Source organism: Triticum urartu, chromosome 3, assembly GCF_003073215.2.
Source record: "Triticum urartu cultivar G1812 chromosome 3, Tu2.1, whole genome shotgun sequence".
NCBI lineage: Eukaryota > Viridiplantae > Streptophyta > Magnoliopsida > Poales > Poaceae > Triticum > Triticum urartu.
The window spans coordinates 203,127,909-203,199,997 of record NC_053024.1 but is presented as its reverse complement, the minus strand read 5'-3'; the positions used below and the strand labels follow the sequence as shown (position 1 = coordinate 203,199,997).

Sequence of the window (72,089 nt, the reverse complement as noted above, 5' to 3'; positions counted from 1 at the left end):
CTATGGTTGGGTTTTACCTTAATGAACGCTAGTAGTTGCAGATGCTTGCTAATAGTTCCAATCATAAGTGCATAGAATTCCAGGTCAGGGATGACATGCTCGCAGTGGCCTCTCCCACATAAAACTTGCTATCGGTCTAGTAAAGTAGTTAATTTCTTAGGGACAATTTCATAACTCCTACCACCACTTTTCCACACTCGCTATACTTACTTTATTGTTTCTTTATATAAACAGCCCCTACTTTTTATTTACGCACTCTTTATTATCTTGCAAACCTAACCAAAAACACCTACAAAGTACTTCTAGTTTTATACTTGTTCTAGGTAAAGCGAACGTCAAGCAAGCGTAGAGTTGTATCGGTGGTCGATAAAACTTGAGGGAATATTTGTTCTACCTTTATCTCCTCGTTGGTTTCGACACTCTTACTTATTGAAAGAGGCTACAATTGATCCCCTATACTTGTGGATTATCACATAGCAGCAAATCTGGAATATCATCCAGGTCGTCGTCTGTGTGACCATCTTGGTTTTTCAGTGGGGGGTTCGGCTTGCCTGTGTTCTGTTGGTAGCTTGATGTCTCAGCCTTGATGCTATCTTCAACATCCTTGTGACTCTGATCGGGGTTTGGTAGCTCGCTGCCCTGGTTACCTTTATCCATGACCGGCTCTTCACCGTGTCTAGTCCAACATGTATATCCATCCATGAATCCCCGTTTGAGTAAGTGGAACTCGACATCTATAATTTTACGTGATTCTGAATTGGTACAATCAACGCATGGACACAGGATGTAATAGTGTTTACGGACTCTCTTCTTTGTCCTTTCTGCCAGATTGATGAACTCGGTCACGCCACTCATAAACTCTGAGCTTCTTCGATCCTTCATCCATTCAGATCATTCCATCTGCATCTCACGAGGGGTAATTAAAAAACATTAATACATGGATTAATGATGCCATTTGATGCACGCATAAATCACAAGACTTTATTTTCATAATTTACCGAGGGCGCTCCATATTATTATCCAGTCGTGCGATGACACAAATTAATGACCAGTCAATTTACATGCAGAGTACAATACTACCCTTATGAATTGAATACTTTAATTAAGCCATGCACAAAAAATAATACCTTAATTAATTAGCCGTGTGGCGACCTCGACCCAGCAGATAGGGAAGCACAATGTCGTAGCACGTCAAGATAGCATGATCGAGCAGCAATGCTTAGTTGGGTAATGGCCTGAAGTTTGGGCTTCACTATCGAGGGATGTGCTCCAATCACGCCAACCTCAAGGATTGAGCTCCTCCTATCTCCCTCCGCCGATCGAGGATAGACCTCCTATCACGCCGGCACCACTGACCGACCGAGGATTGACCTCCTATCCGGTAGCCGCTACCTCGGCCGCCGCCATCCCTATCTGTAGAAAGACTGTTTTTATTTTATGATGGGTATCCCCAGAGCCACTGTTTACCCTAAGTATTAACTCAATTATTGCATCCCCACATGTACAGTGTACACTACTGCAGGATGGTCCAAACACAACCTACGATCAGAGACCCTTCGACGAAACTGTGTGCGATGCCATAATCGCAAATGGTGGTGTAAAAGAACCGTCAAAAAAGGTGCAAAATGTTTGCGATGGTAGAGCTATCAAACACGGTTCAGATTTTAGTTGCGTATGCGATGCAGGGCATACGGTTCAGCTCAATGAACTATTTGCGATGAGGTGGAGCAAAAGAAACGGGCAGCCTGATGAAGGCGTGTGCGATATAGAGCATATGGTTCACTCGAATGAAATGTTTGTGATTAGGCAACACAAAAGAAATGGTCATCCAGATCAAGGTGTGTGTGATACGCGGCAAATAGGTCCGTAATCAAAAATGTGTGCGGAGACCAATAATAACACAGACGATTGCTACTATTAAGCCATGTGAATTGCTCTCTCTAAAGTAGAATAACATGTATATATATAACTGAAATAAGCATCCAATTACATAAGTGACTATACAGATCATTCGCACACACCTCAATAAACAATTGCATGCATTCTAAAGTAGGAGAAACGATCGTCTAGTCATCTACTTCTTGTGACGCTCTCGCCACTGCTATGTGGCTCGATCCTTCGTCTAGGTCAGGAAGAAGACAGTTCCTCATGTCAACGATCCGCCTGTACATCTCGTAGCTTGTGTACGCATCCATGGTCATGTACTTGACATGTTGTTCATCGAGTCTCTCATGCCACACACTGTGCCAGGCGTTCTTGTCCTTATTGCTCTCTTCCTTCATCTTCACATAGTAGGGGTCGATGATGGCCCAGGCGAGGTCAACCAGGGAGTTTAGTTTGTTTTTGCATTGCCCCAGACCTTGTAGTGGCGCTGGATGTTCACAAGATTCAGGCATTTCAAGTCTGAAACCTTGAGCGCTTTTAAATTGTTGGTGGTGTCCATCATAGCGAAACTGTAGTCGGAGCTGTTGATAAACCTGGAGAAACACTCGCAAGGCCTTGTGGCAAGGTGGTAGTGGTAGATGAGGACATCATGTCGCACGCACAACTGGGCGACAGCAACCTTCTGATCGTGCCCGACATGACTGATGGTGTACTCGAGGTCGAAGCCAACCACTCGGGACTTGTCCTCGGCAAGGAACTGCTCCATAGTTTGGATGGAGCCCTCCACCGAGACCGGATCGTTCGTGTACACCACCAAGAGGGCGTTCCCCCTCACGTGGGTGTCCACTACGTGATGCGTGGTGAACTGCCCGCCGTTGTCATCATCGGCCGCTTGGAGCGCCATTGGAGGCACGGGGAGCGCCATTGGAACCGCTGGATATCTTCTCTGTATGTGTTCTCATGGGCGTGCTTATTGTGTCATGTGAGACGAGAGACGAAGGTAAATGGCCGCAGGAATAAAAGGGGGCCAGGCGGCGTAGATTCTTGGCGTGTCCGCATGGCAGTTTTTGCAGCAGGTAACTGCATCGTCGCGCCGCGCCCGGCGCAACCGCTTTCACACAAATGTGCGTGATCGTGCGCTGGCCCCAAACACTGGCAGCGCGCGTGGAGGGACGAGGGTAGAGCACCCAGAGGGACACGAGAGCAGAGCGCGCGTGGCGGGACGCGAGTAGAGTGCGCCGCGGCCGCCTGAACCGCAAGCAACCACACGCATAGAGCAGTTGAATAGGCAGGAAATGGTCGCCTACAAGCCGGCCGATAGTTGCGTCGCTTCGTAGAGAGTGGACATGTGCTACCACCTCCGTCTAGTCTATAGTCTCCTTTATATTTTGTGCCATACTTTGCCCTCAAATTTAACCAACAAAATGTTAATGCATGTTTTAAAAATTATATAATTGGAAACTATGTTCAAATACAAATCCAACTATATAATCTTTGGCGACATGCATTCATATTTTATTAGTTAAATCATACTTATAAACCAAGACGGTGGTATAGTACGTAATTAAATCGCGAACGTTTTTTTATTAACCATATGTGTACGTGGCCTTTCGTCCTCCTCTCACACATCTTGTCATGCCGCTGCCGCAGAGGGCTTACAACGCAAGCTTGCGCAGCGCGCGGGGGCGTTCTTTTGGCCAAACAATGGCGCCAATGAATCATTGGTGAGCCCGTTCTCGCGCAACCTCGCAGGTTCCTACACTAGCTTCCCGCCCAACTCGGTGAAATCCCCCAAAATCCCAATGCTTACCGGCCTGCTATAAAAACGCTCATGATCGGCGAGTCCTGTGTTGCATTTTCCCCTCCCTCCCTGCAGCTTATCTCATCTGCTTCTCCCACAATCGCCAATGGCACCGGTCCGTCATCGTCGCTTAGCCACTCCGCCGTCATCAGAGGATAGCTCCAGCTGGGAGGCTACACCGCAGCGGCGGCGTAGTCCCCGGCGTAGTGTAGTGCGCGTGGGGTCCCTATTGGGTGTGCGCGGAACACCCACCACACGCTCCGCCACCGGTGCCCGTCAGCAGCTGTTGCTGGCCGCCGTTGCCGCCACACCATCATCGAAAGCCATGGCCATCACGCGCTCCGCCGTTGCCGTATTGCGGTTGCCCAGCTCGTCGGTAGGCTCCTCCTCCGCCGCCTCTTACTGAGCGCACTCGGTAGAGGAGAGGCAGCTGGAAGTAGTACAAAGCCCCTCCGCAGTAGTAGTAGTATTTAGGGGCTATTTTGTTCAGTTCACCTGACTATAGATGTGGTGGAACTGTACAACGTACTTAAAATTAGCTAGTATATATATAGTTGAACTAGCTATTTCAGTACGTGGTTGGCAACAATTGGGGAAAAGTTTGGCCGGTTCAGCTGCAAGTTGAACTATTTGTATAAATTAAGAACGATTGCTTAATCTATGAATGAAATTATGCTTAATTAATGAATTTTAGTTGCAAAAATTAGATACTACTCGTGATTTTTAGCTTCATATTTTGACAAATTGCAGTGTCACAAGGATTGACAAATCTTACCAAATTGTTTGTACGTGGTTGCACATGGGTCATCCAAAACAACCGTTTGCGTTGAAGTGATGCACAAATCCTAAGCTACTCTCACTTTGCTTATGGGTGTTCTACCTAAAATGTTTGCGATCAAAAGCTGCAGAAATCCTGCTCGGCACATATTCACTTGGCTTCCTGGGAAAGCTGTTGGTTTGCATACGGGTGTTCTAACTAAAACATTTGTGATGAGTGTTTTATATTTAAAAAGCGAATTAAAATGTGGCTTGGGCGCCCTTAATGGAGAGGATGCGAGCAAGGCGGGCGGCCATGGAAGTCAAAGGGCACGCTTCCTAGTGAGCCTACGCAGCGTACATCTCGCACGCTTCCCGGTGAGCCTGCACATTGAAGGATAGCTTGCACGCCTCTCGGTCATCCTGCACACCGGACGGCGCTCGTATGCCTCCCATTCTGTCAAGGTCAAGCAACTGCCCGCACGGCACCTCCTATAGCCATTAAAACCAAGACACATGGCGTCACATGAATGGTTAATAGAACGCACACGGTTTGAATTATAAAAATGTTTGAGATATTAAAGTGGCAGCTATTTTTTCAAAATGCCTTTGTTGGCTGTCATTATTCGAGTGCGCCTTCTCTCAAAATGGACACGAAAAATACCACAGCATGTCGGGTTCCATTCCATGATAGCATGCCAAGTTTCATGAATTTCAGACGAGTTTTGGATTTACTAGAATTTGAATACCAGGCATCTCAATGTTTTGCCGGCAATCAATGGTGCCTTGGTGTTTGAAATTCATTCCCATTTCTTGCATGAGACCTAAGCATGCACCCAAGGACACATATTTGATTTTTCAACCAATTTATATGCACTATAGCATGTGCATGTAGTTTGAATTTGAATTATGCACATAAATGCATTGAAAACTCAGTTAATGCATAAAAATGTCCAAATGAACCCAAAAAAATCACAGAAATTCACACAACACTCCTGTTGTTCTATGTGGACACAAGAAAACATTTGAAAGCAATAAGAGGCAATGGATATCGTTTCGTCCGCAAAGGTGGGACGTTCCCTACCGAAAACCATCATGCTTGTTGTGAGAAGCTCCGGTTTGTGAGAAGCATATACCCAAACCTGCCCCAAATGGGACAAATTTTTTACCACGGCATGTTGATGCCGCTCCATGATAGCATTCCAAGTTTCATGAATTTCAAACGAGTTTTGGATTTACTAGATTTTAAAAACTAGGCATCTCAATGTTTTGTCGGCAATCAACGATGCCCTGGTGTTTGAAATTCATTCCCATTTCTTGCATTGGACCTAAGCATGCACCCAAGGACACATATTTGTTTTTTCAACCAATTTATATGCACTGGAGCATGTGCATGTAGTTCAAATTTGAATTATGCACATAAATGCATTGAAAACTCAGTTAATGCATAAAAATGTCCAAACGAACCCCGAAAAATCACAAAAATTCACACAACACTCTTGTTGTTCTATGTTGACACGAAAAAAAAATGAAAGCAATAAGAGCAATGGATATCATTTCATCCCCAAAGGTGGGACGTTCCCTACCGAAAACCATCATGCTTATTGTGAGAAGCTCCGGTTTGTGAGAAGGATATACCCAAACCTGGCCCAAATGGGACAAAAAATTTACCACGACATGTTGATGCCGCTCCATGATAGCATGCCAAGTTTCATGAATTTCAGACGGGTTTTGGATTTACTAGAATTTAAAAATCAGGCATCTAAATGTTCTGTCGGCAATCAACGGTGCCCTGGTGTTTGAAATTCATTCCCATTTCTTGCATTGGACCTAAGCATGCACCCAAGGACACACATTTGATTTTTCAACCAATTTATATGCACTGGAGCATGTGCATGTAGTTCAAATTTGAATTATGCACATAAATGCATTGAAAACTCAGTTAATGCATAAAAATGTCCAAACGAACCCCGAAAAATCACAAAAATTCACACAACACTCTTGTTGTTCTATGTTGACACGAAAAAAAAATGAAAGCAATAAGAGCAATGGATATCATTTCATCCCCAAAGGTGGGACGTTCCCTACCGAAAACCATCATGCTTATTGTGAGAAGCTCCGGTTTGTGAGAAGGATATACCCAAACCTGGCCCAAATGGGACAAAAAATTTACCACGACATGTTGATGCCGCTCCATGATAGCATGCCAAGTTTCATGAATTTCAGACGGGTTTTGGATTTACTAGAATTTAAAAATCAGGCATCTAAATGTTCTGTCGGCAATCAACGGTGCCCTGGTGTTTGAAATTCATTCCCATTTCTTGCATTGGACCTAAGCATGCACCCAAGGACACACATTTGATTTTTCAACCAATTTATATGCACTGGAGCATGTGCATGTAGTTCAAATTTCAATTATGCACATAAATGCATTGAAAACTCAGTTAATGCATAAAAATGTCCAAACGAACCACGAAAAATCACAAAAATTCACACAACACTCCTGTTGTTCTATGTTGACACGAAAAAAATTTGAAAGCAATAAGAGGCAGTGGATATCGTTTCGTCCCCAAAGGTGGGATGTTCCCTACCGAAAACCATCATGATTGTTGTGAGAAGCTCCGGTTTGTGAGAAGCACATACCCAAACCTGCCCCAAATGTGACAAAAAATTTTACCATGACATGTTGGTGCCGCTCCATGATAGCATGCCAAATTTCATGAATTTCAGACAGGTTTTGGATTTACTAGAATTTAAAAACCAGGCATCTCAATGTTTTTCCGGCAATCAACGGTGCCCTGGTGTTTGAAATTCATTCCCATTTCTTGCATGGGACCTAAGCATGCACCCAAGGACACATATTTGATTTTTCAACCAATTTATATGCACCGGAGCATGTGCATGTAGTTCAAATTTGAATTATGCACATAAATGCATTGAAAACTCAATTAATGCATAAAAATGTCTAAACGAACCCCAAAAATAACAAAAATTCACACAACACTCATGTTGTTCTATGTTGACACAAGAAAAAAATTGAAAGCAATAAGAGGCAATGGATATCGTTTCGTCCCCAAAGGTTGGACATTCCCTACCGAAAACCATCATGCTTGTTGTGAGAAGCTCCGGTTTGTGAGAAGCATATACCCAAACCTGCCCCAAATGTGATTTTTTTTTACCATGGCATGTTGATGCCGCTCCATGATAGCATGCCAAGTTTCATGAATTTCACACGGGTTTTGGATTCACTAGAATTTAAAGCCCAGGCATCTCAATGTTTTGCCGGCAATCAACGGTGCCCTGGTGTTTGAAATTCATTCCCATTTCTTGCATGGGACCTAAGCATGCACCAAAGACACATATTTGTTTTTTCAACCAATTTATATTCACTAGAGCATGTGCGTGTAGTTCAAATTTTAATTATGCACATAAATGCATTGAAAACTTAGTTAATGCATAAAAATGTCTAAACGTACCCCGAAAAATCACAAAAATTCACACAACACTCCTGTTGTTCTGTGTTGACACGAGAAAAAAATTGAAAGCAATAAGAGGCAATGGATATCATTTCGTCCCCAAAGGTGGGACGTTCCCTATCGAAAACTAGCATGCTTGTTGTGAGAAGCATATACCCAAACCTGCCCCAAATGGGACAAAAAATTTACCACGGCATGTTGATGCCGCTCCATGATAGCATGCCAAGTTTCATGAATTTCAGACGAGTTTTGGATTTACTAGAATTTAAAAACCAGGCATCTCAATTTTTTGTCGGCAATCAACGGGGCCCTAGTGTTTGATATTCATTCTCATTTCTTGCATGGGACCTAAGCATGCACCCAAGGACACAGATTTGATTTTTCAACCAATTTATATGCACTGGAGAATGTGCATGTAGTTTAATTTTGAATTGTGCACCTAAAATGGCTAGAAAACCAATTTAATGTATAAAATGTTCAAACGAACCCTGAATAATTCCAATTCTTTTACGACACACATATAGTTGCATGTTCACTCTAGATAAAAGGTCTAGCAATTCAAACACCGTCCATTGCCTTTGCGACCCCATTACGTAATTCAAATCGTGTGAGATGCAGCATAAAATATCCTGGAGCACCGTCTGCGTATAGTATGGCTATGGCTTACTCGAGAAGGTGCGTCGGCTATAGTCCACAGCCAGCATCTCAAGCACACTAGCTCGCTCCCCAAATATCATTTCACTATTCAATCTTCGTCGGTGAAAGATGGGCATGTGGACCCACGTAATCAGGGCAACTTCGATGGCCCATACCAGCAAGAGCGCGGCCGCAGCCGCCATATGCATGCTAACAAGGTGTATGAGCGCGGCCGCAATCTGCGACCGGGCGGCAAAGGCAGCCCAAACGGTCGCTGTTGCTTCTCAGGTCGCGGCAGCCACATCTCCGTCGGGGATAGCAACTGGCGAGAGCGGCACAACAGATGTCCCTTCCTCAGCAGCGCCATTAGACCTGATGGAGGCCGCCCACGACCATGTCGAGGCCGCCCACGCCCAGCTCCTGGCAGTCACCGCACAAATTGAACGAAGCTTCTCCTACAATGCTCGGCAACCCACGGCCGAAGAGTTAGCAATCGCCGAGAGCGTTCGAGCAGTCGTCCGTTCCTCCGCCGCATACCTTGCGACGATGGAGCCCGTCCAAGCCTAGATCACATCCGCCCACGCCCAGCTCGTGGCGGCCTTTTCCAAAGAGATGGCGGACGCGGATGGCGAGATGCTTGCCGAGTATGGTGCGATGGATGCAATGGAGCCCCTTCCCCAGGAGACCGTCGGGCGCGAGCTGGACATGGAGGCGATGGCGGAGATCGACGAGCACCAGCCGTAGTAGTACTCTTTGTTTCATTTAATTAAGAGCACCGGTATTTAATTTGTTAGACTGATGATTAGGTCAGCTAGCTCTGTTTAATTGCTGAACTTGCTCGATTAAGAAGTGTGGGTGTGCTGTAGTCTCCTTTGTGTACCCAAATTATGCAATGACGTGGATGACCACTGTAACCATGGAAATTCGAACCAAAACTTTTCACGTTCAAACTCATCACACACGGGTGAAGCTATCTAAATCGTTTGTGATGTCCACATATCGTACATAGTTCTAAATAAGGGACCGTGTCTAATGACACTTTGCGCACCATTTTTTGGCTGAAGCGATTCCAAATTTTCGGCTTCCGTGGAAATATCTACCTCCCCGCCCCCTCCCCCTTACCAAAAGCCATATTTCCCCAGTTTCCGCCTTCCTTTCCAAGTTGAAACCTTCACTCCTTGCTTGCAGCGCCGCCACCTCCTCACCAGCGACCCTCCTTCGCGCTGCTTGGCCTCGCCTATCCAGGCAGGTAATCCACACCCAACCCCCATCCTCCTCCTCCTTCCACATCCCACATGCCCCGACCATCGGCACGAGCGCGACACCTTCCACCCAAATCACCGACCCTTCCACCAAATAGGCGCCGGCCTAAGCCATGGTGCACGTAGTATAGCCAGGATTTCAAGGAGCATTTGGCAGCAGAGAAGCAAATCGCAGCCGCACGTGCGGATGAGGTCGCGATGACTGCCATTCATGCCGACCCCTAGATCTTGGAGGAGCACCTTGCCATTTACCCGTTGCGTGTGCTACTCCTGCCTTTCCTTCACAAATTCTAGTGAATTGTGCTATCTAATTTTACCATGCAATCTGTTGCTCTAGTGTATATGTTCTATATGTCGTGCAGTGTGGTGCTCACTTATTAACTATATTGTTAATTAGTTGTCGTCTTCAGTTAACTGTTTGGTTCAATTCTGCAAATGTGATTTTCAATTCTTCAGGTTGCAATTTTGTATTGTCTTCCATGTGAGAAATAAATCAAATTTATCTTTACAAAATACATGAGAAACGAATACAATTGCTATATTTCCAAGTTGTCAAGCATGCTTGGTTTGGTTATACATTGTGCAATGTGGTGCTCAGTTAATGTTTGGTTCATTTGTGTTGTGGTGTTTAGTTAACTGTTTGGTTCAATTCTGCAATGCGATGTTCAAATAGTTGTGGGTGCATTCTATTATTGTATATCATGTGAGGAATAAATTGAATTTGGTTGTAGTAAATACGTGAGAAACAAATACAATTGCTACAATTGGCTATAGTTAACTGTTTGGTTAACTATCTGATCTTCTATTAGGAGTATGTTATATTGTGCAATGTGGTTCTCAATTAATGTTTGGTTCATTTGTTGTGGTGTTTAGTTAACTGCTTGGTTCAATTCTTCAATGCGATGTCCAATTGTCGTGGGTAGAATTTTGTATTGTTGTGCATGTGAGGAATAAATCGAATTTGGCTGCACTTAATACATGAGAAACATATACAAGTGCTATATTCCTAGTTATTAATCATGCTTGGTTTGGGTAAATGGGTTTTTTGTGTGGCTTGAATTAATCTGATGAATCTGCAATGTGCTTATTTTTCATCAACATATTTTACTGATAGCATGCGAACCCTTACTTAACCTGATGACTAACTACCTTATATGTGTTGAACGGAAACAATGGGAAGCACTGAGGTTTACAATCGAGGTTAGCACGTGCATGGCCCATTCTCTAATAGCACATTATTGTGCAATTGCAGGAACCATTCTAATATTTTGGTTTTTAACAATTTGGTCTTGCACATGTAGGTCCTGCTATCAGAGGTTTTGACCCACTGTTCGACCCTTTTTGCATATGGGGAAATGAGTTGTCCATGAATATCAATCAAATCAAGGAACTCAGAAAGATTGTTAGGATAAAGAAATTAGTGACAAAAAACAACAAGATCTTTGTCTGCACAATGAAGAAGACATCAGTAAACTACAAGATGGTACTAACTATTTTACCTTGCCTTTTTTATTCCTTTGCCCCATTTCCAATATAGAGAAGATATTTATGCACATCCTTGTTTTCAGGACTTTCCAAAGCATTTCACTGATGATTACCTCTCAAACCACATCTATGGTCAAGAGGTGAGGAAGGTTTTCATACAACACCCACAGTTTAATATTGAAGTGTTCCCGAAGAGGACGAAGGACGGACGGTCAATCATCCACAGGCACTGGCTAAAGTTGCAAAGACCTTCAACATGAATGAAGGCTCAATATTTGCCTTCCGCTTCAGCAGTTTCCAAATGAGATGCGTCTGTCTATATACCATCTATGATGCTAATTTCGAAAGGTTCTACATGTTGCATGTGGAACTTGCTGCTCGTGCAGTTGTGTAATGGGGTAGATGAGTGCTGAAGCTATATCATGTTGTACTCTGGTGTATTTCAATTATGAAATTCTGCTTCCTTAATATGGAAATGAAATATATTATGTTCTTAATATGGAATGTCAATTAGATTAATAAATGAATTATGAATAATTGGATAATTAGCCTACTAATGGTGGATTAGCCTGCTAATTAGGTTTTGCTATTCCAAACGGTTGTTGAAAAAAATACCATGGGCGATGACCTCAGGCAATGCACACAGTTTCTAGGAATAAATCGTGTTGGATCAATGAACAATCACACACGACTTTCTCTTGAAAAATGTTTGCTTTAGGCCACCTTGCGCAAACGTTTACCACATAAAACCTGTGTGTGATGGACAGCCTTTGCCACACAGTTTCTTCTATGGACCATGTGTGATACATTCAATAACACAAACGATTTAACGGGAAAAATTGTGTGTGATGTACCTGTGAGCGGAAAAGTTTTCCTTCGAGCGACTGTGTGGGGTGTACATACGAACGGAAATGTTTAGCAGGGACTGACTGTGTGGGATGTACTTACGACCGGAAACAATTTCATCGTATAATTGTATTTTTAGCTCTACTGTACGTATTTTCGTATTTGAGCGCTCGTCGGTCGCACACGACTTCATTTTTTCCAAGCGTGTGTGCCAGGAGGGCATATCCCCGATGGTTTCTGGGTCGTGTGGGAAGGACCCCCTATTGCTCACACTCACTTGGCGACAGTTCCAAATGCCGTCGCGGAAAGGGGTTAAAAACTACTTGTTTAGGACCGACGCGCACCAGTGGTAGTACATCACATATGGTATGTCATAGGAACCGTGTCTCACCTACGTTGTCTTCTCACACGGTTTGGTGTGGAACTCGTGTGTGAAGTTGTAATATCGAACAGAAATGACATGTACAGACCGTTTGCCGTATACAATAGAGTGCGATCAGTAGTTCCCATCTGTCATCAAATCCCTACAGTTTCCCCATTTCCCCCAAATCCCTAGATAGACTCCAAATCCCTAGCCCCCAAATTCCCTCACGTGGCGCTGACATTGGGGGAATGTGGACGAGTGGTGTTGATGGTTTCGGTGTGGCTGCTCCTGCTTGTATCGCCGCTCTCGACAGCGCGATGGGCGGCGTCGCCATGACGGTGGCCACCGCCGAGCACTTGCCTAAGGTCATCAGAAGGCAGGTGTACTACGGATCTGAATCATCTTGTCATGTTCTAGTCTATCCCGATCTTTTTTAGCATGTCCAAACTAGCGCCCTGCTCAATCCATCCTGTATCACCCCCCCCCCCCCCCCCCCACACACACACACACCCAGGAAAGTGATCAATCTTTAGATCTGGAGTATGACTCTAGACTCCCGCAGCATGAGTTCGACTTCGAGTTTTGCGCCACCGAGGAGTACCAAAAGCTGAGTTATGTGCATGGACGCACTCCCGCTCAACGGGTATGCACGGAGGGATTTGACATTGGCAGACGATTTCTCAGTTGTCGCTTAGAGGTTTGTGCTAAGTTCATCATTTAAGTTGAGCTAATGCACCCACTCATCCTAAATAGTATTTAACATTGGCAGGGATAGGAGGGTTGTACCTTTCTAATTAGTTGGATGAAGAATGGCATGGCAGGGCTCGGAGTGTTATCACCAAACTCATAGAAGATAATGTAAAGCTGAAGAAGAAATTGACTGATCTGGAGTGTACAATCACTACGTTGAAGCAAGAAAGAATCAATCACATGCAACAGCTGAAAGGAATAGACAAGAAGGAACCATCATGTGTAGTTGTGATTGTCGCATTAGCCATCTTCTATGCACTATTTGCAATGATAGATTAGGGGTTTTGTTGGATTATTGTTGGCTACATCAATAAGCAGAGCTCATGTAACGCCCGGATACAACATTCCATATTTGTAACTCCGACTCTTGCCATTTTCGGCCACGTGATATGATATTCCCTTCGTGGTTGGGTTTTGTCTTTGTTTTGCATTTTGTTCATGTCATGCATTTCATATCATGTCATCATGTGCATCGCATTTGCATTTGTGTTTGTCTCATGCATCCGAGCATTTTCCCCGTTGTCCGTTTCGCAATCCGACACTCCCACATGCACCCGGCGCACCCCTCTTGTCTCTTTTCGTGAGAAGGAGTTAAACATTCTCGGAATGGGACAAGATTTGTCAAGTGCCCTCGTACATCACCAGTAGACCGCCTGTCAAATTTCGTTCCGTTCAGAGGCCGTTTGATGCCCCAACGGTTAACCGGGCAACCGCAAAAGCCTCTTTGGATTGCAGCCCAACAACCCTCCAAAGCAGCCCAATAACCCATCTAAACCATCTCCATGTTCTCCGTCGTTGGATCATGATCGTGTGGGCGAAAACCGCAATTCATTTGGACTCTCCTAGCCCCCTACCTATATAAAGGTCTCCCCCGTCCAAATCGCAGTCCAAACCCTAGCTTTTTCCCTCTCCGCCGCTGGACACATCTCCTCCCACCACCGGACATGTCCGCCTCCACTGCCCGGCCATTCACGACCCGCCATGTGGCCCGCCGCCACCTCCCACGGCGCCGGCCCACTCGGCCTGGAGCGGGCCCCTGAGCCCGTCGCACCGCGCCGCCACCTCCTGTGCGCCGCCGCCCGGCTGACGCCGCCGCCACCGCCGCTCACCCGCGCGCCTCCGCGCCACCTCGCCACCCGTCTCTGGCTGCGCGCCGCCCACCGGACCTCACCCCGCCGCCGCCTGCTTCGCCGCCGCCTCGCCGCACCGCCGCCTCGTCGCCGCTCCGCGCTGCCCGCCGCCTCGTCCCCGGCCCCCTCGCCGGAGCTCGCCGGAGCTCGCCGGAGCTCGGATCCGGATCAGGACGAGATCCACCGCTCCCCGATCCAAATGTCTTCCCGGTCCCCGGATCTCTCCGTCCCGGATCCCTCTGTCCAGTTGACTTTTCCGGAGGGTGAGATTCCTTCTAAGTCCCGAATCTGTGATATTTGGATCCTACCTTCAACATGTCATATCTCGGTTACCGTGGCTCCAAATCATGCATATGATATGTCAAAATGTTCGCCTCGTTGAGCTCTTCATGTTAGCAGCATTTCCATGCATGTTACTGTCCATTATGATGTCATTTTCATTGTTGCAAGAGTGTTATAAAATGTTAACTATTGGTGCTTAGCAGAACATGGTGATTTGTAATTTTTGTTGCATTTGATGTGTGCATCCCATGAACATGAGGTCTACATGTGTTTTGAAATAAAACATGTCATATTTACAGGGCTGCAAGTCTTCTTTTTTTTAAATATATGTGGTGACTAAAACAAGCATGCAAACTAGGCTCCGTGATGTTGCTATTTTCAGGGTATTTTTCCTGCTATTATTTTGATGACATGTAAACTTGATGCTACCATGAGATCCATGCTTATTTTGAGATACTTCACTAAGGATGTTTTGAACATGTGGTTATTATCTATCCATTCATGCCTCTGGTTGCAATTATGGAGTAATCTAGCATGTCATTTGCTTGCTCTACTTTTGCTATAAAATGTTCCTGGCAGATTGTTAACATGTTAATCAATATTGCCATGGTTGTTGCTAGTGATGCATGTACCCTATGAACTTTATCTTTCCATGGTTAGCTTCATGAACATTTCATCTTGCTGTTGGTATGCTTATGTTGTCATGTAATGCTTTGTGGTGAGTGGCATGAGCTCGCAAAGTTGCTATCATAATTCTGTTTATGCCATGCTCTGTTTTTCTTCTAAGTCTGAAACTGTTAATAAAACTTGATATGTTAACATGGGTGCCATCATATCTTCTGTGCCTTTTTGGCTCATGATCATTAAGGGAGTTTTGTTCTATGAATTTAGTAGGTTCATGCCATGCCTTCATTTGCCATGATATGTTCCTATAGCATGTTGTTTGCTTGCTCTAAACAGTGCTTCCTGATGTTGTTTTTGACGTGTTAGTATTTTCACTAAGTCTGTGAAGCTAATATCTTTTGCAGTTTTGTCATTCTTGTTTGAACCTGTTCTATTGTGTTTTAGCCGTAGATCAGTGTTCATGTTTTGTCAAGCATCTCTTGTACATCATTGTCATATGCTTTTTTGCTATGTTGGTGTGCAGTAGCTTAGTTTCTTGTTGCATTCTAAGTGTCATCATGTTGTTAATCGCATATTTGCGTCATTTTTGTTTTGCTTGCCATTTGCAAACCGTGCATCTATTTCTGGTGATCTTTATATCGATTTCAACCGAAATCATCTCATCTTTCCAGCGGCATACTTGGTTTGCCAAGTTGATGCCTTGTTCATTCTTTCCCTTCCGGAGCATGCATATGCATTGCATAATATATCTTGCATATCATGCCATGTATTTGTATCATGTTGCTTGTGCATTGCATCGTGATTGACTATTGTTCCATTGCTTGTGTTCTTGCCTTGGGTAGATCCGGGAGACGAGTATGTGACCGAGGTACCTGTTGAGTACTCTAACGATGATCAAGCTTTCGACAACTCTGAGAACTTTGCAGGCAAGATGACCATACCCTCAAAATCACTTCTATCTTTGCTTGCTAGTTGTTCGCTCTATCATTATGTCGCGCTACCTACCACTTGTTATATCATGCCTCCCATATTGCCATGTCAAGCCTTTAACCCACCTTCCTAGCAAACTGTTGTTTGGCTATGTTACCGCTTTTGCTCAGCCCCTCTTATAGCGTTGCTAGTTGCAGGTGAAGTTGAAGTTTGTTCCATGTTGGAACATGGAAATGTTGGGATATCACATTATCTCTTATTTTAATTAATGCATCTATATACTTGGTAAAGGGTGGAAGGCTCGGCCTTTTTCCTGGTGTTTTGTTCCACTCTTGCCACCTTAGTTTCCGTCATACCGGTGTTATGTTCCTTGATTTTGCGTTCCTTCCTGGTTGGGTGTTATGGGAACCCCTTTACAGTTCTCCTTGAATAAAACTCCTCCAACAAGGCCCAACCTTGGTTTTAACATTTGCCACCTAAGCCTTTTTCCCTTGGGTTCCGCGGACTCAAGGGTCGTATTTATTTTAAACCCCCGGGCCAGTGCTCCTCTGAGTGTTGGTCCAAACTAGACCACCGTGCGGGACCTTCCCTTGGCAACTTGGGTTATGTTGGTACTTGTATGCTTAGCTTATCCGATGTGCCCTGAGAACGAGATATGTGCAGCTCCTATCGGGATTTGTCAGCACAGTCGGGTGGTCTTGCTGGTCTTGTTTTACCATTATCGAAATGTCTTGTAACTGGGATTCCGAGACTGATCGGGTCTTTTCGGGAGAAGGAATATCCTTCGTTGACCATGAGAGCTTGTGATGGGCTAAGTTGGGACACCCCTGCAGGGTATAAACTTTCGAGAGTCGTGGCCGCGGTCATGTGGCAGATGGGAATTTGTTAATATCCAGTTGTAGAGAACCTGACACTTGAGTTAATTAAAATGCATCAACCACGTGTGCAGCCGTGATGGTCTCTTTCCAGCGGAGTCCGGGAAGTGAACACTGTCTTGTGTTATGCTTGAACATAAGTAGCTTCAGGATCACTTCTTGATTACTTATATCTTCTCGTCCGTGCGTTGCTTCTCTTCTCGCTCTTATTTGCGTATGTTAGCCACCATATATGCCTAGTGCTTGCTGCAGCTCCACCTCCCTACCTTATCCTACCCATAAGTTTAAATAGTCTTGATCTCGTGGGTGTGAGATTGCTGAGTCCTCGTGACTCATGGATACTTTCAAACAGTTGTAGGTGCCAATGATAGCAGTGCAGGTGATGCTACCGAACTCAAGTGGGAGTTCGACGAGGATCTGGGTCATTACTATGTTTCGTTTCCTGATGATCATTAGTGGAGCCCAGTTGGGACGATCGGGGTTCTAGCATTTGGGGTTGTCTTCCTTTTTATTCGGATTTGGCCGTAGTCAGTCTTTGAGTGTATTTGGATGATGTATGAATTATTTATGTATTGTGTGAAGTGGCGATTGTAAGCTAACTTGTATCCCTTGCTTATTCAGTACATGGGATTGTGTGAAGATTACCCCTCTTGCGACTAAACTACCATGTGGCTATGCCTCTAAGTCGTGCCCCGACACGTGGGAGAGATAGCCGCATTGTGGGTGTTTCAGCTCATCTATTGCTTGCCAACTGTCCTACTCCCTTCGTATCCATGCATATGTCACATTACAAAAACCAAATAATCCCAAAACTCGTTCCCAGTTTTTTGCCCTGAAAAAATAAATCACCCAATAGGAGACATGGGCATGTGTATGCATTCAATGACTTGAGACTACTTAGCATAACATGAAGTGGTCAATTCTCTGCATGCAATGGTATTAATTAGCAAATAAACATCAAGTTCTCTTGTTTTTCCTTGGCTTGGTTGCGGTGCACAACCTTAGATGACTAATACACCAGTACATAGGGGGTATGAAAAATGCTTGTTTCACATTTGGACGCTCCAACCCATGTGCGCAATTATCGCATTGAGAACTACGCAACCGTAGGAATTTGGAACGGATGTGTACTAATAGTTGTGGTTGATTATATCAGTATTCTAACCGCTTGCCAAGGCGCGGATATAATCTGTCAATTCCTCGCTTCAATTGCCATTTATATTTTCTACATACCCTGCTTCGGTATCCACCATCTTCATCGTCCCGTCCGACCATTCTACACACTTGCACACACTTTGCAATCTCATTTTCTCATGGTTCGTATATGTGCCACAGCCATGTCGAGCGACAGTTCGGCCAACAGTCTGGCGCCCGATGATAGGTCAACCTCGGAATCATCCCGCTCGTCTTCCATGAGTCTGGCATCGAGACCTGAGCTCGATTTTATCCGGATCATGGAAGGGACGCCACCGCCCGACTCGTCAGATGACAACCAGATGTACGAGGAGGTGTTGGAGGAAGAATAAGAGGACGGTGATGATGAGGAGGAGGAATGGTCAAATGAGAAGGAGGACGACAAGGACATCAACGACAATGACGACAAAGGCTGCAATGAAAACCTAACGAACAACGATAAGAATCATCGTCGCCAAGACGATTCCGCGGGGCCATCAAACAACGACAAGGAGAAGGGATAAATTAAGAAGACTTTATATATATGTTGTCATTTGATCATATTAATTTGTTATCTCTGTTTCCCCTGTCAATCTCATTCCAGAGGGTTAGCAATACGTATTCAACAGAGATCTTTTACATATCGCCCATAGGTTGGTTTCTTGAATTGTGTGCCCTGTCGAGCACATAATTCACAATAGAAAATTGTATGCGCAGTCTATAATTATCGCACATAATTCTAATTACCAACCTATTTGTCGGGTATCACACACATCTTGTTACGTCGAATCTTTTGTGTTCTTTTGGATCATCGCAAACTGTTGCGGATATGACCCCATGATATAGCCTGCCATAAAAAGGCCGGTTCATATCACTGGCGACTCTCGGAGATAAACTTCAGATAGACTAGAGTGATCAAGACTCAAGACTGGAATGGCAGCTCATAGGATGGGCCGACATAGGGTCCGGAACTAGAAGGCGGCGGTGACGGCCTAGAAGCATAAGCCGCGGCATGATGACTTAATAGAGGAGCAAGGCGACTAAGAGTTGGACTTAGTCACGGGTCATAACACGAGCCGGACTCTTGTAAACCTAGGGGCCTCGACCTGTATCTAAAGGCGAGTCCCCAGGACAGATAGATCACGTTAAAATCAATCGGTAGCTAGTTCAAGCGAATCCGCTCCCTTGTAATAGATAATCAAGCAATAAGCAGAAAAGTAGGAGTAGGTCTTTTACCTTCGCCGTGAGGGGCCGAACCTGGGTAAACTCGTGTCTCTCGACCCACTCAACCCCAACAAGCTAATCGCCACTTGCGATGGCCTCACGTCTAAGTCCTCACACTAGGACATCTGGCGTGACAAAACCATGATAGTTTGCGCCCACCGTGGGGCTGGCGCACGGTGGTTTCGAGTTCTTGAAGGGATCTTTCCTAGGGGTCGAGGGATACGCCTTTGGAAGGATGACCAAGAATCGCCATAGCAAACTCTACATCGACGACGCCGGCTGGGGCCCCGAGGCCGACTCAATCAAGTACGGGTACTGGGTCCCCTTCAGCGGGATCTACATCTTCATCTCCAAAATTGGTGGATCTGAGCCTGAGCCAGACGTCTACACCGAACTCGTCGAGCCGGCTCAGCACACGCAACCAACCCGGATCCAAGTCGGCCGGAAGCACGTCTTCGTTGGGTTCACGCAGGGCGTGGAGCTCGCAGAGAATTTTGTGTCTAGAGGAGAGACTCTCATCTACTCAGGTGATGAGTCCATGACTGGCGAGACGGAGTCGATCTACCAACTTCAAGACGGCGGGCTTGGGGGCTGTTCCGATGGCGACATTATTCTGGACCCCAACGAGCCGCCGAGTCGAGCCGCCATCTTCATGGCAGGGATGGCGCTGGTTCTCAATGCTATGACGGTCGGGGCAACAACGACAAAAAATCCATCAGCATCCGGCTTAGCCAGGCCCCTCTCTCAAGTTTTACCTGAGCTGATGAACACCCTGACGACCTTGCTAGCAACCGAGGTCACTTCGGAAAATGAGGTAGAGCATAATACCGAGATTGCGAAGATTCGCAAGCAGATGACCAAGGCCCAGGAGGACATCGGCGCTGAAAACACACGGACGGCCGAGTTGCAAGTTCACATCAATGCAGAGGCGAAGCGTCTGAACATGTAGGCTTGGCATCTAAACCTTGAGCAGAACGCTTCCAACGCAGTTCATCAGCAGAGGTACCAGAGCCGTATACCTACGAGTTGTGATCTCGCGCGTTTGTTCAATACGCCAAGGGCAGGCTCAAGTACCCCAGGAGCATCGGTTATACCCCAATTAACCCCTAATATGCCAGGGAGCAGAGTAGCAGCTCAGCCACTCTAGTTAGAACCGGCCCTAAGGGAGGAGCCAACCCCCGATTCCCACGTTGGTCGGACACCACCGCCACACTTCCCGACACCGCCGGGTCACTTCTCCAACCCGGTGGATAACATGGTAGCAGCGGAAACCCGACTTACTACGATCCCTATCACCGGCGAGTCACGGTCGGAGTTGAAACCTGGAACGCCATTGAGCTGTTGTAGACGACGATTGCTCAGCGGGCTAATTACTCTTCCAGCCGGCATCGTGTTCATTCTACACCACTGTCGAGTCGTAGCTACAGCCCGCATGCTGAGTCGCCAGCAGTTTCCAGCAGTGAACGATGTTGTAACCTGCCCTAGGACACCCCGCCCTTAACACGAGGACTGATGCTCAAGCGAGTGTGGACGATGCAAGAGCCCGGTGCAGAGCAGAAGCAGGAACCCAGGGGGCTTATCAGACACCCCCGGTGGTTCCTTCTTCCTCGGTAGGTGCCGGGTCAAATTTCAGAACCATCGGAGTGCAATGCCTAGTGTCGACTTTACACAATAGCGCATGCCCAAGGATTTTAAGGGTCCTCGCAAGGTACCTAACTACACGGCAGGCCTCCCTCCAGAGGATTGGATTGAGAGCTATGATCTGGCCATGGATACGTTGGATGTCAGTGATGTGGTGTGCGCCAAGTACTTCACTATGATGTTGGAGGGACCGGCTCACACTTGGTTGAAAACCTGCCCCCTCCCCCAAATTCCATCAGCACCTAGGCGGAGTTAAAAGAGTGTTTTATCACAAATTTTCAAGGAACCTGCAAGAAGCCAATGACTATTGTGGATCTGGAGCACTGTGTGCAGCGTGAAGATGAGTCGACCCATCATTGGGCTTGTCGGGTCGCCGCTATCATTCACTCTTCCGACAACATCAGGGAGGCTCAATCCGTATTGATTCTTGAGAAGAACTACCGCTTTGAGCCCCTTAAGAAGAAATTGGGACGGCTTAAGCATAAGACAGATATGAGCAATCTCATGGACGTACTTACTAGATATGCTTATTCTGATGGTACGAAGGATCCCGGCTCTGACGAGGACAGGCCGGGTAAAGGCAAGAAAAATAGTGGTGGCAAGGGTCAACAATAGAATGCCTTGGCACAAAATCGTAATCACAATAACTAGGGCAATGGTGGGAAGCGCAGATACCCCGACGGCGGGTCAGATTTTGTAGCTAACACTAATGCAGGGTTCAAAAATTTGCATCGTAATGGCAAGCAACCTTATAATGGGGGAAGCCCAAGAATTATGAGGAATACCTTAATGGGTCGTGTTCGAAGCACAGTTATCCTAACAAGCCGTCTAGTCATGCTTGGAAGGACTGTTATATCATGCGAGAGTACAGGAACCAGTCTTTTCAGTATCACGGCAACAACAATGGGCCATCCGGCGGGTCAAGCTCTGGAGGTTTTCAGGGAGCCGACTTCAGTGTTGGTGGTGGCTCAAATGCTAGTTATCAGGACCAAGGGAACCATGGTGGTCATAGTAAGTAGTCTGGGCATGGTAATCAGCAGCAGAATAATCAGTCAATCTACGAGAGTAATCCCAAGCAGCTCAACAATGGCCAGTATCATGTCTTCACTACGAGCATGTGCAAGCATGACCGGAAGGTCCATAAGCGGGCTATCAATACGGTTGAGCTGGCGGTGCCTCTATATTTGAGATGGTTAGAACACATGATAACGTGGAGCTGGGCGGATTACCCGCCACTACTGCAGGATGCTGCTAATGCAACACTACGATGAGAGACCCTTTGACGAAACTGTGTGCTATGCATTAATCACAAACGGTACTCTAATAAAACCATCAAAAAAGATGCAAAATGTTTGCGATAGCGGTGACATCAAACACGGTTCAGATTAGAGTTGTGTGTGCAATGCATGGCAAACGGTTAATCCAGAAGAAATGTTTGTGATGAGACAGAACAACAGAAATGGGCAGCCAGATGAGGGTGTGTGCGATATACGGCATATAGTTCACTAGGGTGAACTGTGTGTGATTAGGCAACACAATAGAAATGGTCAGTCAGATCAAGGTGCGTGTGTGCTATACGACATACAGTTCACTAGGATGAACCGTGTTTGATTAGGCAACACAATTGAAACGGTTCAACTAAACAAGATGTGTATGATACGCGGAAAGCAAGTCCATAATCAGAAATGTGTGCGAAGACCAATAATAACACAGACGATTGCTGCTAATAAGCTGTGTGATTTGCTCTGTCTACAAAAGAATAGCATGTATATATAACTGAAATAAACATCCAATTACATAAGTGACTATACAGATCATTCGCACACACCTCAATAAACAATTGCATGCATTCTAAACTAGGAGAAACGGTCGTCTAGTCATCTACTTCTTGTGATGCTCCCGCCACTGCTTCGTGACACTATCCCTCGTCTGGGGCAGGAAGAGGACACTCTCTCATGTCAACGATCTGCATGTACATCTCGTAGCTTGTGTATGTGTCCTTGCCCTGGATTCTCGGCGCGTTTACATGGCAGTTTTTGCAGCGGGTAACTGCAACGTCGCTCCATGCCCGGTGCAACCGCATGCATAATGGCAGCATGAACGTACGTGATTGTGAACCAGTGGGAAGCGAGAGCAGAGCGCCCAGAGGGACGCGAGAGCAGAGTGCGTGTGGATGTGATGACCCACAAGTATATGGTATCAATCGTAGTCCTTTCTATAAGTAAGAGTGTTGAACTTAGCGAGGAGCAGAAGGAAATGACAAGAGGTCTTCAACAAGGTATTCTCTGCAAGCACTGAAATTGTAAGTAACGAGTAGTTTGATAGCAAGATAATTTGTAACTAGCAAGTAACGGTAACGGTAACAAAAGTGCAGCAAGGCAGCCCAATCCTTTTGAGACAAACGACAGGCTAACACGGTCTCTTATGATAAGCAAAGTGTTCTTGAGGGTACACGGGAATTTCATCTAGTCACTTTCATCATGTTGGTTTGATTTGTGTTCACTACTTTGATAATTTGATATGTGAGTGGACCGGTGATTAGGTGATGTTATTACTTGAACAAACCTCCTACTTATGATTAACCCCCTCACAAGCATTTGCAACTATGATAAAAGTATTAAGAATAAATTCTAACCATAGCATTAACTTTTGGATCCAAATCAGCCCCTTACGGAATAGCGCATAAACTAGGGTTTAAGCTTGTCACTCTCGCAACCCATCATCTAATAACTACTCCACAATGCATTTCCTTAGGCCCAAATATGGTGAAGTGTCATGTAGTCAACGTTCACATGACACCACTAAGGGAATCACAACATACATGCCATCGGAATCACAAAATATCGAACACATGTCAAGTTCACATGATTACTTGCAACAAGATTTCTCCCGTGACCTCAAGAACAAAAGTAACTACTCACAAATGATAATCATGCTCAAGATCAGAGGGGTATTAAATAGCATAATGGATCTGAACATTTAATCTTCCACCAAATAAACCATATAGTAATCAATTACAAGATGTAATCAACACTACTAGTCACCCACAAGCACCAATCTATAGTTCCGGTACAAAGATTGAACACAAGAGATGAAATAGGGTTTGAGAGGAGATGGTGCTGTTGAACATGTTGATGGAGATTTCCCTCCTCGAGATGGGAGAGTTGTTGGTGATGGTGATGACGATGATTTCCCCCTCCAGGAGGGAAGTTCCCCTGGCGGAATCACTCCGCTGGAGGGCAAAAGTGCTCCTGCCCAAGTTCCGCCTTGAGACGGTGGCGCTTTGTCCCGAAAGTCCTCCCCTTATTTTTTCTAGGTCAAAATGACTTATATACAAGTAGAGGGGCACCGGAGGTGGGCCAAGGAGGGCACAACCCACAAGGGCGCGCCTGCGCCTCCTGGCGCGCCCAGGTGGGTTATGCCCACCTGGTAGGCCCCCACTGGTACTTATTGGCTCCAATTTTTCTTATATTTTCCATAAAAAATCTTCGTAAAGTTTCAGCTCATTTGGAGTTGTGCAGAATAGGTAGCCTGACGTAGCTTTTTCAGGTCTAGAATTCCAGCTGTCGGTATTCTCCCTCTTTGTGTGAACCTTTGCATATTATGAGAGAAAAGGCATTAGAATTACTCCAAAAAGCATTATTATGCATAAAAAGAATATAAATAACAGTAGGTAAACATGATGCAAAATGGACGTATCTGGAGGGAGGAGGGCAGAGTGCCCGGAGGGACGCGAGAGCAGAGCGCGTCACGGCCGCCACAACCGCGAGCAACCACACGCATAGACCAGTTGAACACGCAAGAAATGATCACCTACAAGTCGGCCGGCAGTTGCGTCGCTGCGTAGAGAGCGGCCATGTGCTAATACCACCGTCTTGATCTATTAGTCCCCTTTATATTCCATGCCATACTTTGCCCTTCAATTTCACCAACAAAATGTTAATGCATGTTATAAAAATTATATAATAGGAAACTATGTTCAATTACGAATCCAAAAGTATAATCTTTGTCGACATGCATTCGTATTTTATTAGTTAAATCCTACTTATAAACCAGGATGAGGGTATAGTAGGTAATTAAATCGCAAACATTTTTTATTAACCGTATGTGTATGTGCCCTTTTGTCCACCTCTCGCACGTCTTGTCACCCTGCTGCCGTAGACGGCTTCGAGCGCAAGCTTGAGCAGCGCGCGGGGGCATTCTTTTCGCCAAATGGTGGTGAGCCCGTTCCCGCGCAAGCTTCCCACCTGACTCGGTGAAATCCCCCAAAATTCCAATCCTTACCATCCTACTATATAAACCCTCACGGTCGGCGAGTCCTACGTCGCATTCTCACACCCTGTAGCTTATCTTGTCTGCTTCTCCCACAATTGCCAATGGCACCGGTCAGTCATCGTCACTCAGCCACTCTGCCATCACTAGAGGACAGCTCCAGCTGGGAGGCTACACTGTGGGGGCACAGTCCCCGATGTTGTGTAGTGCGCGTGGCGTCCTTCTTGGGTGTGCGTGGAACACCCGCCACACGCTTCACCGCTGCTACCCGTCGGCAGCTGTTGCCGGCAGCCGTTGCTGCCACACCACCACCTGCTGTCGTGGCCGCCACACCACCGTCGAAAGCCAGGGCCATCGCCCACTCCGCAGCTGCGGCCCGAAGGCGGGAGGTGTCCATCGTGGCCGCCACCCCATTGCCAGCCATCATGGCCATCACCGGCTCCGCCACCATGGCCTGAAGGCGGGAGGTGGTGGTCGTGGTCGCCACCCCATCATCAGCCGCCGTGGCCGCCAGCTCACCGTCGACCGCCTAGGTCATCACCTGCTCTGCCACCGCCGCCCGAAGGTGGGAGGCGGAGGTGGAGACCCACAGGTGTGTCAGCGACCTCGTGCACTACATTGTGTTCCTGCGGGAGGAGGAGGAGCGCCTCGTCGAGCATGCAAAGAGCCTTATTGCAGCCGTGACCGCAACATACACAGATGCAGAGGCAGGGAATAAGGAGATCCATGAGCAGTCCCGCCGCTTCGAGAGGGGTCGTCTGGAGCGGCAGAGGGCATTCGAGGTGAGCTTCACTGAAGGTGTAGTAGCGGCACCGTATTGCAGATGTCCATCTCGTCAGTAGACTCCTCCTCCTCTTCCTCTTACTGAGCATGCTCGGTAGAGGAGAGGCTGCCGGATGTAGTACAAAACCCCTCCATAGTAGTAGTAGTAGTAGTAGTATTTAGGGGCTATTTTGTTCAGTTCATCTGACTATAGATGTGGTGGAACTGTACAACGTACTTAAAATTAGCTAGTATATATAGTTGAAGTAGCTATTTCAGTACGTGGTTGGCAACAATTGGGGAAATGTTTGGTCGGTTCAGCTGTCGAGTTGAACTGTTTGTATAAAGAATGACTGCTTAATCTATGAATGAAATCTAGGCTTAATTACTGAATTTTAGTTGCAAAAAATAGATAGTGCTAGTGATTTTTAGCTGCACATTTTGACAAATGGTAGTGTTACAAGGATGACAAATGGCAATGTTACTAGATCAACAAATGTCAATCTTTCCAATTTGACAAATGGCAATATACCCAATATGACAGCTGCAAATCTTACCAAATTGTTTATATGTGGTTGTGATTACTTGCAACAATATTCTCCCCGTGACCTCAAGAACAAAAGTAACTACTCACAAATGATAATCATGCTCAATAAAAGAGGTGTATTAAATAGCATATTGGATCTGAACATACAATCTTCCACGAAATAAACCATATACCAATCAACTACAAGATGTAATCGACACTACTAGTCACCCACAAGCACCAATCTATAGTTGTGGTACAAAGATTGAACACAAGAGATGAATTAGGGTTTGAGAGGAGATGGTGTTGTTGAAGATGTTGATGGAGATTGCCCTCCCCAAGATGGGAGAGTTGTTGGTGATGGTGATGACGATGATTTCCCTCTCCGGGAGGGAAGTTCCCCCGGCGGAATCGCTCCACCAGAGGGCAAAAGTGCTCCTGCCCAAGTCCCACCTCGAGACGGCGGCACTTCATCCCAAAAGTCCTCTCCTTATATTTCTAGGTCAAAATGACTTATATACCAGAAGATGGGCACCAGAGGTGGGCTGGGCTGAGCACAACCCACCAGGGCATGCCCTGGTGTCTTCTGCTCACCAGGTGGCCCCCCTCCTGTAGTTATTTGCTCCAGTATTATTCATATATTCCATAAAAATTCCTGGTAAAGTTTCAGCTCATTTGGAGTTGTGCAAAATAGGTGGCCTGGCGTAGCTTTTTCAGGTCCAGATTTCCAGCTGCCGGAATTCTCCCTCTTTGCGTGAACCTTGCATATTATGAGAGAAAAGGCATTAGAGTTACTCCAAAAAGCATTATTATGCATAAAAACATTATAAATAACAGTTGGTAAACACGATGAAAAATGGACATATCAATTCCCCCAAGCTTAGACCTCGCTTGTCCTCAAGCGAAAACCGAAATCGAGAAACATGTCCACATGCTTAGAGAGAGAGGTGTCGATAAAAAAAATACGGACATAGGAAGCATCATGTAAATTATTATAATAGCAACAAACTTTAACGTAAATTTTTTATCATAGACTTCTCATGAATAAGTAACAATTCATCACAACATCGAAGTATAAAGCATAAACTCTATTAGAAACCAACAAACTATGTTCTCAGTCAACTTTCCAACTACAATTCATCATCTTTTCAGGAAGGGTCACGTATCGGAGCCTTTAGGCAAGTCCACATACTCAACCATTATATAGTCTTCTATGATTGCGAACACTCACCGCATACACATGAGCAAAACGTTTCAACCAGACACATAGAAAGATAGGGGCTTATAATTTCGCCTCCCAACGTATTAACCTCAAGGGTGATGTCAACAATAATAACTCATGCTACCCATATCCAACTGGATATATGTGCCTAGATCTTTCCTCAGCACATGATGCTTGCCAAAAGAGAAAAATAAAAGGAATAGAGAGAAAAACTTTGACTCTTACATGAAAGTAAATACATAAAAGTAAAACATAGGCCCTTCGCAGAGGGAAGTAGAGGTTTCCATGCACTTTTTGTTTATATGCTCAATCCCTTAGTGTAAAAGAATGTCACGTTATATTTCCCCTTATGATAGCAACCTTTATTATGCAGTTTGTTGCTTTGATTCTTTGCCATCACAAGTTCGTACAACGCTCAATTTTCTCCTACAATAAATGATCTAACACTTTTAGAAGCAATTTTTATTGCCTTATTGCACCGATGACAACTTACTTTAAGGATCTTGCTCAATCCTGAGGTAGGTATGGTGGAATCTTGAAAATAAGATTTGGGTTTAAGGGTTTTTGGATGCACAAGTAGTATCTCTACTTGTTGCGGAATTTTTGGCTAGCAAAGATGGGGGCAAGCACCACATGTTGAAGAATCTATGACAATATAACTTCTATGTGAATATGAACAAACATAAATCATTATGTTGTCTTCCTTGTCCAACGTCAACAATTTTTGCATATAATATTTTGATGGGGGCTCACAATCACAAAAGATTTCAAATATAGTGTATTTGCATGTGAATATTCTCTTCCCTTATTAATTCTTGCATGAATTGCATCATTGACCAATGCTATGTTTGTCAATCTCTAGTAAAATTTTCTACTTATACTTTTCCTTATGTGATGTCATTACTTACCATAGGATTAGCATATGATCTTTTTCATTTATTTCCTTTCTTTTTTTATTGAACATGAAAGTAAAGAAAACCAAACTCCAACTAAACTTTATTATATATCTCGCACATGATTACAAAGATAGATCATTAAGAAAACTCTCAAAAGAAAGGATCGAACTAAATTTTTATTCATCTAAAGCAAAAGATAACTTATGGATTGAACTATGGTAAATAAAGGCAAAAGATAGTGGAGATGATATAATACCGGAGCACCTCCCCCAAGCTTGGCATAAGCCAAGGTGAGTGCCCATACCCGATACTCAATTTTCTTTTGGTGATGAAGAAGGACGTGGTGGTGATGAAGTGGCAGCGATATTTTCCTTCATGATCAAGAGATTCTCCAATCTACGGATGACGTTCCGGAGGGCGATGATGTGCTCTTGCAACAGAATATTTTCACGGGTAAGATATTTATTTGCACACAAACTATTTTGATGATCCTAAAAGCTTCAATCTCAGTGGGGGTGAGATGATCATAGTAAGGTTTAAGGATATCTTCTTCTTCCTCCTCGGCAGGCCAGGACAGCATGCTCAACCACCGACGCTTGATCTCCGGTGGCCTCCTTCCTCTTGTCCTCTTTGACGGTTTCTACGGGCTCCTCTCTCTTCAGCTCGATCTTCCTCAACCAAGCATCCTCTTCCACGTTGTTAGAGGAAGAAGAGGACATGATACCTAGCTCAACAGATCTGACTGAAAACAACAAGAAAAGAAAGCAGAAGATTTCTTCGTGATACGGTGGTCAATAGGTTCAGGGGGTATATAAAGATCATTTTTATCTTGGGAGACAAGCAAATGGAAGAAAACGGAGTCCGGAAAGTACCCAAGGTGGGCACAACCCACCTTGGCGTGCCTGTCTCGCCTGGCAAGCCAGGCGCGCCCTGGTGTCTTGTGCCCACCAGGGTCACCTTCCTAGTAGTTTCTTATTTTCCTAATTTTTTAAATATTCCCCAACTGACAAAAAATATTTTTCCAGATTTTTCGGAGCCTGTTTACTTGCCGTATCATGTACCTCCTCTTTTTCACGATTCTGGAGTGTTCCGGAAGGTTTCTTTTATGTGTTCTTCCGGTGTCATAGTTTCGATAATATTGCTTTCAACATTAATGGGCGTACCTGAGATATAATGTTTTATTCTTTGCCCATTGACGACCTTCGGCTTAGTACCTTCGGCATTATTTATTTTCATGGCTCTAGATCGATAAACCTCCTCGATATTATAGGGTCCTTCCCATTTGGAGAGGAGTTTTGCTGCAAAGAATCTGAAACAAGAGTTGTACAAAAGAACATATTCTCCAACCGTGAACTCACGCTTTTGGATTCTTTTATCAAGCCATCTTTCAACTTTTTCTTTAAATAACTTGGCATTTTCATAAGCTTGGGTTCCCCATTCATCTAGTGAGCTAATATCAAATAACCTCTTTTCACCGACAAGTTTGAAATCATAGTTGAGTTCTTTAATTACCCAATAAGCTTTATGTTCTAACTCAAGAGGTAAATGACAAGCTTTTCTATAAACCATTTTATAAGGAGACATACCCATAGGATTTTTATATGTTGTTCTATAAGCCCAAAGTGCATCATCTAATTTCTTTGACCAATTCTTCTGGGACCTATTGACAGTCTTCTGCAGAATTAATTTTATTTCTCTACTGCAAAGTTCAACTTCACCACTAGACTGAGGATGATAGGGTGCTGCAATTCTATGGTTAACATCATACTTGGCAAGCATTTTACGAAAAGCACCATGAATAAAGTGTGAACCACCATCAGTCATTAAATATCTAGGGACTCAAAACCTTGGGAAAATAACTTCCTTCAGCATTTAAATAGAGGTGTTGTGATCAACACTACTAGTTGGAATAGCTTCTACCCACTTAGTAACATAATCAACAGCAACAAAAATATGAGTATACCCATTATAGGAAGGAAAAGGTCACGTCTAATCAAATCCCCAACCATCAAATGGTTCAACAACAAGTGAATGATTCATAGGCATTTCTTGACGCTTACCGATATCACATATCTTTGACATTCATCACAAGATAAGATGAACTTACAAGCATCCTTGAAGAGAGTAGGCCAATAAAACCCAGATTGCAATACCTTGTGAGTAGTTTTGTCTCCCGCATGATGTCCTCCATAAGCTTCGGAGTGACATTTCTGTAGGATTTGTTCCTGTTCATGCTCAGGTACACAACGTCTAATAATACCATCTATTCCTTCTTTATAAAGATGTGGGCCATCCCAAAAGTAGTGTCTTAAATCATAGAATAATTTGTTCTTTTGTTGGTAAGTGAAACTAGGTGGTATGTATTTAGCAAAAATATGATTAGCATAGTCTGCATACCAAGTTGTATTATTAGAAACATTTATTGAAGCTAATTACTCATCAGGAAAACTATCATCAATAGGTAGTGGGTCATCAAGAACATTCTCCAACCTAGACAGGTTGTCAAGTACGGGGTTCTCTGCTCCTTTTCTATCAGTGATATGCAAATAAATTTCTTGTAGCAAGAGAACCCATCGAATAAGCCTAGGTTTGGTCTCTTTCTTTTCCATAAGATACTTTATTGCAACATGATCAGTGTGAACAATTACTTTAGAATCAACAATGTAAGATCTAAATTTATCACAAGCAAACACCACTGATAAGAATTCTTTTTCAGTTGTAGCATAATTTCTTCGTGCAATGTCTAGAGTTTTACTAGCATAATGAATAACATTTAATTTCTTATCCACTGTTTGTCCTAGAACAGCACCAACAGCATAATCACTAGCATCACACATAATTTCAAAAGGCAAGGTCCAATTAGGTGGTTGAACAATAGGTGCAGAAATTAAGGCTTTCTTGAGTGTTTCAAAGGCTTCTAAACATTCATCACCAAAAACAAAAGGAATATCCTTTTGCAAAAGATTTGTACGAGGCCTAAACTTTTTTTGAAAAGTCAAACCAACATGACCAAGGAAACTACGAATACCTTTGATATATTTAGGACATGACATTTTTTCAATTGCATCAACCTTAGCTTTGTCCACCTCAATACCTCTTTCAGAAATTTTATGGCCCAAAATAATACCTTTGTTAACCATAAAGTGGCATTTCTCCCAATTCAAGACAAGATTAGTTTGCTCACATCTCCGTAAAACTCGATCAAGATTGCTTAAACAATCATCAAAAGACTTCCCATAAATAGAAAAGTCATCCATGAAAACCTCAACAATCTTTTCACAAAAGTCAGAGAATATAGCGGTCATACATCTCTGAAAGGTATCAGGTGCATTTCATAAATCAAAAGGCATACGTCTATAAGCATAAGTTCCAAAAGGACAAGTAAAAGTGGTCTTTTCTTGATCAGGTTGAGAAACAGGTATTTGTGAAAAAACAGAATATCCATCAAGGAAGCAAAAATGTGTGTGCTTAGATAATCTTTCTAGCATTTGATCAATAAAAGGCAGAGGGTAATGATCTTTTCTAGTTGCTTTTTTTTATTTTCTCAAATCAATTACCATTCTATAGCCTGTAACAATTCTTTGTGGAATAACTTCATTCTTATCATTAGGAACAACAGTAATACGTCCTTTCTTAGGGACACAATTAACAGGACTTACCCATCTACTATCAGCTATAGGATATATTATACCTGCTTCCAGAGGTTTTAATATTTTCATTCTTACCACTTCTTTCATCTTCGGATTTAACCAACGTTGGTTATCAACAACGGGTTTAGCATCAGGTTCCATATTAATCTTGTGCTGACTTAGAGTGGGACTAATGCTCTTAAGATCATCAAGAGTATATCCAATAGCAGCTTGGTACTTCCTTAGAACTTTCAATAATCTTTATTCTCCATGTTCTGAAATGTTAGCACTAATAATAGCAGGATAAATCTTTTTCTCATTGAGATAAGCTTATTTCAAAGTGTCTAGCAATTGTTTTAATTCAAACATAGGACCACCTTTAGGTGGAGGGCCTCCTAGAGTTTCAGTAGGCAAATTGTGTTTAAGCAGAGGACGTTGTTCAAAGAAAATCTTATCTATTTCACTTCTTTCATGCATATGCATATCATTTTCATGGTCTAGCAAATATTGTTCTAAAGGATCAGTAGGAGGTACAGCAATAGAAGCACTACCAATATTTTTATCCTTACTAGGCAATTCTTTTTTATGAGGTTTTCTACTAAACTTGGAAAAATTGAACTCATGAGACTCATTAGCTAACACCGACAGTTTGTTTCTCACAATCTATTTTAGTATTAACGGTGTTCAAGAAAGGTCTACCAAAGATAATGGGACAAAAGTCATATTGTGGGGAAACAAGAAAAACAAAATCAGTAGGGCATTTTATTTTCCCACACAGGACTTCAACATCTCTAACAATCCCAAGTGGTGTGATGGTGTCTCTATTAGCAAGTTTAATAGTAACATCTATGTCTTGTATTTCAGCTGGTGCTATGTCATTCATAATTTCTTGATATAAGGTAAAAGGAATAGTAATCGCGCTAGCACCTATGTCACATAAACCATGATAACAGTGATCTCCTATTTTAACTGAGACAACAGGCATGCCAACAACAGGTCTATGTTTATCTTTTTCATCGGGTTTGGCAATTCTAGTAGCTTCATCACATAAGTAAATAACATGCCCATCTAAATTTTCAACCAGGAGATCCTTAACCATAGAAACACTAGGTTCTATGTTGATTTGTTCAGCTGGTTTAGGTGTTCTAATATAGATTTTATTGACCACAGTTGAAACTTAGCATGTTCCTTTATCCTAACAGGGAAAGGTGGTTTTTCAATATAAGCAGTAGGAACAACTGATCAACATTATAAGGAAATATAAATAACAACTTTATAATTGCCTCTAGGGCATATGACTGATAGGCTGGAACTGTGATAATAGAGTGGGGTTTTTCACCATTGGGATAAGCACCAAGATGGCCTCATTGATGCTTTTTGTTGACTCCTTTTCCTTCACAATATCAAAAACTGCTTTGGTAACACCATCCCACAAATCTCCCAATGACGCTGAAGAAATGAGCCTGAAAACCATCCGGACCCGATGACTTAGTAGGAAACATTTGAAAGAGTGCCGTTTTTACTTCCTTTTAAGTGTAAGGAGCATTCAACATGTCATTCATCTCCTGGGTTACTTTGCATGGTACTGTTGAAATGATGTAGTCCATATCCTGAACCCCTTCTAAAGTGTACAGATTTTTATAAAACATGTTGGTCATTTCGTTAACTAGTTGCTCTTAAGAAACAGATGCTCATCTGTTTGCATCGGCGCGTTGGTGGTGTTTTTTGTCCGTTTCAACTCAAACCGGTAGAAACGCGCGCTGGAGCTGGAGAGGATACCGAGCCCAAAGTCCAACACTAAACTCCGGCCCGGTTCGTTTGGTCTCGATCGAATTCCTCCCAGGCCTGTTCACAAGTCACAACACAGTCCCCCGCGTCACGAATGCACGAAGTCCCGCCACTGCCCGGCAGTCACCACCGCGCCGCCTCTCCGCATGCCGCCGCTGCCCCTAGCGCTCCACCGCGCGTTTTCCCTCCTCAACCGTCTCGACTCCCCGCGCCACCTCCTGCAGGCCCACGCCTTCCTCCTCCCCCGCGGCGGCCACCACAACGCGCGACTCCTCTCGGCGCTCCTCCTCGCCTCTCTCCGCCTTCCCCTCTGCCCCCACGCCCTCGCGCTCCTCCACCGAACACACCCCTCCGTATCCCTCAACGCTGCCTCCCGGATTCCCCACCTGCGTGGCACTCTCGGCCCGCAGCTCCACTCCATTGTCGTCCGTGCCGGGCTCGCCTCCGACGCGCACGTCTCGGCCAGCCTCATCCAGGCCTACTTTTCCTGTGCCTGCGCAGCCTCCGCACGCAGTGTGTTCGATGAAACGGTCCACAAGGACATCTTTTGCTGGAACGTTACCATCTCGGGGTATGTCAAGTCCGGGAACCTGGTCTGTGCGCGTGAGCTGTTCGATGCTATGCCACAGAGGAACGTCGTGTCGTGGACGACCTTGATCGGAGCATATGCACAGATGAAACGGCCAGCAGAGGCGGTCGAGGTGTTCCGGAGGATGCAGGTGGAGGGCATCGAGCCTGATGGGATAGCAATGCTGTCCGTGCTGTCGGCTTGTGGGGATCTCGGAGCTGTTGATTTGGGGGAATGGGTGCACAGGTTCGTGGTGAAGCGGGGGTTATGCTGGCATATACGGCTGATGAACGCCATAATTGACATGTACCTCAAATGCGGGTGTGTTGCCAAGGCGGTGGAGGTGTTTGAGGGTATGGGGCAGAAGAGCATTGTGACTTGGACGACGTTGATCGCTGGATTTGCTTTGCATGGCCTTGGTTTGGAAGCTGTTGATATGTTCCGCCGGATGGAAAGGGAGAATGTGGCACCAAATGACATTACTTTTCTTGCCATCCTGTCAGCGTGTAGCCACATTGGACTGACTGATTTGGGCCGCTGGTATTTCCAAATCATGGTATCGCGGTACAGGATTAAGCCACGAGTTGAACATTATGGATGCATGGTCGATTTACTTGGCCGTGCTGGTTGTTTGATGGAAGCTCAAGACTTAGTTAAGGACATGCCTTTCAAGGCAAATGCAGCAATATGGGGAGCTCTTCTTGCTGCTGCTCGGACCCATGGTGATGCTGAGCTTGGGGAACAAGCCCTGTTACATCTAATTGAGCTTGAGCCTCACAACAGTGGGAACTATATTCTCCTGTCAAACATTTATGCAGAGCAGGAGAGGTGGGATGAAGTTAGCAAACTTCGGAAGGCAATGAGAGACGGGGGCTTAAGAAATGTACCAGGGGCAAGTTCTATTGAAGTTGATGGTGTGGTTCATGAGTTCACTTCCAGAGATGGGTCTCATCCTTGCTTACATAAGATATGTAAAGTATTGTGTGAGATCACCGCTGACATGAAATCCATTGGTTATGTCGCCACGCTCCCTGAAGCACCGCATGATATTGAAGAAGGGTAAGACCGTAAGAGCATCAAGTAAGAGCATTCTTCGAAGAGTATATCGGTGTGTGTGTACGGAAGGTCAAAATTCAGATAGCTGATCCTTGATGGTGTAATCGTTGGCTTGTTATATGAGAGATTTGTTCTCATGATGCGAACTAACCAAGCCTTTGAGCTTTGGCTACAGGTAATGGTAAGGGTACCATCTATTAACTAACAGGAGCCCCTTACCTGCTATTAAATGATCAGTTGTTTCCCATGTCTTTGAATTTTAGCTAAGAATATGTAGCATAGTATCTTAATTTACTGTTCTGGCCTTATGACATACATTACTTTGACATGTAATTAAATCAGCTAGCTAAATACGACCTCTGAATTAATATAGTGCAGTTTCATCTGTACACACTTTAACAGTTGCTGTTTCAGGATATGTCAAATTTCTCATTCATAGTTTGTTCACTCATACACTTTTTTTACAACTTCCACTATATTCCTAGTACAATCCATCTGGCATCAAACCAACTGTTGCAGCAATGCAGCATCAGATCAGCAATTCACCTGCCGCTATGTCAAACCGGCAGTACATTTCCTGAAGCAGTGTACTCTCAAAAGTGAGTACTACCTCTTAAAATGACGACATTACAGTTACTTCAAACTATCAAGCTTTGAAAGAACTCGTGCTCTAATCCAAGGTTGACAATGCCTAATCCTAGACGAACACAGCCCCATGCTGTCTGTAGAGCTTGAAAGAACCTTTTCAGTTTTCCTGTGCAAAACAATAAAAGAAATAAACATATAGCCTCTGAGGGACTATATGTACATTGAAAGAAGTGCAGAAGTGGAAATTGAGGCCACTAAAATTAATAAACAGTACTATGTTTATGCTAATTGTGCAGTTTGTGTTATATAATAATATGGTAACATCACAAAGATTTACATCATTATTTCTGTTAAGGCGACAACAACACAGTTAGTTTTTGTAGTATAACCTAACTGTATCCCATCGTTGTTTCCTTAGTTATTATTTATAAACTACTCCCTCCATGGAACGGAGGGAGTATTATCCTATTAGGACTTGATTTTGCTGAATTCACTGTTCTTCCTTCACAGGAAAGTCTAAACAACATCCTTAGATAGCAATCATAAAGTATCATGTTAGTTTGAATTTCATTTTATTATTGTCCATAACTCAAGCTCCAGAAGGCTTATTCTAGTTTCACTCTGGGATGGTGACTCTATAGCTCAGTTATTTGTTAGAACAGTGAGCAGTGAAGCTTACAACTTTGCCATAGGTTTTTTCAACAGTCCACTATCTAGTAGCAGTTACACATGGTCTATGAGTTTTTCAAGTTTGTCTTAATGATGATCTTCTTTGATTTATTTTGCCTTTTGCAGTAAAAGTACTATAAGAACCATACTATCATCTGCAGGTTTCGCTGTGTTTCCTCAATCTGCCTTATCATTGCTAAATGAAGATGGTGGGTATGCGGGAGAAAACAGTTCTAGACCACACATAATTTAAGTTAAACCATCTGCAGGTGTTTGTAATCACTTGAATCGATGTGAATACAGCAAAGTTTGTTTATGTTAATGCATATGAAAGCTTTAACTGACTGGAATTTTGATCTTTTTGCCCACTTTTGTTTTCTAAATAATGTACTGCTGTATATGCATACTCTAATTTTGTTTATGCCAAGCCATTCTCCTATGTTGATTCCAAGTTTATAAGATATAATAACATCAACCGATCCAGATATCACAAATAAATTATTCCCAAAGCACATTCTCCAATGCTAGACAACATTACCTATGCTGTGTTCCTCTTCCCGGGGCCTGGTTTCAGGACTTGTATTGAGATCAGATTCTGGCAGCTTTAGCATGCAACCATCCAGCTTTTCTTGAAGAGATCTTCTGGATCTCCCCTGATATGCAAGATTTTCATTCATATGTTTCTTTGTCTCGTTGGTGCTGCGATGTTCTCTTGATGGAGGACTGCATAATTCTTCTGTGGCGAAATGATTAACTGCCTTGGGTCGCTTTATATCCTTAGCATCGAGTGGTGGGGGTTGTAGGGTTAGTTCACTTTTTTCGTCCTGTGCTTGCTTACAACCTTTAGGCCCTTCAGTCTTAATTGGTGAAGGAATATTGAAAGTTTCTTCTTCAGTTACATTGGGAACAGTTAGAACCCTTTTGCTTTGGCATGTGCCAGCACTTTGAAGTATTTGTTGGTGGATCCAATTATCAATGTCTATAATACTCCTTTCTTCAGTTTTGTTCTGCATATTCTCTGATTCTGTAAGTTGCCATTCTTTGAAGGAAATGACTTGACCCTGTGATGGTTTCTCATGTTCTGAGAAAATCACCTGTTTGATCTCGTACTCTGATGCATCTTGGCTACATTCAGTCCCATCTAGTATGCTCGGTGTCCAATTCATGTCACTTGTCATGGAGATACTGCACTCAGAACTGCATTCTGACTGCCAAGTATCGGCATTTACTGGAAATCTTACAGATTCTGCATAGACGGAAGAAGGCCTTCTCTTTGGTGGCATTGGTGGTTTCATCCTGTTAATACTGGGAACATTATTGTTTAAACCTATCCTGTGCTGGCTAGCAGCAGTTGGCTTCATGAACCTTGGTAACCCACGCGGAACTTCTCTGTGATTCTTCAGACTTCTTACATTCTTTGACATGTCAATCTTGAGTTCCTGAGTGGATGGATGTGAAGTTGCAAAATTTGTGCTAGCAGATGTTTGAGGCCCTCTCAAATGTTCCACTGTATCCTCGAGCTTCTTAATTTCTCTTCTAATATTGTCACATTCTTGTTCCAAATTACTGACCGTCTGTTCTAACTCCTTTAAGAAATCTTCCTTCCTTGTTTTTACCTCCTGATTGATATCAAAATATTATCTATCTTGTAGCAAGAGTGTTATCAAGTAGATAAAAACTTAAACCCATATCTAAAATTGTTGGGTTACTCATGGTGTGTGCATGAATGCATACCATTGTGTTAATTTCTGGAATGTTCATTAATTTGGCAGATCTAAATGAGCCTCAGATCGGCTGAGTTGTCATTTTATCAATCGAAATGTTTTGGCATGAACTTCGAATTGACTAAACCACGCAATATTTGACCCATAAGCTCGTAGAAATGATGAATACCATTATCTTTTTCTTGGATGTATATTCATGTTAGTGATAATTGCAAAAACTTACTGGCGATTCTTCACTTTCTAGACGGATACTTCTCACTCTTGTTGCAAAACCCAAGGTACAAACGGTCTCGCACAAATCATTCTCATTTGGTCTAATATGGACAAGCATCAATGTTTTGGACTCGCATCCTGTGAACATGAATACAGCATGGTGAGCTACACGAAATCTAGGTTTATAAAACAAGAAAGTTAAAAACTTCCTTCAAAACATTCAGTGAGGCTCTGTTTACCTAGAGAATCTCTCAGAACTTGTGTAAGCTTACTATTCCTGCAAAATCAAAGAAGTGGAAGGTATCACTGTCTTCAACTTTAATGGTAAAACAACAATCATTTGTGCCAACTGTCAAACATGAGCATGGTGAATTTCACATACCTGTAAGGTACATGAGGTTTTTTAGTCTGTAGTGCATCAATCACATCCCCTAGGGCTGACAATGACAAATTTATGGCTTTGCCTTCCTTCAGCCTTTTACCAGTTGCTTTGGTCTTTACAAGTCTCTCACTTCCACCTAGATCAATCATCCATATTTTGTTTCTTGCTTTTTTCCTCTCAGGTGCATCAAAGGAGGTCAATGAAATGCGAATCAAACTGTTGCATAAATGAATACAAAAAATATAAGCTTCAGGTTAGCAATCCATCCGTCCTGTTCTCTTTCTAAAATCAGTCATTTTTCTTTACACAAGCATAGTAGGGTTTAGTGAGCATTTGGTCTCCACTTCTGATTCAGGACCTCTTTTAGCCAGGTGCAACCATGGTTAATGTCTTCTCAATTGTTATGAAAGAAGGCATGCTTTCTTCAATAAAATAAATAAATACGTTTTTTACCAAGAATAAAATAAATAAATACGTTACCAGTGAGATCTACTTGATGTAGAATTAGCCATAGTGGAAGCTGTTGATCTAAGACGGGTCCCCACACCATATAATCTTTTCACTTCTTGAAAATTATTCACGGTAACTGCCACTAGATTTTCAATCTCAATGCCACCATCAGGATCCGTTTTAATAGAGAGGCTGTATGCAGAGATGCATTAAATAATTTTCTACATAGAAAGAAAGAAACTGACAAGGTGTGAAGATATACAGAATTAGTTAACCTGCACTATCGGAAAACATAGGAACTACCCAAACAATTCATGTAGATGATGTACGATTCTCTTTCTCTTCCCTAAATAAAATGGTTCTATTTCCTAGGAAATGACTCTTTCATTTTGATCCCCAATGGCTCTCTATCATTTTGATCCTTAATAATGGCATAAAAAAGTAAAAGTTGGATTCTCCACACATATTTCTTGATTGACTATATATTTATGGTTTTTACAGTGTTCAAGAAATCATGATAACGTTCATATGTTGGCTCTGTTACACCATTATGCAGGGTAGGATAGGAACAAAACAAGTAAGCACTCACATGACAATATTAATTGATCTAAACAATACCACATTGACATGAGATATATCTTCTTAAGTTCATATATTTACATGAGGCCCTTTTAGTATTTGAGCCAAGAACCTACACAGGCATTTGGGCTTGATCTGGAAAGCATAGTGCCCCAGTCGATACCTGACAGCCTCATACCTATGCAAAGACATGCTACCCAAAATTTTGCATAATATTGACAACTCAACAGAGCAAGCTCTCGTGTCATTATATTGGAAACAAGGGTACAACTTATCCAGAAATGGCATCCAACATGATTGGAATGGTGTCCAACACCTCCTTAAAATATCAAACAATAACTATAATACATTTTAGTTATGTGGATTTAAGATAATTAGGCAACAGGCACCCAACTGACAGTTGTTACTTGTGCATTGCTGTTACTACATCACAGTCAGGATTCAGGAGCTGGCTCGAACTTTCATTGTCTTCTATTTGTTACAAGTGGGAGTTCAGAACCAGCATATCTTGATATTTAGTAATATGTATCTTTAGCTATTCTGGTAATAAACCATACTGTAAAAGAAACCCTGTTATTTGAAAGCAGTCCATTCTCCTTCTATCAAGTTTAGAAAATTACCTCGGAACATTCTTTAACCCATTGGTCTTGCTTCCTGGAACTAGTAGATCTCGTAGGTTTCCCATATATATCTCGAGCATGCTGAAAGTGAACTGAAATCTGCTGTTGCTCTCTGAAGCTCGATCAAACAGTACTTGAATCCCACGTGGTATGACACCCAAATCTTTAGGCTTGCCTTCCTAATTCATATGGTAATGAATTGTAACTAAACATTAGCCTTTCAGTCTGTCTGGGGTGTTTGAACTGTGAACTTTTTGTTTATTTTTGTTTGCGGAAAGAGGGAGGGAAAGTGGTGGATGAAGTACATCTTACCATTGTATAAGTTTTTCCACTACCTGTCTGACCATAGGCAAATATGCAAACGTTGTAGCCATCTATAGCTGATTTTATCACTGGTTCGACCTCAGAAAATACATCACCTGGAGAAGCAAACTATCTTCAGTAGACTTGAATTCAAACAATCAAGAAAGGATGGCTCCTATTAAAAATCTGATGAAATACCTAATACCTTGTGTTGAGCATGGGTCGAAAACCTTATCGAACTTGTATTGCTTTGTCTTGGTTTCAGCAACTTTTAAGAAAACATTACTCTCATCAAGGGTGAACATGGTTCTGGAGCTGTAACTTTCTTCATGGTTGAAAGGCCTCATACGACAGAACACCCTTATACTTCCTGGGGAATAAGGCATGATAATTAACAGATAGGCAAACCCATTTTTCTTTCTTGAAGTATACTAACCAAACGCAATTAAATTCCTGGGAGTAGAAAAATCGACAAAAGTTCTACCTTTCAAGTCCAAATAGTTATTTAGTGACTCTCTCTTCTGCAGTGTTTTCTGCTTTAGTTGGGCACCCAGTGAAACCATTTCATCTGTCATATGATAAAAGAAGAACAATAATAGTTTCAGGAATGCCTGGAGGTTTTGAGGTCAAGAATTAGAAGTACATACCTTGAATCTTTGCAACTTTAATGTCTAATTCTGTGTCATCACACTCAAATACATTTTGAGCCTCCTCTTCCATTACTTTCTGTGGTTTGGTTGGTGTCAACTCCTTGAGGATGTGGGACACTGATTCAATCCAACTGGGTGTGAGGTACTTGTTGAACCCCTTGAGGGATGACAATGTATCCGGTAGACTCTGCATGGTTTTCCCTGACTGCCCTTCCATGTATGATGCCTAGCAAGTTATCACCAAGAACCAGGATTGATGATGGCTATCCTGCTGCTCCTGTTTCATTCTTTGCTGGTGACACCGCCTGCCATTTGGAATGAGATTCTCAAATTTTATAGAAAAGAAAACAGAGTGACGCTGTGTCAAAGTCAGAAGCAATTCAAACTAGACGGTTTCAGCATGCCGAGTCTACCACATGTAGTTGACTGACATCCAAGACCTCTCGTATTATTTTCTAATAATAATCCTTTTTCTGACCAAGTATTTTGCAGTTAGACTTGAGAAGCATACAAAAAGAATGCCGCGAAGAAATTTGAAGACACCAGATCTATAGAACATATGAACGAGAAATTGGTAGCTCATACCTGCACTTCCATACCGCATCAAATGCTTAGAGTGTGCAAGAGCAAAGGGAGCAGTTGCCTTCAGCGGAACCCATACATTGTTTAAATCCTTGTTGGAGTTCCCAGGTCTCTATCACTTTTCAAGGAAAAGGTCAGTTCTACTTCAGAGCCGCCAACTACTACATTTCCTAGGTTAGATGAAACGGAGACCATCATCATGAAGCAAGGCAAAAGAAAGGATACATTGCTTATTCTTGCAGAGTGATTCAAGTGTCAAAGAAGGTTTCCAAGCATTGGAAGAGAGGAAACTTTGCAATACCTCAATTCCTCAACTAGCTCTTTCCCTCCAAGGATCGCCGTGTCACTATCAAAGATGACAGCGCCCAACTACAAACCAGTGGCTGCAATTCTACATCATCATATGCAAGTATGTTCTGGTTGTTTCAGCATTTTGAACCTTGGCAGTAGAGTCCGCCATAGCTGCCACCTCCATAGAAGTTCCTGCAGCTAACAGATCAGTCAAGAGGACTCGGAGGATGGAGATAACATAACCATGGGGCTGCTGCTTCAACTGGCAAAACAAAGCATATGCACCATACCTGGGATCTTTTGGTCAAGGGAGCTCAAATCCAGTCAAAACCGATAGCAGCTCAGTAGCCCCCGCTCTGTGCGCGTTTGAGTGTCTGCTTCAGAGAGAGATGGAGAGGCAGGGGAGAGAGAGGAACAGACAGAGAGACCGAGACAGAGGGAGGCGAGAGAGGGAGAGAGGTGATGGTGATTAAGTATGACAGATTCTGTGCTCTGGCGTATGGCGACAATATTTAATGGGTGGATGTTGTTTGGCAAATGAAATAATCACTCCTGTTCTGCTGTCATCGAGGAGCTCACCCACCATGTGCCATGCCGAGCTTTTCAGAGAGGCCGCGGCAGGTGGGTCTGCGCCTCAAAAATGCTGGGGTTCGCATCAATCTTGTGATCATCGCTCAAAACAAAAGGCCATGCCAGTATTTTTCAGCCAGCTCGTACTACTGTGCTCGCAGCAGCACTGTTCCCGATCATGTCAGCGGGAACTGATAGTGTGGTGCGTTCTGGCATTGGTTCATGCACGAGATGCTCCCAGTCTTTCTGATGACCACGTACGTTCATCATATACATCAATACATGTGCTACTTGTTTTCTTTTAACCCCCTTTGGGGTTCTCTTATCTGGTTGTGATCATAAAATGATCTTGTACTGTACATTACTCAGTACTGGTGCCTTCCATGGACCGTAGAGTAGAAATGAAGCAGCTAGCTATGAATGTCTTGCAATATAATTCTTGTGTGCAGCTAGGTGTCTGCTGATAAAAAATAACCCAGTGAGGCAATTACAATTTATATTATTTTCTAGACAATCCAGTGAGGCAATCAAGCAAGGACATAGATGATTGTGCTGATATGTGGGTCTCAACAGGGAAATCTCACCGGTGAGGCAGTGACCAACTGTGGACTAATAAATCAAGGGCCCACCACTGAGAGCTTTATAGCTTGTCACCATCCTTAATTACTAAGGAATTGTATCTTCGAGTATGCTTTGCTGTCCAACACAAAAAGAGAGAAGTTAACCGACTACATATACTGGTACGCAAAGGGCACTAGTACTCTCTGAAAGTTCCCCCAGCTATGCAAGGGCTTGTATTTGTTTTGTTTATGCAGATTGCCATGTCTGTGGCTGATCAAGCTCGGCGATTCCTGGGCACAGAAAACTGATAAATGATAGTACCAAGGATCTCTTTATAGATCCGGGGAGATAAGATGAACTGGAGCCATGCCATAAGAATCGTATGATCATGAGTACAGTACTTGTCTACACTCCTATGCATGGCCCAGAGTCTTCCTGGCTCCCTTGTCTCTCGCTGGCAAGCACGTTTTGAGCCCCCAAGTGAGTAAAGACATGACCAGTTTTTTTTTGTTCTTAAAAAAAAGGAAGGGGAAAGACATGAACATGTTGATGGCCACATGTGGGATGGAGGATATGCCACCAAAATCGATGGACATCGCACAAAGAGCAAAAGAATGACCATTAAGGAAAATCCAAGTGACTTATTGAGATCATATAATGTCTTCAAAACAATAATATCAAGTAGTGTTAAAAAAACATCAAGTATAGAAGAATTGGAAGGTAAAAAGAAAAATGTCTGCACTAGCCCCAGACTCATTTGGTGACATATCGATAGTTGGAATGTTATATGTTTTTGCTTCTTCTCATTACATATTTCCAACTGATAGGCTGATTTTATAAATACTCCTATATCAGTAGCATGCATCTTTCTCTCAACCACCTTGTTAGCCTCATCAATGGATCTCTTTGGACCTTGCTAGCCAGCGACGGTGGACCGAGGTGCATGCATATATGTTAATGTGTGAATTGCAAGTACTTGGTGCCAGAGGTGCTTGCATTATAGTTTAAGACATGCATGCATGTTGTTGGAGGGGATTTGTGGCAATGCAGGGGCGGGGGCACTGACCCCATTTTTTTCTTTTGGCTTTCAATTTTTAGTCTTTTATATCTTTTGAACCAAAAAGTCCAAATTAAGTTTCGTTTGCATTTTCGTGTTTTTCTAATATAGTACGGCTGTAGACGCTCACATAACACATACACACACACACACACTTCATATTCGTGTTTCTTGTTATGAGGGCTTTCAAAAAAGATCCAGTATGAATACGTTTCGACGTCTTTTTAAAAACTTGTTTAAGTTTCAACTGATGAAACTTGGTAAGATCGAATGATAAAATCACAAGTTTCACAAACTAGAACTTAAAACTTGGTGTGCGGAATCCAATAACTTTACAAATCGCGAGGCAATCGGACGATCGGGCACGGCTGGGCAGTTGCGTGCCCCTTTGAGTTACCGCACCTTGTTGATATATATACTATATATTTAGTACTGGTTACTGATCAAACCCGCCTCATACGTCAGGCAGGCCTGTCCGGTCGTGAAATTTTGATCCAGACGGGCGCCTCAAACGGGCCTCAAACTTCCGGGCTGACCCTCATATCCGGCCCTAATATGGGACGGATATGGGGGCGCCTGGGCACGCATGGGCACGCCCGCCATGTCGGATCCACCCACGCTGACCCACCTGACCCCACATATATTCCTCGTCATCTGCTCGCCAGACCAAACCCTAGCCACTTCACTCCACTCCCCTCTGCCACCCAAGCTCGTCTTCGGCGCCGTTTGGCCGTCTCCGACATGGCGGGCATCGGATCCGAGACGTTCACCTCCAGATCCGTCGACCCCGAGCTCATCCCACGTAGCCCCGAGGAGGAGATGGTCGTCCGGCTTGCGCTCCGCCGCTCTCGGGAGGAGGCCCGTGCACGGCAACGCTCAGACTCCTTCCGTCGGAAATCCATTGCATCGCTCAAATGGATTATGGATCCGACGCTAGGGCAACCGTCGCTGCCTCACCAGAGGCGATGCGGTCCGTCTGGCGTCCAAATGCGGTGGTAGACGTGCAACCCTTCCGTTGGCGCACCGAGGCCATGGACGCACCGTGGGCGTCATCCGACGCAAATATGGCGCAACAACGAGCACAGGACATGGCGGCAGTGGACGTCGGCCAGGTAGAGGCACATTCTCCGACGCCCTGTGCGGTGCACCAGTCCGGGCGCCGCAACCGCGTCGTGGTGGACGTCGCCGGCTCGTCCCAGGACGGATCCATCATTGATCTGACGTCCACCGGCACCCAACAGGTTACGGGCTCGGACGAGGAAGAGTAGGGTATGGGAGACGGCGGCGCCTTGAGTCCCGTGAGCCGGCTCGTGTCCCATGCCCTACTTTACCTTGCCAGCATCCGGGCCAACACTCTGGGAGCGCAGCCGGCCGCCGGATATGGCCACAGCGACCGGACGAGCTCCATTTAAAGATCGCTACGTTGCATGTAATAATATGAATTTGAGGTTTTTAATTTGAGATATTCAAATGTGGATTGCATTATTTAAGGAGGGAAGTCCGGTAGTAGATGCTCTAACTCATCGGAATGAAGTGTCACTTTAGGCAGAAGCTAAAAAGTTGAATTAGTTGGACAAGGTTAGCGTGAACATGCATATCACATTTACGGTCGATTAGAACATCAAATTAGATAGCACGCCAATGTCCCTACAAATCAACTGTCACAAAATGGTTTAAAAGTATTCGGCAACTTGCCAACAAAGGAGTATTTTGCATCAGGGGACACATATTGTTTGAAACTTGTGTATAAACAACGAGCATATGAATATGTGATGGCATAATTATGATGTGGTCTCATACCACTTCAGATGTAATAACAAGTACAACTCAGAAAAAAAATGTAATAACAAGGCAAGAATGCTATTGTACATGTTCCTTTTTTGTGGGAAAACTTTCAATCTATTCATTTTCAATCATGGCAATACAACGAACACCAGAAATAATAAAAAATGCATCCAGATCCATAGACCACCTAGCGACGATTACAAGTACTGAAGCGAGCCGAAGGTGCTCTGCCGTCATCGCCCCTCCCTCGTCAGAGCCGGGCAAAACATGCTGTAGTAGATAGTTGTGAAGTCGTTGTGCTGAAGCCATATAAAATCAGCGCACCAGAACAACAACCGCCATCGATATTGTGCATGTTGGCTCAAAAGAGAGAAAAGGAGATACCATAGGCCATATATTATAGATAGAACCAAAAGAGGCAAGCAAAATCCTTACAAACCTATTATCAAACATCATTGGACATACGCTAACAAGCAAGCATTGCTTAACACCTACTCACGGCAAGTGAATAAGTTCCAGTAACATCATACGTGCACCAACCAGTTGGATAGAACACCCCTAAAGATTATTAGCCTTTCATAGAACTTTAAGCATGCCATAAACAAAAAAAATATCAACATGTATACCATGAACCTTCCCGGTATAGCACAGATAGCCAGTTATGTGACCATATCAAGAACAAACGTAGCAAGGAAAAAACTAAAGAAATGTTAATTTACACAATTATTTTTGTACAAATATTTATTGTGCTCGCCCAAGCGATACGTAGAGCGACATCAGCCTTCCGACGCCACCAGCCTCCCTTCCCTCTACCTTCTCTTCACATCACCGGAGGACGACATCAGGCGAAGCAATAGCAAGAAAAAAAGGAATGGTCAAATTACATGTTTATTTTTGTATGAATGCCGGTTCTGCTCGCCTGAACGATATGCAGAGCGAGTTCAGCTTTCTACCGCCATCATCCTCCCTTCCGCCTCCCTTCTCTTCACATTGTCGGAGGAAAACGTCAGACGAAGCAATAGCAAGAAAAAACAAAAAGAACGGTTAATTTACACAGTTATTTTTGTATGAACACCGGTTCTACTCGCCCAAGCGATATGTAGAGCGACCTAAGCCTTCCGCCGCCACCAACCTCCCTTCCCTCTCCATTCTCTTCACCATCATCGGACATTGGGTGAAGCCTCGTGCGGCGGATAGATGCGGTAGGGTCCTCTCCCCAGTGAGCCTATGATTTAGATCACCTGGCCTTTTGTTTGGTGCGGTAGAGTGCAAGCGTAGACTGCATTGGCATGGTGTGAGAATGGCAATCTTGTGACTCTATTATTGCCTCTGATAGATCTTGGCAGTGGAGGTTGCAGGCCAGTGAAATGAAAGCCATCAAATGTGTCTCTCTTCTTCGCGTCGGTAGTCCAGGACGACGACTTGTTTTCACTCTTTGATTTGCTTTGATCTTTGAGGATTGACGGACATGTGACAGCGAGAAATCCCAACTTGGCATTGGTTGATGTAGACAACAACAATGCATGTGACTCGCTTCTCCTCCTTGGAGGCGTTATCATGGCACTATTTATGCCCTCCTCGAGAAATGGGGTAAATCCTAGTCTCGGTTCGTCGGGCCAGGCAACGGTGGAACCATGACATTATTCCCTCCTTGGAGGCATTGCCGAGTTGAATGTTGAGTACAGAGAGTGGCAACCAGAGTTTCCATGTCTCGCCGGTTAGGCTTGGTGGCTGCTACTAAGGGCATGGACCTCCTGGGCGTAAATGTACGCTGCTGTCGGTGCCTTCTAAGAGGAATCTTCCTTGGGTCTTGTTTCCCACTTGTTGACTCCTCCTAGGTGCTCGAGTGGAGAGTACATTGACCCAACCTGCCCTGGAGTCATGGTTGTGATTTCTTAGGTGTCCAACACTGATCGTGGCACGTCCTTGATGATATCTCTCCCGCCCCTCGCTATTCGTGGCGAGAGGTTGGACAAGGCGCAATGTCTGCCTTCCCGGCCCCTACGGAGTCATGGGCTGCCCTCAGGACAACCGCTAAAATGACGTGCACTGCTACATCATGGCGAGGCGGAAGAGGTCATGGTAATTTTCAATCATGCAGGCCTTGGAGGGGAGAGTGTCGGATGGTGCTAGGAATTCCGTGCTTGCAGCAAAAATTCAGGTGATGCAGAGGGATGATGAATCTTCTCCAACCCCTATCGTCCACCCTTGATGCCGCCGGTAGCGTACTCCCACCGCCAATCCATGGGCACAACGCTGGCGCCTTTGAGTCCAACACCGTCCACTTTACCCTCAAGCACCCTCGAAATCGGTTCGATCTCGTCGTCGTAGCTCTAGCAGCTTGCTTGTCTATTTTCTCTACTTCCTGATCCTATGATACATGGGCATGATTCGCTAGGTATGTGGGTTAGGAGAGAGTTGGTTTTATAGATCTCTTTCGACAGGTATCATGCATGGAGTGAAAAGAGATTTTCTGAGGACTCGATGGATATCTTACGTGGGGTGGAAATCGAGTTGGTTCACATGGGTTATCATACATGTAAAACCAATCTACTTAGTTTTACGGCTTTTGTCTTCATGTTGCCTTTTCAGGTTTTTTCCACTTATGGGTGATATTGAGGGTAATTTTCGTCAGCTACACGAGATGGACGAAGAAATGGAAGAAATTTCTGTATTAGTAGGTATAGAAGTAGGCGCAGGCCTTCGTTCTAAAAAACCACGGTCTAGTACCTTGCCTCATTGTGCGCCGTGAGGGCATCTAGCTCAACACCAAGCCGGACAGGTTGATCCGGTGGACTAAGGATTGGCACTACTCATCCAAATCATGCTACTCGGTCCTATTCTCGAGCTCCCGTAGACTGACATGGCAGTGCTGACGCGCCATACAAAGTGAAGTAGTTTTTTTTTAAGATCCATCATTTGCTAGTGTTCCATATCAAGTGAAGTAGTTGGGGCAGTTGAAGATGTTGTTAGTCACTCTTGAAGCTCAAAGTTAAAGTCTGACAACTTAAATAACGAGAGAAGCTCAAGGCCTTTACATAATGGACATCCCTCAATAGCAGTCAGTTTTGTAAACTCCATCTTTTTCAAGAAAACATGAAGCTAACCGGTTGTAGCATATCCGAGCAATGCCTTCTACTCCCTCTGTTCCGAATTACTTGTCTTGGATTTGTCTAGATACGAAGGTATCTAGCACTAAAATGAGTCTAGATACATCCGTATCTAGACAAATCCAAAACAAATAATTCGGAACGGAGGGAGTATAAGGTAACGACGCAAAAACATCGTTATACACATGAACATTGTCAGAACTAATTCAGATTAGACCTACGCTCTTGGCATTGCATTGGGTTAAATACCAATATCACAAGATAATGGCATTGAGATTGAATGCCAATATTTTTGTTTGGAGGTTTAGGTATTCAGAACAGAGACCTGATATTGAGGTTGAGTGCCAAATGATGTTTGGATGGTCAAATAATATACCAGGGTGAAGGTCGCTGAAGAGAGAGATGAGGTGGACTGCTATCTCCTTCATGAGCGCCCCCAGAGAGAGACCTCCGGCAAGCCCCGGAAGGACCAGTCCAGGAAAAGGACTTCCAGTGAGGTGCCGTTCTTGCAGTACCGGAAAAGTGGCAGTGCAGCGAAGGTGTCTGGGTAGTCGGCGGTTGAGGCCTGGGACAGGGCCCGGGTAGCCCATCCCATCCTCCTCTTGTCCAGCGGCCGGCGCCACCTCCCGCCCCACCACGCTCACTTTTCCTTTTCTCCCTCCCGGTAGAGCAGTTCCCTCTCATCTCTCTCTTCTGTGCATCCTAGGTTGGGGATCCTGTTCACACAATGGGAGAGATCCCTGTTCACACAATGGGAGATCCCGCAGCTGCTTACCTGCTACTCGGGCCGTATGGGAGAGACCTACTGTCTCGAACGGGGATGGGAGGATGACGCTCGTTTCGGTTGCAAACAAGTACGCTATCCCGAATACTCAGCGATGTCGAGCGCGGACCCTTTGATAAGACCGGAACCCCGATGGCAAGTTTCGATCTTGTCCGATCTTTCACGACACTCCAGCACTAGCAGTAACAACCTCTCGCCCGCGCACGCGATGTACACGAAGTAGAGGATTTGAACCTTGCGACCCAGCACGAGAAAACCAATCTCGACGAAGGTACTCACGCGCAAAACAATTTCCACGAAAAGAAATCGCAACATAGAGGTTTTCTAAAGATTCCTCCAAAACTTGATACGGGTGTCTACCCTGAAAAACACATCGTGTCTATTTCATATAAAAATAACCTGACCCTTCTACAACGACGCACACCTAGGCTTTATAGAAGTAGCCAACCTGAAACACACGCACACCTAAAAGGTTTCCAAAAGACACACGTACACATATTTCCTAATCTGTAGACTCTTTCTTAGTTTAAACTAACTCCAGGATCGGCAAGCTTGGTGGGCCCCATCCAATCTCCTTTAAACATGTAAAATCCACGTGAGTAACTTCCTGATGCTCGTGATCTTTTCTGGTCGTCGACCCCAACAGAAGTAGTAGTAATTCCGCTCTCTATTTTTAACAACCGATGCAATCTTTGATTTCCTTCTGATTAATATATATGTGTTTGCTTTCCAAATTTCTTGACACAATATCTGTGCTGGTGCTCTCGGGATCTCAGAAAAAGAAGCTTCATCACTTAATGATTCATACTTATAGGAGTCCTGTGTATATTGCCTTCCTAGTAATTTGTTTCCCTGGCAAACTGGCATGCATGCATGTAGCTGACCTTTCTTTGCTTGATCCGTACCATGCAACCAACTAGAATGCATGCACATGACTTCAACTAGGCATGCAACCTTCTCCTGGTAGTTCTCACCAAAACTATTGTATTTTGGTACGTATAAATCTCTGCGCTCTAATTCATTGACCCGTGGAAAACTTTTATAAACATTGAGAACACTCACATTAATCGTGGCCGCATTACCCTTCGAGTTGGGCCGCTAGCTTTTTTCTTGCGGGACTGGTCGCTCGATATCGAGCCCGAATGCCAGAGCTGAATGCCAAGATTAAGCAAACGGTGATATTCGGGATATTCAACCCAAACGAATGCCAATACTCAATACTAGGCCCGAATGCAAACATCCAAACACAGTGCTAGGGTTTTCGCAGAGGGGCTAAAAGATGATTGAGTGCATATGGTGTTGATCTTGACTATGTACATCATCCTAACTATGCAAAAACCAGCTATGCCCTCATTGAATTGATAAAATTCACCATTTGACAAAAAAAAAAGCTAGTTGCTCTACTCGAAATTTAATCGGAAATACTGAACTGAAATATGCTTAGCTAGGAACCCGGAATTCCCAACCTTCCCCGTCCCTTCCAAACCCACTGACATCAGGGCCCGCGGTTGCCCGTAGGGCGCTGGCGCCCGACCCGAGGTAGCCATGGAGTGCCATGAAGAGCCTTTCCTTCTCCAGCTCCTCTATGCCCATCCTCCTTGATCTCTGCTTCCTCACGCCGCCGCCGAGCGTCGATCCCTGCGGTGCCCAATTGGCCTTCCTTCTAGCGCCGGCAATGCCGCCGCGCTGCCCTCCTCCGATGGGCACGGGCACGGAATCGAGGCCCATGAGCTTGGCCACGACGCCGGGCTTGCACCACACCACGCTCTCCCCAGCCACCGTGGACGGCATCCGCAGTGTCCGCTCCAGGTCCATCTCGTAGCCTTCCATACCGCACTCTTTCGCTCTGCAGTGCCCCGCGCCGGCGGCGGCGCAGCAGACTGACGCCCTCCGGTGCCGACTGCCGTCGCGGTCTGCAGGGATGTTTCGGCTATCTCGGAGCACGGGGCCGGCGACGCCCATGCCCTCGTGGTAGCTGCTGAACGACGCGCGGCACATGGCGTCCCGGCCGTCGAGGGAGAAGCGCGGGTACTGGCTGAGCGCGTCCCGCGCTGAGCGGAGCACGTGGTCGGAGCTGTTCACGCACGACATGCGGCGAGGGTGGTAGCGGTCCTCCTCCAGCACTGCCGCCGCCACGCGCCGCGCCTTTCTGGCCGCCGCGGCCTCCTCCTCCAGGTCCAGCTGCAGGATCATCTGTTCCAGGGTGACAGCGGCCGCCGCATGCGGGCCTCCACCGGTGGTCGCCTCGCTCTCGGCCGCGCAGGAGCCCACGACGGACGACGGCACGGTCATGAAGGAAGACGACGCTGCGTCGGCATCGGCACCCCCGCTGGCCAGCTGCTGGTGGTCGATGCTGGCGTGGAGGTGCTGCTGTGTGGACGTGGAGCCGACGCCATGGCAGAAGCCGCGGATGCCGCGGCGCATCGTCCTGGAGGCGACCACGAGCGGGTTCCTGAGGAGGAAGAGCGTGCCGGGCTGCTGCAGCTGGTGCTCCCTCATGTCATGGCCGGCCGGTGCATGCTCTGCTAGTTGAACAGCCTCTGTACAATGCGCGCTCAGCGCGGCTATTCGTGCGTGCGCGCTCGCTTGAGGCTCGCCTGCCCGTGACCCTGTTTAAACTGGACGGAACGGTGCATCGGGGCGTGCACACGAGAGCAAATTAAGTGAGTGTCATGGATCGCGCGGTGGTGCAACAATGGGGATCACATGAGAGAAACTGCAGGGAGGGAGTCAAAAGAAAAACAGGTTCACATGGGAAAGTATGTGGGGGAGCGGCCTACGACAAACATAGAGAAAGAGTGTTTCATAGAGCAATCTCCAATAGGTCAAAAGTACCTTTCTAATCCCGAGCTCAAATACTCCTGGTTTGAACAGCAAAATTAAAAAAATTAAAAAATTCTGATTTTTTGTGACAAACTTTAAGAAATGTTTGAAGTGCATGTAAATTATTACCATGAAATCACATTGGTGAAAGTTGTGGCAAAAAATTCTGTGCAACAAAATGCGTTTGAAAGTAACATTTTCAGGGCATCGATTTTGTTTTTTTACCACGCCTTGCACCGACGTGATTTCATGATGCTTTTTTGCATGCACTCAAAACATTCCTTAAAGAAATTTTTGTCTATTTTTTAATTTACTATTCATCCTGGAGCATTTGAGCTCAAGATTAGAAACTCCACGTCCCGGTAGGTGCCCTATAATAGGCCACCAAATTGTGGTTGGATCAAAATTTGCAATTTTACAAAATCCAGAAACGTCTAACTCCAATAGATGCCTAAAAATAGGTGTGCAAAATACATCACGGTTGTCTTTTTGTGGGTGCCTATTTTATGACACCCATTGGAGCATCAGAGTGATGTAAAACAACACTTGGTGTTCCAAATTTGTAGGGTCCCCCTTGTGTTGCAAAAGTTGCTCCAACCGACCAAGTGTTACAAATTTTGCAACACTTGGTGTTGTGTTTTGCAAGTGTTGTAAATTTGGAGCAATGTTGCCCCTCGTGATGTAAAAAGTGGTCCTGCCCTGTTTTAGGGCACCTATTGGAGATGCTCTTATGGCCTTTGTTGTTCTTGAATATTAAAGTTTCAGATTTTACAGAAGTACATATTTTGAAAAAAGTGATGACTCATTTCAAATATTTGAATCTTTTTCGTCATAAGTTCATAATTATTTCAGTAAAAGTTCTAGACACCATTGAAAAATGTTCAATAAAATTCCATACTTTTCAAAGATGTTCAAACATATTTACACCAATTTCAGACTTTTCACAAATATCATGAAATTTATTTGTTTAAAAATCATAAATTCCAAATGTATTTGATGCATTTTAACCCAACTTAGACCCATAAATTATTAACAAAATATTGTAATGAAACTTTATTCTCTTCAAATAATGTTCAAAGAAGGTTCACACATCAACTCCAATGGACCCAAAACATGTTGACACGAATTTTAGTCATGTTCTAGACTTCACTCACATATATTTCATTGAAATTTTATTGTTTTGAAAATGTTCCGGTCAATGTTCACATCAATCTAATGGATTTGAAACATCTTTACATCTATTTGTGTCATGTTTCAATAGATTTTAGAAACGTCCAGGCATGTTACATTTTGTTCTCGGTTATGTATTGATGAATTTCGGAAACACAAGAGACATTTACACACAAATTACACAAAGTTGGACCTTCTTTCCACAAATAAAAAGTCAATCATATTTCATTTAGTAATATTTCAACAAATTTAGTCACATTTCGGTTAATTTCATAAAGCTTGAACATACATGGATAACAATTTTCAATGCCGACTCATACATATTACATACATTCCACATACTTTGACCAAAAAAGCTTAAATTGCATTTCGTACATGTATCAAACACACAATGTAGTCCGCAAAATTTCATATATATTTCAAAATTTGAAGAGGTATATGTCACATACATTTCAGAACTTTCTTGCTGTGAGCCGGGTCGAAAGCATGAATGGATTACGTTTTTGGTCTTTCATCAACCCTAAATAATCTCACCCAAAAACAATCTAGAACATGGACAAATCAAGGACAAAGTGCATGTTACTGATATACCCTAAAACTAGAACCAAGTCAATGATATGGCATCATGAACCAAATTAGCAAAATCACCTTTGTGACGATTAATGCTTTGCTAACATTGCGATCTATTTGGAATCGCCAATGAGAGCCAGAAACTCTGCATGACAAATAAATGGTGCGCTCAAATGAGAAGTCTAGAGGATTACCATTTCTGTCAAGAGTTTGTCTGTAAGAAATTTCATGTTAGTTTGTCACGCTTGTGGACACTTTTACAACCTTAACTATAACCAAATCAATGGCAATGCATAGTATATTATGTAGTGGATTGCGGAAGCATGGAGTAACTGCAATGACAATGACTTCTAACTCTATTTTGTTCCTGTGTATGTAGAGACCATTGGGTCAGCACTGGTATCGTTGTACCGTGGAACAAGGTATTTTTTACCTTGATTCCTTGCAGTGAAGGGAGTACAATCACTATCGAGACTTCATGGTTATTTTGAACAACAATAGATCATGATTTTGTCATCTTTAAGTCCACGTCCAAGGGGCTTCTTGTAGGAAGTGTCGGCATTCTGGGACCGGGGGTGCCCAGACTTGCCTGCCTGTGGCCTGTGAGCGTGGCTCCACCAATGGCCTGGTATGGCCCATCTTCAGCAGCAACCACCCAAGACCCTCGCGAGGGGCCAAGCCTCGTGAGGCGAGCGACACCAAGACCTCCTTGGGGATGGCCTCACTAGGCCGGCTCCCGAGGAGTGGAGATATCTATGCAAGGGGCACCTCGCGAGGTTCACGTGACATAAGCCATGACGACCGAGGCCAGGCAGGCGCCAGCGGGCATAGTGTACCAGTTTCCTCTTTGGTGCTAAGGAGGCAAGTGCAGGCGTGGGGTCCCTAGGCATTAGGCAAAGGTTTTCATATCGGTGCAACAAGACCAAGACCGCCAGGACGGCAGGACGGAGGTCATCGCGGAGCCCACAGCAGCATCACCACCAGAGCCTTTGGCAGACGAAGACCACCTTTTGTCAGGATAGTTTGTACTAGTTGTCCCCCTTCAAACTTGGCCGGTGTGGGATCCCTTCCCGCCTAAACATTTGGGAAGAGGACTGAAGCCACTATAAATAGGACTTAGCCACCACCATAGACCGGGATCAGATTCATTCCACCCCGACGAGCTTACCCGTTCATCTAGCTCAAGAACACCTCACCTCCCGAGGCTGTTCATCCATTGTAATTACTTCATCCTCGGCCCCCCGAGGCAATCCACCCACAAACTGGAGTAGGGTATTACACCGCGAGGTGGCCCGAACCAGTATAAATCCTCGTGTCTCTTGTTCTTAGGGTACGTCGAGCTAGGCCATGAGATCGTTGAGCGAGTGAGCTAGGAAGAGAGTGTTTTTTGTGCGCACCCCAGAGTTCAAACCTCTTAAGGGTTCGTCGGAACCCGTAATGTAGGGGTGTGCCGGAGCTCCGCCTCTCCGCTCGTTCTGCCCCTCCTCCCGCTTCGTCTCTCTGTTCAGCCCTTATGGCAGGCGCTACTCCACCGGCTGGATCGACGGGCGTGCACAGAGGCGACATGGGCCTCCGGGCCTTCACCCCCACCTTACAACATGTTTAGTGGCCGCGCAAGTTCAAGCCGGATATGCCGCCTCGCTACGATGGCACGACGGATCCAGCAGCCTTCCGGCTGGTGTACGAGGAGGCCGTTCGGAAAGGCGAAGGAGATGACAGGGTCATGGCCATTTGGTTCCCCGTGGCCCTGGCCGGCGTGCCGCGCGCCTGGCTGCTCAGCCTGCCGGGATCCTCAGTGGCCTCCTAGGAAGAGCTGCGCGGTCTCTTCGTCGCGCGCTTCGCAGCACCAGCGCCCCTCGCCGTTGCAGCCATCCTCGGCGGCTCGCAGGCACCGCCCTCAAATCGCCACATCAAGCAGTTCTTCCGCCAAATGGGCGCCGCCTTTGTGCAGCAGGGACCTCCCCTGGGATGGGCGGCGCCCAAGGCCGACCTCACCTTCGACTCAGGGGACCATCCGGCGACCACCACCGGCTTGGGCGCGCTTCGATGCTTTGCACACCCACCATCTGCAACGTGGCGGTAACCAAGACCCTCATCGACGGCGGGGCTGGCCTCAACATGCTCTCCGTGGAAGCTTTTGGCTTGCTCCACGTATCGCACAACCGGCTCCGTCACACCAAGCCCTTCTCCGGAGTTGGCGGCGGTTCCACCAGCCCCCTAGGGCAGATCCGCCTTCCCGTCACCTTCGGCACCCGCGACAACTACCGCACCGAGCTTATCGACTTCGACATCACTCGCATCATCCTCCTGTACAACGCCATCCTCGGGTACCCAGCCCTGGCTCAGTTCATGGCAGCAACTCACCCCGCATACAACCTCATGAAGATGTCAGGGAGCAACGGCGTCCTCACCGTGGCTAGAGACACCAAGGAGGCCCTGATGGCCCTCAACTCGCCTTCAGGGCTGCGGCGGCGGCGCGCCCCATAGGTGAAGCAGCACCCGAGACACAAGGGGCTGCGCCGGTAAAGAAGAAGCAATTTTTCTCCCAAGATCGGTTCAAGACGAAGCATGTGTCGGTCGACGAGGACGGGGCCTCAGGAGCCACCTTCACCATTGGTGCCAACCTCGACCCAGACCAAGAAGAGGCACTGGTGAAATTCCTGCGCATGAACAAGGAGGTATTTGCCTGGGAGCCCAAGCAGCTGGTGGGGGTCCCAAGGGGAGTAATCGAGCACCACTTGAGGGTGTATCCCAATGTGCGCCCGGTGAAGCATAAGGCGCGACGACAGTCCGTAGAGAAATAGTCCTTCATCGTCCAGGAAACCCGCAAGCTACAGTCGGCGGGTGTTATCCGTGAAGTCCGGTACCTGGAGTGGCTGGCAAACCTCGTCGTCGTGCCCAAGAAGGGCGGGAAGGAACACATGTGTGTCGACTTCACCAACCTCAACAAGGCCTGCCCTCAGGACCCGTTCCCGCTTCCGCGCATCGATCAGATCGTCGACTCCATCGACGAGTGCGACCTGTTATGTTTCCTAGATGCCTTCTCAGGTTACCACCAGATCAAGATGGCGGTGGAGGACGTAGAGAACACATCATTCTTAATCCCGTGTGGGCTGTACTGCTACACCTACACGCCGTTCGGGTTGCGTAACGTTGGGGAGACCTTCTAGCGGCTGATGCACATCGCTCTGGGCCAACAGCTCGGGAGAAATGCTGAGGCCTACGTCGACGACATTGTGGTAAAGTCTTGGGAGGCTAGGACCCTCATTCAGGATCTGGAGGAGACTTTTGCCAGCCTGCGCAAGGTAGATCTGCGGCTCAACACGGAGAAATGCGTGTTCGGCGTCCCCTCCGGCAAGCTGCTGGGTTTCCTCGTGTCGCACATAGGGAGCGAGGCGAACCCAGAGAAGGTCAAAGCAATAGAAGATACGAGCCCGCCACAGACTCTCAAGGAAATGCAAAAACTCGCAGGCTGCGTAACCTTGCTAGGGCGCTTCATCTCCAAGCTGGGGGAGCACGCCCTCCCGTTCTTCAAGCTGATGAAGAAGAAGGGCCTGTTCGAGTTGACTCCGGAGGCTGACGTGGCGTTTTAAGACCTCAAGAGATACCTAACCAGACCACCGATGATGGTGGCGCCTCGTCCCCCTTGAGCCCCCGGTGCTTTACCTGGACGCCACACCTCATTCCGTTAGCGCGGCGCTGGTGGCCATCCAAGAGGAGCGCCAGGCCAAGAGCCTGCCATCTGACGCCGCACATCCGGTTAGAATGGTGCAGCACCAAGACAGCGCCCCTGAAGCCACATCGGAGCCAGCAGATGACCGTGCACCACAAGACGGCGCTCCTGAGGCCGCGATAGCCTCGATAGGCGACCGAACTCCTGAGGCCCCCCAGCCTCAGGGAACGCCCCAGCCTCAGGAGATCTTGGACTCCACCAACACTTCCGCCCTTGTCGAACACCCGGTGTACTTCGTCGGCACGGTGTTGCGAGACGCGCGGGCACGCTACCCCATGCCACAGAAGCTTCTGCTCGCGCTCCTTGTGGCCTCGTGCAAGTTATGCCATTACTTTCAAGGCCACCCCATCAAGGTCATCTCGGCGTACACACTGGAAAGGGTACTTCGGAGCCCCAATGCAGCAGGTAGGGTCGCTGAGTGGAACATCAAGCTGCAGGCATTCCAGCTAGAGTTTAGCACCACCAGGGTCATCAAGGGAGCCGCACTTGCTGACTTTGTGGTGGAGTGGACTGACGCCCCAGGCCCCGAAGCAGGTGAGGACCAATCTCTCTTACCAGGGAGAGAAGCACTAGACGGCTGGGTCATGTGCTTCGACGACACCTTCGCACGCCAGGGCGCGGGGGCTGGGGCTGTGCTCATTTCGCCCACCCAAGACAAGTTCTACTACGTTGTGCACCTCTGCTTCCTGTGGGGCGAGAAGGTCTCCAACAACATCGCGGAATATGAAGGGTTGATTGCCGCCGTTAAAGCTGTGGCGGCCCTGGGGGTAAAGCGCCTCACCATCAAGGGCGACTCTTAGCTCCTCGTCAACTTTTCCAACAAGGTGTACAAGCCGAAGGACGAGCACATGGAGGCATACCTCACGGAGGTGCGCAAAATGGAGAAGCAATTCTTGGGCCTAGAACTGCAGCATGTGCACCGCGGCACAAACAAGGAAGCTGATGATATCGCCCAGAGGGTGTCAAGGCGTCAGCCCCAGGAGCCTAGCGTCTTCAAGGAGCGGCTCTTCAGGCCTTCTGCAGCCCTTTGGCTACGGATGTTGGAAATATGCCCTAGAGGCAATAATAAAATGATTATTATATTTCCTTGTTCATGATAATTGTCTATTATTCATGCTATAATTGTATTATCCGGAAATCATAATACATGTGTGAATACATAGACCACAATGTGTCCCTAGTGAGCCTCTAGTTAACTAGCTCGTTGATCAACAGATAGTCATGGTTTCCTGGCTATGGACATGGGGATGTCATTGATAACGGGATCACATCATTAGGAGAATGATGTGATGGACAAGACCCAATCCTAAGCTTAGCTGAAAGATCGTGTAGTTCGTATTCTGAATGTCAAGTATCATTTCCTTAGACCATGAGATTGTGCAACTCCCGGATACCGTAGGAGTGCCTTGGGTGTGCCAAACGTCACAACGTAACTGTGTGACTATAAAGGTACATTACAGGTATCTCCGAAAGTGTCTGTTGGGTTGGCACGAATCGAGACTGGGATTTGTCACTCCGTATGACGGAGAGGTATCTCTGGGCCCACTCGGTAATGCATCATCATAATGAGCTCAATGTGACCAAGGGGTTGGTCACGGGATCATGCATTATGGTACGAGTAAAGTGACTTGCCGGTAACGAGATTGAACAAGGTATTGGGATACCGACGATCGAGTCTCGAGCAAGTAACGTACCGACTGACAAAGGGAATTGAATACGGGATTGATTAAGTCCTCGACATCGTGGTTCATCCGATGAGATCATCGAGGAGCATGTGGGAGCCAACATGGGTATCCAGATCCCGCTGTTGGTTATTGACCGGAGAGGCGTCTCGGTCATGTCTGCGTGTCTCCCGAACCCGTGGGGTCTACACACTTAAGGTTCAGTGACGCTAGGGTTGTAGAGATATTAGTATGCAGTAACCCGAAAGTTGTTCGGAGTCCCGGATGAGATCCCGGACGTCACAAGGAGTTCCGGAATGGTCCGGAGGTAAATATTTATATATAGGAAGTCCAGTTTCGGCCAGCGGGAAGGTTTCGGGGGTTACCGGTATTGTACCGGGACCACCGGAAGGGTCCCGGGGGTCCACCGGATGGGGACACCTATCCCGGAGGGCCCCATGGGCTGAAGTGGCGTGGGAACCAGCCCCTGATGGGCTGGTGCGCCCCACCCAAGGGCCCAAGGCGCCTAGGGTTGGAAACCCTAGGGGGCCGTTGCCCCCCGAGGGGGAATGCGCCCACCTGGTTGGAAACCCTAAGGGGGCCGTTGCCCCCAGGGGCCGCCCCCCCTTTTAGATGGGATCTCCAAGGGGGCATGCGCCCCCCTAGCCCCTATATATAGTGGAAGGGAGGGAGGGCAGCCGTACCTTGCTCTTGGCACCTCCCTCTCCCTCCGTAACACCTCTCCTCCCCGCTTGTGCTTGGCAAAGCCCTGCCGGGATCCTGCTGCATCCACCACCATGCCGTCGTGCTGCTGGATCTTCATCAACCTCTCCTTCCCCCTTGCTGGATCAAGAAGGAGGAGACGTCTTCCCAACTGTACGTGTGTTGAACACGGAGGTGTTGTCCGTTCGGTACTTGGTCATCGGTGATTTGGATCACGGCGAGTACGACTCCATCATCCCCGTTCACTTGAACGCTTCCGCTCGCGATCTACAAGGGTATGTAGATGCACTCCTATTCCCCTCGTTGCTAGAATACTCCATAGATTGATCTTGGTGATGCGTAGAAATTTTTTAATTTCTGCTACGATCCCCAACAGTGGCATCATGAGCTAGGTCTATGCGTAGTTACTATGCACGAGTAGAACACAAAGTAGTTGTGGGCGTCGATATTGTCAATTTGCTTGCCGTTACTAGTCTTATCTTGATTCGGCGGCATCGTGGGATGAAGCGGCCCGGACCAACCTTACACGTACGCTTACGTGAGACCGGTTCCACCGACTGACATGCACTAGTTGCATAAGGTGGCTGGCGGGTGTCTGTCTCTCCCACTTTAGTCGGATCGGATTCGATGAACAGGGTCCTTATGAAGGGTAAATAGAAATTGGCAATTCACGTTGTGGTTTTGGCGTAGGTAAGAAACGTTCTTGCTAGAAACCTATAGCAGCCACGTAAAAACTTGCAACAACAATTAGAGGACGTCTAACTTGTTTTTGCAGCAAGTGTTTTGTGATGTGATATGGCCAAAGGTTGTGATGAATGATATATGTGATGTATGAGATTGATCATGTTCTTGTAATAGGAATCACGACTTGTATGTCAATGAGTATGACAACTGGCAGGAACCATAGGAGTTGTCTTTATTTATTTATGACCTGCGTGTCAACATAAACGTCATGTAATTACTTTACTTTATTGCTAAAGCGTTAGCCATAGTAGTAGAAGTAATAGATGACGAGACAACTTCAAGAAGACACGATGATGGAGATCATGATGATGGAGATCATGGTGTCATGCCGGTGACAACGATGATCATGGAGCCTCGAAGATGGAGATCAAAGGAGCAACTGATATTGGCCATATCATGTCACTATTTGATTGCATGTGATGTTTATCATGTTTTACATCTTATTTGCTTAGAACGATGGTAGCTTAAATAAGATGATCCCTCGTAATAATTTCAAGAAAGTGTTCCCCCTAACTGTACACCGTTGCGAAGGTTCGTTGTTTCTAAGCACCACGTGATGATCGAGTGTGATAGATTCTAATGTTCGAATACAACAGGTGTAAGACAGATTTACACACGCAATACACTTAGGTTGACTTGACGAGCCTAGCATGTACAGACATGGCCTCGGAACACAGAAGACCGAAAGGTCCAGCATGAGTCGAATAGAAGATACGATCAACATGAAGATGTTCACCGATGTTGACTAGTCTGTCTCACGTGATGATCGGACACGGCCTAGTTAACTCGGATCATGTTATACTTAGATGACTGGAAGGATGTCTATCTGAGTGGGAGTTCATTTAATAATTTGATTAGATGAACTTAATTATCATGAACTTAGTCTAAAATCTTTACAATATGTCTTGTAGATAAAATGGCCCACGTTGTCCTCAACTTCAACGCGTTCCTAGAGAAAACCAAGTTGAAAGACGATGGCAGTAACTATACGGACTGGGTCCGGAACCTGAGGATCATCCTCATAGCTGCCAAGAAAGATTATGTCCTAGAAGCACCGCTAGGTGACGCACCCGTCCCACAAAACCAAGATGTTATGAACGCTTGGCAGACACGTGCTGATGATTACTCCCTCATTCAGTGCGGCATGCTTTATAGCTTAGAACCGGGGCTCCAAAAGCGTTTTGAGAGACACGGAGCATATGAGATGTTCGAAGAGCTGAAAATGGTTTTTCAAGCTCATGCCCGGGTCGAGAGATATGAAGTCTCCGACAAGTTCTTCAGCTGTAAGATGGAGGAAAATAGTTCTGTCAGTGAGCACATACTCAAAATGTCTGGGTTGCATAACCGCTTGACTCAGCTGGGAGTTAATCTCCCGGATGACGCGGTCATTGACAGAATCCTTCAGTCGCTTCCACCGAGCTACAAGAGCTCTGTGATGAACTTCAATATGCAGGGGATGGAAAAGACCATCCCTGAAGTATTTGCAATGCTGAAATCAGCAGAGGTAGAAGTCAAAAAGGAACATCAAGTGTTGATGGTGAATAAAACCACTAAGTTCAAGAAAGGCAAGGGTAAGAAGAACTTCAAGAAGGACGGCAAGGGAGTTGCCGCGCCCGGTAAGCAAGCTGCCAGGAAGAAGCCAAAGAATGGACCCAAGCTCGAGACTGAGTGTTTTTATTGCAAGGGAAGTGGTCACTGGAAGCGGAACTGCCCCAAATACTTAGCGGACAAGAAGGCTGGCATCACGAAAGGTATATGTGATATACATGTAATTGATGTGTACCTTACCAGTACTCGTAGTAGCTCCTGGGTATTTGATACCGGTGCGGTTGCTCACATTTGTAACTCAAAGCAGGAGCTGCGGAATAAATGGAGACTGGTGAAGGACGAGGTGACGATGTGCGTCGGGAATGGTTCCAAGGTCGATGTGATCGCCGTCGGCACGCTACCTCTACATTTACCTACGGGATTAGTTTTAAACCTCAATAATTGTTATTTAGTGCCAGCTTTGAGCATGAACATTGTATCAGGATCTCGTTTAATACGAGATGGCTACTCATTTAAATCTGAGAATAATGGTTGTTCTATTTATATGAGAGATATGTTTTATGGTCATGCTCCGATGGTGAATGGTTTATTCTTAATGAATCTCGAGCGTAATGCTACACATATTCATAGTGTGAATACCAAAAGATGTAAGGTTGATAATGATAGTCCCACATACTTGTGGCACTGCCGCCTTGGTCACATAGGTGTCAAACGCATGAAGAAGCTCCATGCAGATGGACTTTTAGAGTCTCTTGATTACGAATCATTTGACACGTGCGAACCATGCCTCATGGGTAAGATGACCAAGACTCCGTTCTCAGGAACAATGGAGCGAGCAACCAACTTATTGGAAATCATACATACTGATGTGTGCGGTCCAATGAGTGTTGAGGCTCGCGGTGGCTATTGTTATGTTCTCACCCTCACTGATGACTTGAGTAGATATGGGTATGTCTACTTAATGAAACACAAGTCTGAGACCTTTGAAAAGTTCAAGGAATTTCAGAGTGAGGTTGAGAATCAACGTGACAGGAAAATCAAGTTCTTGCGATCAGATCGTGGGGGAGAATACTTGAGTCATGAATTTGGCACACACTTAAGAAAATGTGGAATAGTTTCACAACTCACGCCGCCTGGAACACCTCAGCGTAATGGTGTGTCCGAACGTCGTAATCGCACTCTATTAGATATGGTGCGATCTATGATGTCTCTTACCGATTTACCGCTATCATTTTGGGGCTATGCTTTAGAGACTGCCGCATTCACTTTAAATAGGGCTCCGTCGAAATCCGTTGAGACGACACCGTATGAATTATGGTTTGGGAAGAAACCTAAGCTGTCGTTTCTAAAAGTTTGGGGATGCGATGCTTATGTCAAGAAACCTCAACCTGAAAAGCTCGAACCCAAGTCGGAAAAATGCGTCTTCATAGGATACCCTAAGGAAACCATTGGGTATACCTTCTACCTCAGATCCGAAGGCAATATCTTTGTTGCCAAGAATGGATCCTTTCTAGAGAAGGAGTTTCTCTTGAAAGAAGTAAGTGGGAGGAAAGTAGAGCTTGATGAAGTACTGCCTCTTGAAGCAGAGAGTAGCGCAGCTCAGGAAAATGTTCCTGTGGTGCCTGCACCGATTAGAGAGGAAGTTAATGATGATGATCAAGATACTTCGGATCAAGCTCCTACTGAACTTCGTAGGTCCACAAGGACACGTTCCGCACCAGAGTGGTACGGCAACCCTGTCTTGGAAATCATGTTGTTAGACAACGGTGAACCTTCGAACTATGAAGAAGCGATGGCGGGCCCAGATTCCGACAAATGGCTAGAAGCCATGAAATCCGAGATAGAATCCATGTATGAAAACAAAGTATGGACTTTGACTGACTTGCCCGAAGATCGGCAAGCCATAGAAAATAAATGGATCTTTAAGAAGAAGACAGATGCGGATGGTAATGTGACCATCTATAAGGCTCGACTTGTCGCTAAGGATCATCGACAAGTTCAAGGGGTTGACTACGATGAGACTTTCTCACCCGTAGCGAAGCTGAAGTCCGTTCGAATCATGTTAGCAATTGCCGCATTCTATGATTATGAGATATGGCAAATGGACGTCAAAACGGCATTCCTTAACGGCTTTCTTACGGAAGAATTGTATATGATGCAGTCGGAAGGTTTTGTCGATCCTAAGAATGCTAACAAGGTGTGCAAGCCCAACGCTCAATCTATGGGCTGGTGCAAGCATCTCGGAGTTGGAACATTCGCTTTGATGAGAGGATCAAAGCGTTTGGGTTTATGCAGACTTATGGAGAAGCCTGCGTTTACAAGAAAGTGAGTGGGAGCTCTGTAGCATTTCTCATATTATATGTGGATGACATACTGTTGATGGGAAATGATATAGAATTCTTGGAAAGCATAAAGGCCTATTTGAACAAGTGTTTTTCAATGAAGGACCGTGGAGAAGCTGCTTATATATTAGGCATCAAGATCTATAGAGATAGATCGAGACGCCTCATCGATCTTTCACAAAGTACGTACCTTGACAAGATATTGAAGAAGTTCAATATGGATCAGTCCAAGAAGGGGTTCATGCCTGTATTGCAAGGTGTGCGATTGAGCACGGCTCAATGCCCGACCACGGCAGGAGATATACAAGAGATGAGTGTCATCCCCTATGCCTCAGCCATAGGGTCTATTATGTATGCCATGCTGTGTACCAGACCTGATGTAAACCTTGCCGTAAGTTTGGTAGGTAGGTACCAAAGTAATCCCGGCAAGGAACACTGGACAGCGGTCAAAAACATCCTGAAGTACCTGAAAAGGACCAAGGATATGTTTCTCGTTTATGGAGGTGGCGAAGAGCTCGTCGTAAAGGGTTACATCGACGCTAGCTTCGACACAGATCTAGATGACTCTAAGTCACAAACCGGATACGTGTATATTTTGAATGGTGGGGCAGTAAGCTGGTGCAGTTGCAAGCAAAGCGTCGTGGCGGGATCTACATGTGAAGCAGAATACATGGCAGCCTCGGAGGCAGCACAAGAAGCAATCTGGGTGAAGGAGTTCATCACCGACCTAGGAGTCATACCAAATGTGTCGGGGCCGATGACTCTCTTTTGTGACAACACTGGAGCTATTGCCCTTGCCAAGGAGCCCAGGTTTCACAGGAAGACCAGGCATATCAAGCGTCGCTTCAACTCCATTCGTGAAAGTGTTCATAATGGAGATATAGAAATTTGTAAAGTACATACGGACCTAAATGTAGCAGATCCGTTGACTAAACCTCTCCCTAGAGCAAAACATGATCAACACCAGAATTCCATGGGTGTTCGATTCATCACAATGTAACTAGATGATTGACTCTAGTGCAAGTGGGAGACTGTTGGAAATATGCCCTAGAGGCAATAATAAAATGATTATTATATTTCCTTGTTCATGATAATTGTCTATTATTCATGCTATAATTGTATTATCCGGAAATTGTAATACATGTGTGAATACATAGACCACAATGTGTCCCTAGTGAGCCTCTAGTTGACTAGCTCGTTGATCAACAGATAGTCATGGTTTCCTGGCTATGGACATGGGGATGTCATTGATAACGGGATCACATCATTAGGAGAATGATGTGATGGACAAGACCCAATCCTAAGCTTAGCTCAAAGATCGTGTAGTTCGTTTGCTGTAGCTTTTCTGAATGTCAAGTATCATTTCCTTAGACCATGAGATTGTGAAACTCCCGGATACCGTAGGAGTGCCTTGGGTGTGCCAAACGTCACAACGTAACTGGGTGACTATAAAGGTACATTACAGGTATCTCTGAAAGTGTCTGTTGGGTTGGCATGAATCGAGACTGGGATTTGTCACTCTGTATGACGGAGAGGTATCTCTGGGCCCACTCAGTAATGCATCATCATAATGAGCTCAATGTGACCAAGGGGTTGGTCACGGGATCATGCATTACAGTACGAGTAAAGTGACTTGCCGGTAACGAGATTGAACAAGGTATTGGGATACCGACGATCGAGTCTCGGGCAAGTAACGTATCGACTGACAAAGGGAATTGAATACGGGATTAATTAAGTCCTCGACATCGTGGTTCATCCGATGAGATCATCGAGGAGCATGTGGGAGACAACATGGGTATCCAGATCCCGCTGTTGGTTATTGACCGGAGAGGCGTCTCGGTCATGTCTGCGTGTCTCCCGAACCCGTACGGTCTACACACTTAAGGTTCGGTGACGCTAGGGTTGTAGAGATATTAGTATGCAGTAACCCGAAAGTTGTTCGGAGTCCCGGATGAGATCCCGGATGTCACGAGAAGTTCTGGAATGGTCCGGAGGTAAAGATTTATATATAGGAAGTCCAGTTTCGGCCAGCGGGAAGGTTTCGGGGGTTACTGGTATTGTACCCGGACCACCGGAAGGGTCCCCGGGGTCCACCGGATGGGGCCACCTATCCCGGAGGGCCCCATGGGCTGAAGTGGCATGGGAATCAGCCCCTGATGGGCTGGTGCGCCCCACCCAAGGGCCCAAGGCACCTAGGGTTGGAAACCCTAGGGGGCCGTTGCCCCCCGAGGGGGCATGCGCCCCCCTGGTTGAAAACCCTAAGGGGGCCGTTGCCCCCAGGGGCCGCCGCCCCCCCTTTTAGATGGGATCTCCAAGGGGGCATGCGCCTCCTAGCCCCTATATATAGTGGAAGGGAGGGAGGGCAGCCGTACCTTGCTCTTGGCACCTCCCTCTCCCTCCATAACACCTCTCCTCCCCGCTTGTGCTTGGCGAAGCCCTGCCGGGATCCTGCTGCATCCACCACCACGCCGTCGTGCTGCTGGATCTTCATCAACCTCTCCTTCCCCCTTGCTAGATCAAGAAGGAGGAGACGTCTTCCCAACCATACGTGTGTTGAACGCGGAGGTGCTGTCCGTTCGACACTTGGTCATCGGTGATTTGGATCACGGCGAGTACGACTCCATCATCCCCGTTCACTTGAACGCTTCCGCTCGCGATCTACAGGGGTATGTAGATGCACTCCTATTCCCCTCGTTTCTAGAATACTCCATAGATTGATCTTGGTGATGCGTAGAAATTTTTTAATTTCTGCTACGATCCCCAACAACGGAGCCCACGTCGCCTCAAGAGGAGCTCCCCCCGCCACGAACCTCAGGAGCTCCCGCCTGCGGCCCGACCTCAGGAGCGCGCCTGCTCCTCGCGCTTGAACCCCAAGAGGGGTGATGGACTGAAGAATTCAAGGCATACCTGCTGCAAGGGTCTGTGCCGGAGGAGGAGGACGCGGAGCGCGTAGCTCGGCAGGCTACCGCCTACTGCATCGAGGACGGTGAGCTGTACCAAAAACGACCGAATGATGTTTTGTGACGCCCCAAGACCGGAGCTTCAGATGCCTTCCTTGACTTCTGAGTTTTTGTCGTGTGTTTTGTTTGGTTCGTGGCATTCATCTTTGCATCTTGAGCTTTGCATCATGTCATCATGTCATTTCATTTTTTTAAACTCAACTAAATAAAATGCATAGATCTTTGATCTATTTAAATTGAGGGAACTCACATGGTGATTTCTCTATATAACATATCCTCCCAATATATTAGGGAGCTATAATAATTATTCTAACACACCTGCAAAATAATTCCATGTTTTTTTCTACTTCAAGTTTGGTCCCCAAACTTTGCCCATATTTTTTTTCTTTCATCGCTTTCCCGATCTCCACAAAATTCCGAACATTTTTGGACTCTCAAAAAATATTTTCCTAATTCAAACTTATTTGAATCACATTCAAATGTGTTCTAATGCAATCCTTCCAAGCGGTGACAAATGTATTTTTCTCGGATCAAGCTCCTTTTTAAGAGTCCAAGAAAATTGGCGCCCTGCTCAAATTCTTCTCCTATCTCTCTCTACATTTCTTATTTCTCTGTTTATTTGTTAATCAGGGAAAATAGATTTAGGGAGAGAGAGATACTACAGCGCAGCCCAACTCCTTCGTTTTTTCTTCTCCACCAAGAGGCCCAAGGCCCCTGGTCATTCACCTCCCCACTGGGCCAGCCTCTAAGGCGCAGCCAGCCTCCGCTGCTTAACCCTAGGCCCAGCCGAACATCTCCCTCGAACCCCTCCTTCTGCGCTCGTTCCTCCTACAGCGCCGCCAACGCACACACGCGCTCACGCTCGATCCCCATCTCCTTCCCTCTCTTCGCTCGTGCACAGGGCCGCAGCTCCTAGCGCCATCCTCCCAGCGCCGCTGAGCCCTCGCGCTCGTGAACATCATCCGCCGCCCCTTCGTTTGTCAGTGCTCTTCGCTGCGGGAATCCCCCTGGTGCCGCGCCCGATGTCCCCTCCGCTGAGCCTCCTCGTCCCGAACCCATGGCGCGCCTCCCTCTGCAGTGCCAGGCCGCGACCGCGCCTCTCGCTCCACCTCCATGGCGCCATCGCCGGCAAGTCCTGCCTATGCGTCTCCTTCCCCATGGTGCCATGGCCTTCCTTCCCCGGCCTCTCCTCATGTTGGTCGCCATGGCCGCGCCTCCCTGCTACCGAGGCCGTCGCCAAGCCTGCAACCTCCTGTCGAGCACCGGAACGAACGTCAGCAGGTCCTCCATGCCTCATCCTCGGCGCCTTGTCCTCGAGCTCCGAGTTGCCGCTGCGTTGCTCCTCCCTCGCCGTCCTCTCGCCAGTGATCAGCACCGGCAGGTTGTCCTCGCCGCCGTCGCGACCAGCAGGAACTCGTCCGCCTCTGCCCGTCCACTGTTCCTGCCTATACGCCTCCACCGTCGCAAGACCTTCTCGCTGCCAGCAAGCATTCACACCTCCGCCTCGTCGCCGCTCCTCCTCGCGCACATCTCTGATGCCAGGAGCCCGAGCCCCGACCACATGCGACCCTGCCTCCACTGAACGTCCCCGAACAAGAGCAATTTTGAACTGCCAAGCACCCTTGGATTCGTCAAGACCGCCAAGTACCACGACCCGTAAGACCAACGACGCCCGAATGAGTGCTTCCGACTAAGACATTTGTGCTGCTACGTTTTGGACACGCCAAGTCCCTCAGGTCGGATGCGTCAAGACCTCCCCGGTTGTTGCGAAGTACCACGACGTCCGGAGTCAGCGGATCCGTCAAGTTCCACTACGAGATGTACAACTACCATAGACCCCGAAGACCTCGGATTCACCAAGTTCCCACGACGACAAGTGTAACCCATCGGATCGCCAAGTTCGGTTACCGTCGCAACCATGTACAACTACTTCCACTACCGCCGTTGAAGGTCGTTGAGTGAACAAACTACTGACGACGTGCACGACTACTCTGTGAACGTGTACCACTACCGCCACTCGAACGTCTACAGAACATGTACCGTCGACCCTCGAAGACCCGTGGACATCAAGTTCGTTGTTTTGACCCCGAACACCTATGGATTGTGAACATCTGCGAAGCGGGAACGACTACTTCCACTACCTCCGTCGCGAGAATGCCTACTTCCCTCTACAAACTTGATCCGTTCCGATAATGCACGCTTCGAAGGTGGGAACCCGGTTACCGAGATCACCCCACCATCTCTTGCACGTTCCGCTCATCTCTCATTTGATCGTTTGCACCGGCATCTCAACGAGTAACCAGAACCGATATGTTGCCGCGGCATCATTTTCGGATTCGTTTCCGTGGCACCCCTTTCGTTTCCTCCATGATGACAAATGCTTCATAACATGCTCATGTCAATATTTTCATAAAATTTGCATATAACTTGTTCATGTCATCCGCATCATGATAACAACAATTTAAAATGTTTAAAATTGTTGTTGCTTTAAATGGCTAATGCATATGGGGATTTACCGAAATTGTTGTTTGTTGTTCCGGCCTCATTTAAATTTGCCTAAACTGTTAATTTAATTATGCTTCACCTCTTTCCATGCTTAACAACATTTAATTTTGTTGGGTACATAAACGGGAGAGAACTAAATAATTGACGTGGTGTTTCGTCAATATGCAACTCATTGCATATTGAGATCCACTTAATTTGTAGTATTGTTTGTGCATATTGCCATGCCATGCTTATTTAAACCGGACATGCATCATACTTGGTTGTGCATCATGCCATGTTTATGTGATGGTTGTTTACTATGTTGTTTGCTTCTTTCCGGTGTTGCTTCTTCGGGTTAGTTCCGTCAACATCGCGTTTGTGAGGATCCGTTCGACTACGTCCGTTTGTCTTCTTCATGGACTCGTTCTTCTTCCTTGCGGGATCTTAGGCAAGATGACCATACCCTCGAAATCACTTCTATCTTTGCTTGCTGGTTGCTCGCTCTTTTGCTATGCCGCGATACCTACCACTTGCTTTATCATGCCTCCCATATTG

The 72,089-nt window shown here is 45.7% G+C and overlaps 3 protein-coding genes across 4 annotated transcripts; 1 reads left to right on the top strand and 2 right to left on the bottom strand.

Annotated features, from left to right (window-relative positions):
• The first annotated feature begins 34,298 nt into the window (after positions 1–34,298).
• LOC125543604 (pentatricopeptide repeat-containing protein At5g56310-like) lies at positions 34,299–36,072 on the top strand. The gene has a single exon (XM_048706999.1). The coding sequence runs from the start codon at positions 34,381–34,383 to the stop codon at positions 35,863–35,865; it is 1,485 nt and encodes a 494-aa protein (XP_048562956.1). The 5' UTR covers positions 34,299–34,380; the 3' UTR covers positions 35,866–36,072.
• A 188-nt stretch (positions 36,073–36,260) lies between these two features.
• Positions 36,261–43,076, bottom strand: LOC125543603 (kinesin-like protein KIN-14B). Of its 2 annotated transcripts, none has more exons than XM_048706997.1 (13): positions 42,920–43,076; positions 42,622–42,736; positions 42,034–42,341; positions 41,871–41,954; positions 41,592–41,756; positions 41,396–41,502; positions 41,084–41,262; positions 39,915–40,076; positions 39,435–39,650; positions 39,292–39,329; positions 39,063–39,190; positions 37,654–38,734; positions 36,261–36,612 (listed from the first exon to the last, which is right to left on the bottom strand). In XM_048706997.1, exons 3-13 carry the CDS (start codon positions 42,251–42,253, stop codon positions 36,497–36,499), a joined length of 2,496 nt encoding a protein of 831 aa, XP_048562954.1. In that variant the 5' UTR covers positions 42,254–42,341; positions 42,622–42,736; positions 42,920–43,076; the 3' UTR covers positions 36,261–36,496. The 2 variants fall into 2 exon arrangements, with proteins under 2 accessions (XP_048562954.1, XP_048562955.1); XM_048706998.1 differs by having other exon boundaries at positions 42,622–42,730; positions 42,920–43,061.
• An 8,974-nt stretch (positions 43,077–52,050) lies between these two features.
• Positions 52,051–53,422, bottom strand: LOC125548268. Its single transcript, XM_048711918.1, has one exon. It carries the CDS (start codon positions 53,273–53,275, stop codon positions 52,217–52,219), a length of 1,059 nt encoding a protein of 352 aa, XP_048567875.1. The 5' UTR covers positions 53,276–53,422; the 3' UTR covers positions 52,051–52,216.
• Between the last annotated feature and the right edge of the window lie 18,667 nt (positions 53,423–72,089).

Coding starts and splice junctions, on each gene's coding strand:
- LOC125543604 (XM_048706999.1), top strand. CDS start 34,381: ATGCCGCCGCTGCCCCTAGCGCTCCACCGCGCGTTTTCCCTCCTCAAC.
- LOC125543603 (XM_048706997.1), bottom strand. CDS start 42,253: ATGGAAGGGCAGTCAGGGAAAACCATGCAGAGTCTACCGGATACATTG. Junction 40,077..41,083: donor GGGTTAAAGAATGTTCCGAG/GTAATTTTCTAA, acceptor CTCTGCATACAG/CCTCTCTATTAAAACGGATC. Junction 39,191..39,291: donor AGTTCTGAGAGATTCTCTAG/GTAAACAGAGCC, acceptor TCATGTTCACAG/GATGCGAGTCCAAAACATTG.
- LOC125548268 (XM_048711918.1), bottom strand. CDS start 53,275: ATGAGGGAGCACCAGCTGCAGCAGCCCGGCACGCTCTTCCTCCTCAGG.